Here is a 72089-nt window from a genome sequence, read left to right as displayed (position 1 = left end):
GTTAACTATATAAAAATGTTTTTATTGTGTGGGTGCCATAGTAAAATACAAAGGGTAGATAAAATAACTGACTGTGTCTTTATTTCAGCCTCTGTAATTGAAATTTACAAAAACTCTTCGAAATATTTTATTTATTTCTAATTAGAAGTCTAAAGTTTGACGCTTATTCTTATATAAAATATGTTTAATAGAGGATATTTTTTGAACTATTGATTATGATAAATATAAAAGTCTTCTGTAATTAAGTAAAATTTATGTAATGAAAATAATTTACTTTTAAAGCGTAAGTAATGGTTACTTGACGAGGGATAAATTGTATGCAAAATCAGCAATTTTTTTTCAGCTACCTGAAGTAAAATAAAAAAAAGCCTTATGATCACGGATTCACGGGTTTTTCAATTAAACTTTACGTAATCACCGTTTGTTTAATAGAATGGTCGGCTAACTTTCATGGAATCGTCAAGTTTCCCAATCTAATCAAACTCTATTCTTAGCGCGGTCGTTATGATTTTAATGCTCGATCTTATATCACTAATTAATAATAGGATGAATTAGCATTAAATTAGCATTTTTTGCATTAATTTAAATGAATTTGCAGTATTTTTTGTTATTTTCTCACTTTTAAAAAGTTATTTTGTCAATTAGTTTAAATTATAATTACATTTTGCGTCGCAAAATATAATTCCATGAAAAAAGGAGGTTATTGTATACCTATTTATACACAAAAGTGTACTTATCAACTGACTTAAAAAAAGGTTTTCAATTCGGTTATATTTTTCGTTTGCCCCCTGTGTTATAAAAAAAAAAACAAATAAAATTAATATGGGTTAGATAAATAAAAAAAAAACAGTAAATTTTATCAATTATTTTAAAATAGAAATTGGGCCAGAATTGGTGACAAAATCATGAAGAATAAGGATACAAAATATTTAAGATCAAAATCAAGGTAACTACTGAATATGGTTTCTGAGATCCAGCTTTAATTTTTCCATTAATATATTGAATTGCCCGCACTTTCTACAATTTCGATATAAACAATTATGATTAGGGTTTATTTATGATGATGGTGTATTTTTTATAAAGTCAAATAAATAACTTATCATGCAAATACCTATATACAAAAAACACATGAATTTTAGTATCATTTTAATTTTAGTATCTCTTGGCCTTGGTGTGACACTTTACATTTTGCTCTTTATTAGTTTCATTTCTTTACTTTCAGGGCAGAATATTTTTATTTTATCGAAGTAATGTATGTAATAGTATTAAAAAAAATATAGATTGAACATTTTTAAATACACACAACTAATATAATACACTAAAAGGTGTCTATTCAACTTCATTGTTTTTGTATTCAACTTACTAAACTGAAATGTGAAACCCTTTCATTTCGAAATCCACTTTGATTAGAATGCCTAAATCAATTTCAATGATCAACCCAAGTACTAGTTTGCGTAGAAACACAGATAGAAATATATTAGTGTATGAACAAATATTAGTTTTTAGTTAAATCTGATTTAATAACAGATTTTCACACAATATAAATTGGAATTATATTATACGCAATAATATTTTGTGATTTTCGGGATAAATAAGTACGAAAATATGTACATAAGATTCTTTTGAAGAAAAGTAGCATATGAACATAAATTGTAAGATTGTTATTAATAAGTTTTAGAGTAGTTTTAGATATTTTTTAATTAAATAGTTTCAACGGAAATTATTAAAACAATTTTTGTGGTTTCACACAGTTTTTTCAACTTGATCTGTGAGATTAAAAAACCAAATACTATTACATTATCCAATACTACAAAACAAATATATACAGTATTTAGATTTTATGAATGGTATGTTAATTAACTATATTTACTTATTTATGACACTCTAATAACATTACTTATCATAATGGTTGTCATGTTATAGAATTCCACAACATGTGACATTTATGATAAACCTAAACCATTACTATCAACAGTAATTTATGCATTCAGCATGAATTTTGTATGAAGACAAATCGAGCAGGAATGTGTATATGTGTTTGTCTCTAATTAAGTTTCTCAACTATGTACACAAACAATGTACGCACATATTCGAGTTTGAAACATCCACAACCAAACAATACTATTCCTATGACAAGTTTGTTACAACTTATAAGAGATTCCCAGGAGCTACGTGTAATACACGTAGCTGTTTATTAACTTTTGTTTCTGGTATTCTGTAGTTTAATGTTATAGATGTACATTATTGAGATTTAAGCGGGCCTAAAGGATGATTGTGTACAAACTCGAAAAGGTTGCTATTACAAGAAAAATTATCATTATTCGCTTATATTGTCTTATTAGTGTAACAAATACTGCTCATATAAAATAACTAGTGTTTAAATTTTTAAGATTACACCAGTTAAGCAATCATAAAAATATCTTTAAAATATAATTTATAGAAATTTAAAATAATTTCAATTTCTTTTTGCGCTGCTGTAAGAGTAAAATATGTTTTTTATTTTATTAGCTATATAACGCTAATGTTTTATACTAGATAAGAATTATGTCTTTGATTTCCCTTATTCAGGATTTAGGTATTTTACCTATGAGAGTAAATTTTAACAAAAGCAGATCGTAATCTGCTTTTGTAGTTTAACCTTCGGTGAAGCACTGACTAGTAAGACCAAGAGCCGCTGAATCAGTGAAATTTGATCAAAGTAGGTCGCTAGCATGTTTGCTGTTCTTGTTATCGCTTTCGGGACTATATTTCCGGAAATATGCTAAAGGGTGCAAGCTTCTGAGTAAGATGTCGGTCATTAAGGATTAATATCAAACAGTTCAGATAAATCGATTTTGTCTCCTCTTGAAAATAATTACTCATAAATAAATTATACTGCTTAACTGCATTATTTCATACCATATTTCTTATACACATAAAAAAGGAGATTTTGTTCCACAAAAAGAAATGCTGATTTCTATCGTGGCAAAACCAATTATTTTTATAGAAAGATCAAACTATTCAATTGATATCGATGGATTTTCTTTGAGATCATTTAAATTCAGGTAAAAAAAGAATTTTACAAATTTGTTTATAAACGACGGAGTTCTGAGGTAATAAATATATTAAAAAATATAGACGACTTAAGAGCGTAGTCTTTTTTTGAAGTCGGTTAAATGTATAGTTCTTTAAAAGCCTGGCAATATGTTGGCAAGTCTTTAGTGATAAGGGCAACGGCAACCACTTCTTGTAAAGTGGACTACTAGCTCGTTTGATTTCCTAACTAAAAAAAGAAATGTGTCTGAAAATACCAAGCAGACAAATGTTCCTTAAGGTTAATATGAGTAAAGTAACTTTTACGGGCATAAAACGAGACACAATAGGACTTTAATTGTTATTACGGCTATTGCCGTAAGTGTGTATGAATGTGTTAATTTGCACTAAACTTTTATTATATTTTTCTTATTTTTTTATGGGCCAAGAAAGTAAACGAGCATGTAACTTACCAGATGGTAGATAAGTAATCACTATAGCCTATAGATATCAGCAACACTAGAGCAGTTTTTGATGCGTTGTCGACCTTTTGAGGATAGGTATATATACATATTCATAAGCTTCATTTTTTAAGGTCTCCATGTCGATAATAACGTTCCCCTTTTGCATTATATATGCGTTTCGTCTTCCTTTCATCTGATATTTTTTCCCCATACCCGAACTAATGTAGCATGTAGTTTTTAAGCAACTTCAGAAATGAAGAGCCTTTTTTGTGTATTACGGGATATCTTTGCCAATCTGAATAGACTTCGAGAGCACTTTTCGAATTTGAGAGGGTTTAAGTTTAGGTTGCTACTCTTTTTAAAGTAAAAATATTAATTTATATATTACTGAAGATATACAGCGCTTGAATTAAGAAAAACTAGTATAATAAAACATTTTTCTATAAAAATGTAGGCAACTATTTGCATTATGGTGACGGTTTCTAGAGGTCATAAAAAGTATTCAATAAAATCCACATTTACGTCTTCATTGGCGATACAAAAGTACCAGTAGGTTATCGCTTAGTTGAATAGCATTCAGAAACTTAATAAAAATATCTCGTAACTTATGAAATATAGCAGACCTGTAACAAACGGTTTTATTACTAGCTGTTTATGGCCTGATGTCATGTACACCCGTAGCGTTAGTGACCTCGTAAACTGGACTACTCATCTTTGGGGAATATATGATGAACGTTGCGCCGGCTCCCGCTACCGATTTTTATTTTACAATCGTTAAATAAACGTATTATGATTGTTTCAATCTGTATATGCGTTTCTAGTCAGTCAAAATGACTTTTAACAAAAAATAATATTTTGTTCTATAAAGAAATTACAATTGTGACAAATCTATCTCTATAAAAGTTGAAGAACTTATATTCTTCTATCGTTAGTTTTGTCGTTTTAAAAAATCATCTACTTACGTAAAATAAAAAATATATATAAAAAAATTTATACACGTTTTTATGCTTTAAATTAGACTGGAAAAGATATTTATTCCTAAATCTTTATTTATAAGTCAAATGTTAATTTTATTATCTTGAGCTTAAATGATTAAGGATTTCCATATAAACTTTCATCTTAGAGTTTTAGGGTGGAATATCTAAATATCTTTTCTTATTGCTTGTGTCCGTCATAAAGAAACTTAAGTACTCCATAAATTTTATGCTTTCGTAGTTCAAACTTTACGTTGATGATTCAGTTAACCATTCAATTTTATCTCTTTTTAGATTAAAAATTAGTTTTAAAGTGTTATTAGTATTTGTACTAATAAAATTTTATTTGATTTAATTTTATATTGTGAAACTTGAATAGTAGGTAAGCAATATAGTACATTATTTGCTTATATATATTGCTCTCTCTGTCTGAATGAATGTAACTCTATTGACGAAAAGCGTCCTTTGAGTTACTGTGATAAACCGTCTGTGGTAAATACGTATATGTTTACTAACAAAAGTTTGCGCATAATAGGAAAGTTTAGTGTTTCCCTAACTAATAGCATGTAATATCGCGGATTTGTCTGTATCATGTATTGGATTTTTTGTTTGCAATTTCTTCAGAATTTTAAAACAAAAAATAGAAAAGTATAATTACACTTCAAGCTATGAAATTTTAAATATATAACGTTTATTGTAAGTTAGACCAGTTTTTGATTTATAGATTTCTTAAACGTGTCCAAATAAAATATTCTTTGTTTAACTTATTTGTAAATTATTATATAAATGAATAGTATAAGAAATTGTTAAAGCTGGCTTTTATAAAAGAGTATAGGGAATTTTTTTTTTACTACGCGGAAAAATGAAAGTGAGCTTGCAATTTATTAGACGACATAATTACGGGCTTAAAAAGATATATATAATAATTTTGATTAAATATGAAAATATTTTCATTAGAAATACCTTCGCTGACTTATGCTCGTTTTTTTTTAATAAAAGCAAAAGATGGTGCGATTATTTCTGTTATTTTCTTTATTAGTTTCAGCATTAGTTAGTGATATCCTTCTTTAGGTTTACTATATAAACAGTAACTTATTTATATACAATATTAACTATAATCTTGAAAGGACATTATAACTTATAATTATCTTTTTGTTAGCTTATATCCGGATACTCTTTTGTTAAATTTAGCCCGCTTCCAATGGTTGCCATGAATTACCTAGCCGGTCAAACGTGCCTTAACGTAAAAAGGATTAAACTTTAACCATTACAATAATAAAATGAAAACAAATTCCTATTCTAAACCCAGCGTAGGCTTTAAAACCTATTACCATAAATGTCAGAGTATTGTCGTTTAACATGATCGATTAGCGGAAATTCGGCAAAATTTTGTACGTAGCCAGAAATGATTAAACATTATAATAATATATATTATAATAATAGTAGTAGTAGACAAACCAACTAATAATGAAATACGCCTCAAAAATTTCTGTTTCTAACATTCTTTAAGAATTTTTTTTTAACTAGTTACTAAAACTATGAAGAATGCTTTTATTTAGAAGCGAATGAAAAAAGAATTAAACCACTTCGTTTGAACGAGTTAATAAAAGGTCTGAAGTATGTGGAGTATTTTTTTCTCAAGTTTATTTTTACGACTGAATTCGAAGTTTTTATAAAGACATCCATTAGCTAACTTGATAAGATTCCAAGAAAGAACAAACGAAAACAGTTTATTTAGTTAAAATGTAGTTCTCTCAAATAACAAGGACGTTCATAAAAATGTGCAATAATATAGTTATTAATATTTATGAACCACAAAAATAAAATAAAATTTCTGTTTGCTAATATTCCCTATTGTACCTTGAAGTTAATTTTTTTTATTTTGTTAATTATTTATTGTTATTAATTGAGAACTTGTGCAAGTATATCATATTTTGTACATTTTTAAAGACTAGTTCAAGAATTTTTGAGACATATAAATATGTTATAGAAAATTACAATAGACAAAGGTAACAGTTAAAAAATGATAGCAAAAATAATAAAATTTTAGAGCTTGGTAAAATAATTTATATAGTAACTTATATGAAATAAATGAAATCATCTTATAAAACATTCAGCACCTATTATATAATATTGTTAATATAACATTAAAAGAGTATTAGAGAATTATATACTTTGAAGAAAACAAAAACCATGTACTATATACTCCTTTTGTATTATGCTTATCCAAAATTGTATATCCTTGTAACGCTTGCAACACGGCGAGCATTATACTCGTTGTTGGCGCGAAAGGCAATTCCCCACAAATTGGGACGGTTCATTGTACTGTAGGTAAAACAATGTGGTATAATTAAATTTTCGCTAGGAGTATCCCCTCATAATTTTGCCGTTATATCCAATTTCAAAGGTAAACAATACTGGTCGGGTGCGGCTAGTCAGCTAACACTTGTGTCTTGTATTTTCAATTAGGTAAGATCAAGTGACGTATCTACTTGATCATTCTTTGATTAATGGTTAAACTACTAGTGACTTTATTAACATGACACAGAAAGATATCACAGCGACTTAGTCGTCGAAACCATTCATATTTTTATCACTGAATGTCGCCAATTATAGTTATTAGAATTTTAAGACTCGTAATTTTTTCATAATATATTAACAGTTATATTATTATATATAATTTCATACATTTAAACTCAGAACAAAACAGATGATTAATAATTGTAAACATTCTTTATTTCTCTGTTAACAAGGCAATTGACAAGTATTACGTTAATACAAACTTTGAACAGGACTTCGACCAAACGACTTCTCAACTTCCACGATATTTGAATGATTTGTTTTTACGTGAATCGAATCTTAAACGTACGGTTGCAGTATTAAAAGTAGCTAAGCGAATAATGCAGCGTTGCCAGATATTGTATTTTTTTCTTATTTTGTATAAAGCTATTCCCGAAATTTTTAATAATATAATGCGAATATACTGTACCGTAATATACTGTAACTTGAAGACAGCAATGTTTTATTTTTGTTCGTTCGTGTAGTGGTTAACCACAAAATGCAAAATGTATTCAAGATCGACATAATTTTGTGATTAAGTAAAAGTGAAAGAAATCATGTCAAAAAATAAAAAAATGCATCTGGCTGCCCTGGAATAACACCTTTCCAGTCAGTTTCTTGTTTTTAATAATTTAAAACTGCGCTTTATTATTAGTAGTTAAGATTTAAGTTATACATAGAAGTCATGGCCTTTTGTGTCCTTTTGTATTCAATATTCAGTTAAACGAGGCCATATTTGAGTTCTGTTTTAGTTTGTGAGGGTTTATTTAGTTGGTATTGTTGTTGATCGAAGAATTAATTATAAAATCGGATTTTTTGATATCTTAACTTTGTATATATATTTTACTATTTGTATATATAAGGTTATAAATAAGGATGCCAAGAAACGTTATTTAGATAAATTGTGTAGTTGTAAATTAAACTTACTTTTGAAATATATTGTGCTTTCTTTGAAGCAAAGGAAGTATATAAAATTTATAAGCAGTTTATAAAGTTGGCGTGGTGTTCTTACTAGACAGTAGTAGTTCAACTTGACAACTTCTGTAAGAGAACTGATAAGTAAGAATTTATGAAATAATTATAACATCAAAATTTTTAATAATGTTGATTTATTTTTACGAATTCTACATTTGTAGACTTTTATCCAAAAAAATAAAATCGAACCACATGAATTTAGACTACAATTTTAATAGCATTCAGCTGCACGCGTGGGTATTAAATATTAATTAAGCAATTGTTATGTATTCTTTACTGTTTTATTAAAAATCACATTGTATAATGTCTGTTTTCGATATTTACTTATAAAATATGGTATGAAATGACATAGCAGATAAAAAAATTATGAAGTAATATAGTAATTAGCTATTGTTCGCGGCATCGCACGCGCATATAAAAGGATAAATAAAAAGTGGGAAATGATATTGAGACACTTTTTATTTTGCAATGCACAGTCTGAGGGGTAGATTTTCCAAAAACTTAAAAATACCTGCATGTTCATCAGTTCAATCAAGAAACTCAAATAGTAAATTTTAAGCAGATCAGATTTTTATATACATAATTTTTATACTAATGTTTTTTTCTAAAGAAACTTGGAAATTTCTTATGTATAAATTTTATTTGACAGTAAATAATATTTCATTTAGGAAATAAAACTCTGAAGCAATATAGGTAATACACAAGTAGGGCGTTAAATTATTTTAAGCGACTTCTTCCTTATTTTATAAAATTATTGATTACTTTTTTATATTTTATTATTCAATTGACAATGAATCGTATATTAGAATATGCATTAAAACTGTGTAGTATTGTAATTGTGTAGTAGTTGGTCAAGCGAGTGCAAATCCTATAACAACAAGAACACAGAGATAGGCGTAGTTCACTAAACACACAAAGTAACACAAATCGTCTATTTACTTTGAAAACATGTCTATATATTAGAAACAAGTCGGTTTTGCTTCGCAAACAAAAACAATGATTTCAATAGGATAAATTTAATATTAAATAGTAGCATAGGATATACGATAGTATCTAGTTTCTAACGTAAACCTGGATCGTAATTGTAAAATAACACCCTTTGATGAAGTGTAACTATGTTGAAATACCCGTAGTACATAACAGGTTGTTCCAAAAGTAATAAAATAATAATAAATCCAATAAAAACTGAACATAAAAACTTGAGTTCATGTGGTAGTATCCATAAAGAAGCTAGAGGTATATATAGTATTGGCGCCTTGCTGGTATAGCCAAATTATTGATATGTTACCCAAGGAATGAAATGTGGCTCTTTGATTACCGGAAGAGTTGACTAGGTACTTAGATAATTTATAAAAGATATTTATTTTATGAACATATTATTTTCTTTTACAAATTTCAAGACAGAAATTCAAGAAAGTTCTAATACCATTTCCATCTAAATGTGTATTTATATTTTTCATTGTCTCCAGTTTTTTAGGTGTTAAAAAGTTATATAAAAAGACTTGTCCGGAAATTAAAATAAAGTAAAGTATTTTTAATTGATTGATCTTTAAATAGATGTAAGAATTATATCTATTTCCATTTCGAGAATACAGTGATAAACAACATAACAAAACAAACAACGGAACAATACATAATTTTCCACGCTTAATTAAAAAAGAATATTTCCCAAAGGAAGTAATCGAACCAAATTAGAATTTCGCTACGGAGCCTCATCGAAAATAGCTCGCCGAAGAAATTGAAGATTTTTCCATTAAAAAGAAATCAACAAAGCTTTATAAGTGAAAGTTGTCGAAAAAAGTCAAAGCGAAAGCCAGTCCTTGAGAGTTGGAAGTAGCGCAGCAATTATTGGAAAACTAACTGATATAATTAATGGAACGATTTGAACGCTTCCTAATTGAACGGTAACAATGTTTCCAATCAGTTTGATTAATCATTCAATTTCTGATTTGGTACTAATGATGTAATGTAATTATTATTTTACGTAATATATAAGTACTATCATAATTTCATATTTTTTTATATTATCTAAATACATAACTAGGTTTAAGTTTCAAAGATATAATAAGTATTGTTTATTTATTATGTATATTACATTTTATTTATCTTTAATTTTTTTTTACGACACAGGGGGCAAACGAGCATGCGGCTCACCTGATGGTAATTGACTACCGCCGTCCATGATCACTCACAACACCAACGGCATTGCAGATGTGCTATCGTCCTTTTAAAAAGGAACATGTTCTTTTCTCGAAGGTTACGATGTTATATTGGTTTGGAAATACTGCTGCTGGAAGTTGATTCCAAAGAGTGCTTGTGCGTGGAAGAAAGTGTTTTGAAAAACGCACGGAAAGTGCTTTGAAAAACGCATGAAAGACCGCCACTCGTCCAGATGGTTGGGATGAAACTTTAGTTTATGGCGGGTTGTACGGTGGTGAAAATCAGCAGCAGGTATCAATCAGAATAATTTCTCAGAGTACTAATATTGTAATAAATTATATGTTCAATCATTTAAGATTTTGTATCATAAAAAATAATATTGACTTCAATAGTGGCAAAACCAGTCACTTTGATTTAAAAACTTACTGAACTGATTTTGATAAACTTTCTATGGAACCTTTAGTATGGAACCTGAAAGTAATTCCTTTCAGATAAAAAATCCTTATCAAAATATAATAAATATTTACATACTGTTAACTTGCGGTTTTTGTACGATTTTCTTATACGCAGATATTAGCTAGGTAGGTATTTACTTATTTATTGGACTGAACTAGCAATAATGTAAAAATATTATACATTAACCGTACAAAATTGTATTTTTGTACAAAAGTCGTTTGCTTAGGCACCTCTGTTCCATTCGTATTTATACCGTGAAGCAGTTCTGTTTGCATGGCTGTGTTTTGATTTGAAAGGCGTGATATGGCAGTGGATTTACAGGGTACAGAGGAATAACACTTGAATCCTTAGGAATTGTAACTCATGGGGGGTATCATGGTCTAAATAGTATACTCTGCTATGTCCATGGTATTGCTCATATCTATAAGCGATTACGACTTTCCATCAGGTGGGCCGTCAGCTTGTTTGCCTTTCTAAGTTGCATAAAATATAAATGTAATAAATAATATAGTATTTTTGTTTATAAATAAATATATATTGTAGATCACAAAGAGGCGAACTTATCCTAAATGTAGATGCCTTTCCTACCTAGCGAGTTTTGAAAAGAGGTACACTATATTTTTGTTTGTGGTTTAGAAGTTGCACTTATTTATTTTTTAAAAATAAATGAGTAAAGTGTATTTTGCCACGAAGGCCTATTTTTATGACAAAAATAGTAAGTAATACGTTAATTTTTAGATATTCTAATATCTAATATCAAGAGGTGAAGAGATTCGCTGAAAATCGTAGTGAGTGGCAAGAGCTCCACCGACAAGAGCGCAGCTCTTAAATAGGATAGATAGATAGACAGAATATCTAAAAACAGTACTGAAATGTTTACTCTGTTTACACGGATTCAGTTGACGATTATGAAGGAAGAGAGTTAGTAACAAACAAAATGACACTAGGTTAATGTTTTTTTTTATACCACGAAGGTGGTAAATAAACATACACTCTGTCTGATGGTAAAGGGTTACTGTAACCTATGAACGCCAGCAATACTAGGGGTATCACGTGCGTGTTGTCGACCTCGAAAAAAACTTAATACAGTTTTTTTAAGAACCCCAGACCAGAGTTCATTCCACAGCCTGAGTAATTGCGGAAGAAAACTCCCCTGAAACCAGATTGTATGCAACCATTTATGTTCTAGCATGTGAGGATGAATTTCCCGTCAATGGCGAGCAGTGCGATAATAAATGGGGTTGTGGGCATCAATTCAAACAAGTCCTCAGAACACAATCTGATATACAAGCGGTTGAACGTACAAAAGAAGGCGAAGTCTCGTCTTAGTCCTATAGTCTTGATCTCGCCTGTGAGCTTGGGATCGTCAACAATTCTCATAACTCGTCTTTGAACCAAGTCAAGAGGACCAAGCTGGTATCCAGATGCTCTGGTCTACAGATGAGAGCAGTACTCCATGAGGGGCCGGACTTGCGACTTGTACACTAATAGTCTTTGTCTTTGGGTGAAGTACCGTTTCGCTCTATTAAGGACACCAAGGTTCTTTGGACGCCAACTTTACCCTATATTAGATACTAGATGACCCCGGAACTTTATTGTGATATGTCGACACTGAGGGTTTCAATATACTGATAAAATATGTTTAAATAAATCTATTTATCCATACCATTTTGGTACGGAACCCTAAATATATAAGCTCATGAGCGACGAGTAGGTATGTACGAGGACACATATGTAACTCGGAAGTAGCACACACTAAATTAAAAGTACAAGAGGCGAAATTAAAATCTGTGGTTATATTTGTGAGAGCTTTCAGCGCTGAAAGCTTTAACGGATGAAAATTAGATAGGTAGATTAGGTATTATGTTTGGATATTTTTAAAACAGTATTTTATTAAAGAAAATATAGATAATTCTTGATATAACATTTAATTTTTTTTTATCTTTTTATTATGCAACTTAGAATGTCATACAATCTGATGGCCCATCTTATGAAAAGTGATAACTGTCGCCTATAAACATGCATTCGAGACTCCACAAAATCATATTTAAGTAATAGTATTAGTAAGTATTGATTTTATATGTATGCTTTTTAGAGTATATCAGTAAAAATTGTCTTTTAATAATTATTAATCAATTTCATTCAAATAAAAGAATATAATAAAAAAAAAATACTTTTTTTCCATTAAAAGCTGGGTAGGATTGAATTAAAAAAGACGTAGATTCAATAATTTTAATATGTGAAAAGAGTAATTAATATGTTAGTTTTGACCCGGTCATTCAGTATATCCCGGCTACGACGAAAGACAAGTAAGGGAGCCGAAATTTAAAAATTACAAAACATTCTCCCATCTACGTGTGCTTTGTCTGGGTGGCTTTTCTTTCATCTTCGTATTATGGACGATTTTTAATAAAAATGTATTTGCTCGGGGACTCGACTTGTATGTATTGTATATGTTAGCTAACACGATACAATATGGTAAGTCTAATATTTTTTAAAAATTTTATTTTGGTACAAACAGTCATTAAAAAATATTATTAAATTTTTTTATGCTATATAAAAATGGACAATGAGTACTGAAATATGTACAATAGTAGAAGTTTACGTAGTTAATTGACAAAATTGAACCATACGTGTATAAAGTAAGCATATACAGAATGATGAAAAGAAAAAAAAAAGACGAAAACCTACAATAAAATAATATAGTAAAAACGGATACATACTGAGTTGTAAATAATTGACGTATATGGTTTAGCAACAAAAATATTCTTTAAATATAATAAGTAAATATAATATCAAAGTAAGAACAGGAACATCAACCCATCATGAAAAAAAAAACTTATGTACAGTAATTTAAATTGGTTTATAAGGAAAATTATTTTAGGATAAGTTATATATATTCATATTCCGAGGTTTATTTGCTTTTATTGTATTTATAAAATAATTCATTTAAATCGTAAGTTTATTTATTTTGACAACCGAGATATAATTATTATATATCAGGTAAGTATTTCCAATCCCATTTTAATTTTTAAAAAAGAAAAAAAAAACAATTCTATATTTTTTACTACAGATCAAGTATATATATTACAGTAAATGGTAAAATCACGCAGTTACACTATTTTAGTATTAATGATCGAAATCTAATAAACTGTATCTAATAAATCAGTCATATTATTCTTATTTTCATCGCATTAACATAATATTTTTTTACATAAATTACTTTTCTTACGATAATCCAAAAATAACTTTCTTTATTATTGATATCAGCTTACGACCGATTTAATATGCATTTAACGCATTAACGCATCCTTTGTGCGGTAAATTATATAATTATATACCTATCTATAATTAAATGGCGCTGTTCTACATTAAGTGGGTTTTCTTTTTCTTCACTGAACCTTGCATTATAGAATATACCATTATAACATTATATAAAACTAGAAAAAATTATTACCTAAAAGTATATATTTTGCTATATATTTCGGGTGTTATAAAAATTAATAATTTGAAAATGTACATATGTAATAATATTTGATTATCTTGTGAGAAATATTGTTTAACATGTTAGAATTTTATATATCTATATGTCGCAGGAAAATGTGAATAGTAAGAATTTTATAAAATACCTTGGGAAATCATAAAATCACGAAAGATATTTCAATATTATAGGTGTTTCCTGAAAAAAGAAACTAGTGATATGAAGAATACTTAAAATTTCGTGTTATTTACACATATATTAAATTTACGATTGGGACTTAACATGACGCGATTACATAGTACATATACCTAATTTTTATTGCTAACGTGGGTTGTACGGCGAAACATTAGCAATTTAAAATATGAAAAATACTTTATTTTACCCTTTATATAATTTTAATAAGCTTACTAAGCTTAGTCGAAGCTTAGTAAGAAAACAATTTGTTAGATCATCATTTTTTTAAACTTTCTGTAAATTCCTATTTTTTAATGGAATGGTAACTACACTTACTTTATCGGTATACGCTGGCGGGGCACCAGTGAGAGATGATAGGTGAGGATGAAAGCAGGTCAGTTAGTCCATCGTGAAAAAATCCACGAGAATTAACTTCGATGGTTTCCAGGGGGAACCGCGTGGAGGTCGACCTGATACATTGATGATGATGAGGGTACATTGCTAGCAATGAGGCTGTTAGAGCCCATTAGGTATTAAAAATAAATTTTATTCCGGAAATTCCTATTACCCTCAATTCTGAGACATATATATTTATATCTTCGCACCAAGTTCTTTGTAGAGTAGACATATAAAACGTTTTTGTTTATAAGAATATATATGTACATATATAAAAGTGTTTACTTGTACAAGCGTTCATACTCATCTGGACTTGTTTTCGATTTTAAATCAGAAACGGTCGTGCATAAATCGCGCGATGTCTCCTACATTCGTTTAGAAACTACCCGTAACCGAAACATTCGTTTATCGGCTTCCCTAAATCTCTTTCGGTAAGTTGAACACAACTTGAAATTTATTATTCTCATTGGTTTGCGGTGCGCTCTCCTTGCGGTAGATCTAAGTACGATACACAAAATATGGTCACCTAATGCCTGAGTGGTCAGGTTATAACTATGCGAATGCATATGTATAGTAAAATTATATATAATTAACAACGCAAATTTATTGAAGTTACTGTTTGTCATTTAGAATTGTTTCGACTTTATCCGGAAGTCTTTTTTAAAGCGAGAACGTTGCCTACGGCACGGATTTGGCGTCGCAAATATCTACATATAAACACGATTAACTTATTAATAATTATCATATAAAAAGTGATTATATTTTTACTTTGTACTATCAATTTATCTAAATATAAAATTAATGAATTAGCCATTTATTTATAATCTTCAACAATAATTATACTATAGGTACTTATGATAAAATATATCAACGAGTATAAAGATTAAGATTCAAGAAAAGAGCATATTCCTTTTTAAATATTCCTTTTTTTTTTTAGAACACAGGGGGCAAACGAGCCCCCCGTTTGCCCCCTGCGTTGTAAAAAAAAAATAAAGATTAAATAATAGGCGTATCTAATTATAGAACATTTATTATTCTATACATAGTAAATACATATATAGGTATAGTTTATTTTTAGTAACTAAAACAGATATTAATTTACAGTACGCAAGAGACCGCGTAAATGGACATTGTATTTAAACAGTTTTGTGTCTCGGTGCGCATACTAAAATGTATGGAGATAAAGTAACGAATGCTATGCGTGTCCTCTAATAAATGAATGGTGTCACGTATACATGAACGACATAAAATATCCAATGAAAGTCCCGGTGTTGTGTTTGGTACCGCCTGTAATAGGCGTTACAAAATTTGATTAATTTTGTTCATTCGGATGAAGTTTGTTTTAGTAATGTAAATTTACTTTAAATTTACCATTTAATAGTTACTTTATCCCTATTAATATAAGCTAAAATGTTTGTTTATAAAAATAATTTCACCTATAATAACAATTTTAAATACTTTGTAAATTATTTTAGAAGATTTTCTTGAGGGCTCTTCACGATATATTAACAACATTTCAAACCCTACTATTGAAACAAAACAAATCTCTTAAAATGATTAATTAAGTTTACTCGAATAAAGATTATTTCTATTATATACATATATTATATCTAAGGACGACAACTCATGATATCTGAAATTTGTGAAAACACGCTTGGCTTCAAAATATTTAATAATTCATTTGTATATCTGTTCGTAACCCTCTTTATCTGGACAAAATGAATAAAACAATATTTTTCACAAGTGACACATTTATCTACGCTGATAGATATATGCGTGCTCAGGATATATAGATCGAGAAATAATAATGCATATTTATTTTTTTGTAGATCTATATCATCTTACATATGATATTTTTGTGAACTTATTTTTCTATATCTATAACTGGTTTAAATAAATGACTAGTGATAAATGATAGCAAAAAAGTTACTTAGTACTACAAAGTTTCAATGTGCTCAAATAATGGAGGATGCCCGTTATTTGTCACCCACAGGATAACATTTAGGTAGGCGAGTCGTCGACTTTGAAGAATGATTTGACGGTTCACTTCGTGGAAAATGTTGATATAATAATGATTTGTTTTTGTACCTATACCTTCTTACTTTTGTGAGACTGGCGAGAGAAATGGTAGGATGCTGATAGTTATTCTATTGAAGGCAATAGAATAACCACCAGCTTACTACCACTACCTTAGGCTAACAATAATAGAGTATTTATGATATGTTATAATACACGAAAAATATTATTTTTTACGGACGCCAGGTCATGGCAAAATGTTTGCCTGCTACCGGAAACCCTTGATACTAAATCTTAGATTCATAAAGAAATTATAGTTTCTTGCTTTATACTTTATAAAGTATGTACCATTATTTAAAGTTACAACATTACTCAAAAATTAAAAAATCGATAATGACGACATATATAAAAATATGTTATGAGAACTCCTAAAAACTGTATTGAGGTAAGCTTTTTTCGAATTTCAGTTTCATTATTGAAAGGCCTATTTATTTTTGTTGATAAATTCAATCAAAAATATACATTGATCACCATCTATTTATCAACCTATCTGCACGTTATGTCCACGTTATGAAGTAGACAGAGATACCATAAATCGATATCGACTCAGTTAGTTATTTGTGTACAAAAATTGAGTAAATTTAACCTTCATTACGTGCATTGTATTATATCATCAGCTTCCAATCACACGAATAATTGTTATAAAATGCTAATAATAGGTGTTAACGGTAGTGTAAATCTGCATTATTATTTATTGATCAATCCAACCCGCTTAATATGGAAAACGAGAATCTGCATGAAAGCTTTAATTTAGTAGTAAATACTTATAAAATATTCAGAATATTAACATGAAATTTGAGTGCGTTTTGGTTCTGGCTAATTTGGTTGGTTGCTTGGATGTTGATGTTATTACTTTAGTTAGTACTTTCCTAAATATTTGAATAACATTAATGCAAGTAAACCAATTATATTTTTTGTAAGTTATGAAAAGACAAAAAATCAAACAACAATATCTACGTTAGAACTAAATAAAAAAAAAATCACAAGTTATTTAAAAAAAGAAGATGTCAACCTTTTAAAACGTCTCTCATAGAACAAGTGAGGATAAAATAGTACGTTGATCACTATTCTGTGTAGTTTGTAGACTTTATCACTTACTTACGGGTCATATAATAGTCAATGTGATAACAGTGCATTAGAAAAACCATAGAGCAAGTAACTTCTAGGTACGTAAGATGACTGAAACCTGTAAATATTTTAATGATGAATGTTGATTTTAAAATAAAGATTTTTAATATGCAAGAGCAATTATTTCGGTTGTAGTGCTAAACTACATATATAATATTTGTACGTATGTATATTTATTTACACTTTATTGTAGATGCTAATAATATATACAGACACATTATAGCAGAAAGCAAAGGCAAACTTAACTCTGCAAGAATTTTCTTCTAGCAAACTTGAAATGGAATGAAATATAAATTAATGTTAAGTATAACAATATTATTTTATGCTTATGTTTTAGTGTATGTATTGTAATTTCTTCTACCCTAAATCATCTTTTAGTATAATAATATTTTTTTAATTGCTTTGTAGCGAATACCAGTAACATAAATGTCTCCTTTTGTACCAGTTTCATTCGTTGATAAATTTAAAATAAATATGTAATTCGGTTACCAATAAGCTACTAATTATAATAAAAATCATAAGTTACTGTAATCGTTTACTATCAGACGGGCTGTATGATTGTTTATCATCTTTGTGGCATAAAAAAAAGCCAATAAGAACTTAAATTTCATTTGTTATTCTGGTACCGTGATCTTAATTTGTTTCGTTAGCACTTTCATAAAATCCAATTTCGTAAGGTTAGATTATTGCCTCTGGGTTTAATCTGATTTTTATTTACTTAATATTCACTTCAAATTCCCCTGAGATGATACCAGCCATTCAATTCATATTCATTAATGTACCAATTTAATAGCTATATAAGGAACTAGCTTTCGCCCGCGGCTTCGCCCGCGTGGATCTTGGTTATCGCAATATGCAATTTTTGGAAATAGTAATATTTTAAGTTCGCCATAACTTCAAAACAAAACGTCCAATTTAAATCATTCAAATATCAAATATTATCTAAATAAACTGTACTTAGTGATGAAATAATTTATTTTGATAAGGATTAATAGCATGAGTAAAATAAAAGCGTTTAAAAGTAGTCCAAAAAAATTCAAGATTTTTAAATAAAAAAATGGTTGTTGCGCCTCACTCGACATAGGTATAGTGTGTCGCGGACTTTTTTGTAGATATTTATAAGATCTACAATTAATTAGAACATTTTATGGTTCTATCTTTTATAGTTTAAACAACGTACGCAAAATAAGTAACTTTTCTGGTTGATTTTTTACACCTTGTGACCGAAAAACCCAAATATTTTATAGAACCCTATTCTTTTCCCAAATTAAATTTAGCCTATGTTACTCATAGATAACGTAGCTTTCGAATGGTGAAAGAATTTTTAAAAACGGTCTATTAGTTTTTGAGCCTATTCATTACAACCAAACAAACAAAGTTTTCCTTGTTATAATATTCGTGTAGATAGTGTTGATTAATTAGAAAATATTATGATTTATTAATTAGCTGAAACATTTCTATTTAAACGACTTTCAAAAGGAGAAATAAATTTTTATGATTATTTTTGCAATCGACAAAGCTTACTCTCGTATTCGCTCTATATTTATTTTATTACATAAAGGTTCTTTTTTACACAAAATATAACTGTTTGCATTGACAGAAGATAAGTAATAATATTTAGTTATAAGTTTAGCTGTGAAAAAATTAAAAGAAGTGTTTATATCTATTTCGCATCTATAACTAAATCTTTGAATCCTTAGGTATATGAGTAAAATAGGATCAATAAAACATTCATGTTTAATGAGATGATTAAAAAGATAATTACTCTTTTGGAAAAATCGTTATATTTTCATTGCTCCATAAAGATAAAGAGGTGAGCCCTAAAGGGATTATCTCTGTCCGGATATAAGACTACGTTTCATTAGTTACATTAGCAGAATTTGAGACTCCCCTGGATAATATGATAACAATACATTACGTCGGAACAACCGTGCTTAATGTCTCTGAGGACTTAATTCAGGTCCAGTTACGTAAGAATTTATTATATTTTTTTCGTTTAATACCTTTCACTTTCATTCCATATTTCGGTTTTAAATTGGTTTATGAAATTATTTTTTGTATTGTGAATAGTAAAAGAAAATTATATCATGTTTATCATCATTCATCATTAAAAGCATTGAATTTAAGTGAAAACATACAAGAAAATTTTGCAATGCAAAAAACAGAGGTCTAAACTCAAATTGACTCATTTCTAATTAGTGTCTTTTCTTCAATTACCATAATTATTGATATATGCAAAAGTCAATTTAAACTTTATAGTTATTTATTATTAATGTATGTTGAAAATTAGTAGTTATTAATAGCAGAGTACAATATTTAATCAAATAGAGCAAAAGGCTTCTTTTCGCGCAAATATCAAAATCATAACATCAATACTTCCTAAAGTCCACAGTCCTAAGGTGATATTGGAATTAAACATTACGCAAATTTTCTTGTAGCAAGCAGGCTAAGGCGGCAGAACACAGAAATTGAATTAACCAAATCCCTTTGACGAAGTTGGTGTTTGCCAGCGACTCGGTTAAACTGTGAAATTATTAGCGACCACAAAACTTTGGCGCTCTTTGCGGCTGCTATGGCGATCCAGTTTATTTTAGAAGATTAACATAATTAACTAGGCATAATATTGCAAAAACAATATCGGTGATCGAAAAGCTATAAATTAAATTTGCGAAATGGATAGAGAAATTCAAAACATTGATAACAATTTTATTTTGTTTTTATATTTAAATTATACGTTATGGATATAAGTTTTTATTTTATATAGTAATTATACCTTCAAAACTAAGAAGCTACTTAGAAGAGCTGTGTACATATACTATTAGAGTGAAATGGAGGTGTAAAACTGTTAGATGCAGTAGTAACGTTTCTGTGTCTCTATATATATTGACCCCATTACTAAAATATATAGGTAGCAAAAGAGTGGCGAAAAGTGTATATTTAGAAAAAAATGAAATATACAGTAATATTATTTTACAGATTTTAATACATTTATTTTACTGCGAAAGTGGAAAAGAAGGATATTTAAGTTTACCATGTACGAGTATATCAAGTTACATAAAATTTATTACATCAAGTTTATCATGAGAAGATCAGGAACTGACCATAGTGTATGGTTAGTACTATTACAGCACAAGAATTAATTAATTAGACGTTGGTACGCTGTTACCTAATTTGTAATCACAGAATATATATTTGTTCTATTTGGTCATATTTAGTAATCCCGGTCGTTTTTTTTTTTTTTTTTTTTTACAACACAGAGGGCAAACGAGCATGCGGCTCACCTGATGGTAAGTGACTACCGCCGCCCATGGTCACCCACAACACCTACGGCATTGCAAGTGTGCTGCCGGCCTTTTAAAAAGGAATATGCTCTTTTCTTGAAGGTTATGTTGTCGTATCGGTTCGGAAATACTGCTGCTGGAAGTTGATTCCAAAGAGTGGTCGTAACGTCAATGTTAAATCGGTCGGTGTATGCGTATAATTTTACAAATCTGTTTATAATTGACAGACTTATAAGGTATTTAACATAAAAAATACAACCGAATTAAAACGTCCTTCTTTACTGAAGTCGGTTGAAAATCATACATGACGATGTTGACACCACATGTTGGATTTGAAAGATAGGATAGTTTTAGTTTCATAAGAAAGAAAGGACTCCGTAGTTGGCGGTATGCGCTTAAATATCTTTTGCCGGTCAGCTAGTCCACTCATACTTGTACTTATGCTGTATCCCGCTGCTTCGCCCGTGTGAATCAGTGCATAAAGTATTCTACATGCTAAGTTAGTGTTGCGGCCTCTTTGACAGGTTTTATCGCTGGCCGCTAAGACATTCTACAATTAAAACTGACAGCTTGGGACAAAACAAAAGGACTTTGACAAAAGACTGATAAGAAGACGGACGTAATTTTGATGACAAATTTGCCTTTTAATTTTAATACATTTTGACGACAAATTCGGACCCTTTGACCTAAAAAGCGGTCCATCGACCTTTCAAGTGGTCCTTCGAACAAACTACAACCAACCTATGGTGCAGACACGAAGACAAGCGAAGATGACGACAATTCCGACGACGCTGCTTGCTACTGCTGACCAGGGTGAACACGACCGACAGTCCGCCCACGGTAGCCGCCAGCCCTCACCCACGCCATCCGCCCGTTCGCACTCTAGTACGTCCACATCGACTGTAGTAAGAAGACAACGACTCCTACAACTACAATTGCAAGCCGCGGAAGAGCGCGCGTTGATACAAACCAGACTCATCGAAGAAAAACTTGCATTATCAGCACAAGCACTTGAAGATGAAGAGAACCTCCTCATGCTCAATAGGACACAGTCACGCGAGTCCCTACGTCTGCCTACAACCTCAGGTATGGTATATCAAAATAATATTAGTATGCCTCACGCTATCTCGACGGCTATCAATACTGATACACAGACACAGCCTGAAATGATGCCTGTACCACCACACATTCCTACACGCAGACTAGAGAATGACAACACGAACATGTCTAAACTCCTAGCCAGGCAAATAAGCGCAAAGGAGCTGCCCTTGTATAGCGGTGAGCCTGATGAGTGGCCGTTGTTCTATAGGCAGTATATATCGACAACACGGCTGTGTGGTTATAGCGACGATGAAAACATCGAACGACTAGCGCGCTGCCTGAAGGGCCGTGCGCGTGACGCTGTATCTGCGCTGTTGGTGAGTGCTACAAACCTAAAACTAATAATAGACACATTGAAGTTACGATTTGGTAGACCTGAATTAATCATAGAAGTCATGTTGAATAAAATAAGGCTCATGCGTGAAGTCCGTCATGACGACGTCAATCATTTAATAGAATATGCGACTGCAATTCAAAATGTTGTAGCTACGATGAAAATGACAGAAGAGGTTGGACATCTGACTAATCCCACTTTAATTCGAGAAATAATAAGTAAACTGCCGTCACTATTGAAATATCAATGGAGTATGTATATATCGAATAAACATGTAAATATTGTAATTTTATGTCATGTATCTGAGTGGCTCATGACCGTAGCTAACGCCGCCACTTATATTGCTCCGCTGCCTATAAGGACTGTAAATAATACTGTTGCGAAGCTGCCGACCAAGCCTGACCATAGACCATGGAGACCGGTGATAGCTACAGTTTCATCATCATCACCTACATGTGTGCTCTGCAACGGTAATCATCGACTAAGTGATTGTGATGATTTCAAACGGATGACGATAGACGACCGCTGGAAGTTGGTAACTGACAAAAAGTTATGTTTCTCTTGTCTATCTGTACGACACCAACTAAAAGCCTGTAAGAGAAAAATTAAATGCTCTGTTCCTGAATGTGTCCGTGCTCATCACACCTTGCTTCATGCTGCCCTACGCGACGAGACTGATGATAGAGTAATATCCGTCAATCATGCCGAAACGACAGTGAACAACGACAGTCGAAGCTCGCATGTATTACTGAAGGTCGTGCCAGTCGTTGTATCAGGTACAAAAGGTGACGTCACTACCTTCGCTCTCCTTGATGAAGGCGCATCTGTGAGCCTGGTTGATGCTACTCTGCTCGAGAAGGCTGGCATTACTGGTCCGACGACAAATCTACACATGCGTGGTGTGTCCGGAATGTCAACCACAGAGACGGACTCAAAAATAGTGTCAGTTAATATTCGCGGTTTGAATGAAAAAAATGTGTATAGTGTAAATAGTGTTCGTTCTATAAATAATTTGAATATTGTAGTAGATAGTATTTCATATAAAAATATTGTAAATAAATTTCCTTATGTGACTGACTATGTGACAGACTATGACATACGACCTAGAAAGATTGAGTTACTAATTGGTCAAGATAATATTGAGTTAATTATTACTAGACAAATAATACAAGGACATAAGAACGGACCTATAATATCTAAGACGGACTTGGGTTATGTTGTACATGGGAACATAGGACTTCGTAGTATAGCGAATGACAGAACTATATTACATCTATGCTCTTGTGACGAATTACACGACCTCGTTAAGAGATCTTTTTCCACAGAGTCTTTCGGCGTGAAGCAGACAGGTGACTTTCCTCGTTCTCGAGAGGATCAGCTGGCGCTGAAGATTATGGAACAGACCACGAAACTCTTGCCTCAAGGACGATGGGAGACCGGCCTACTCTGGAGTTCTGATGACGTTCAGCTCCCGAATAGCTACCCACAGGCGAAGAGTAGACTTATAGGTATCCAGAGAAAATTTCGTAGGTATCCTGAGCTTGCTGTCAAGTATGAGGAGAAGATCCAGGAGAATGTTGATAAAGGATACATCTCAAAATTAACTCCTGAAGAGGCCTCGATCCAGACCAATAAGACATGGTATCTTCCTCACTTTGCCGTTTTTAATCCTAATAAGCCTAATAAGTTGCGAATTGTACTTGACTGTGCAGCTAAGTCTGACGGTAAGTCACTCAATGACTTCTTATTGAGTGGACCTGATTTTTTAACATCTTTGCCTGCTGTATTATTAGGGTTCCGTCTAGGCAAATATTGTGTAATTGGTGACATCCAAGAGATGTTTCATAGAGTACTTATTAGGGAAGATGACCGACATGCCCAAAGACTTCTCTGGAATAATGACGTTTATGTCATGAATGTCATGACTTTTGGAGCTGTCTGTTCACCATCATCAGCTCAATATGTAAAAAATTTGAATGCTCGTAGATATGAGGCGACTCACCCAGAAGCTGTCAAAGCTATTATAGACCACCATTACGTCGACGACTACATCCACTCTTTTGACAATGAGGATGACTTGGTACGCGTAGTGGATGATGTAATACGTATACATGCTGCAGGTGGCTTCAATATAAGGAATTTTGTCTCTAATTCTCATACACTATTGGAACACTTACCTTCAGACAAGCTATCCCCGTGTATCCTGAAGATCCTCTCTGACTCCAAGGATGATCAGGTAGAACGTGTGCTTGGAGTGCGCTGGAACCAGGATTCCGATGAGTTTATCTTTCTATTGAAGCTTCCTAAGGTGAGCGAGGACATTAAGTCAGGGGTGAAGAAACCAACCAAGCGTGACATATTAAGATTGACGATGTCCATTTTTGATCCTTTGGGTTTCCTCTTATATGTGACAGTGAAGGGGCGAATTCTCCTGCAAAATGTCTGGAAATCCAAAATCAGCTGGGACGATGAAATCGAATCGACTAGTTTCAAGGAATGGCAGTTATGGTTGTTGGAATTACAAAAGGTCAGCGACTTTAGACTTCCTCGTTGGCTTTTTACTGACATGTGTGACAAACAAGCTGACTTAGAACTTCACATTTTTTGCGATGCAAGCAGTAAGGCTTATGCGAGCGTTGCATATCTACGCGTCAAGATGTCAGATGGTAGTTGGCATGTAGCTTTCGTCTTGGCACGTGCTCACGTCGCACCACTCAAAGTAATGAGCATACCTCGCCTCGAGTTACAGGCTGCCTTGCTGGGTGCTAGACTAGCTCACACTTTGAAGCAACACTTTGATGCAAGCATAACACTTTGGTCTGACTCTATGACTGTTCTGAGCTGGCTTCGTTCTGACAGCGGTCGTTTTAAGCCTTTCGTCGCCCATCGTGTCAGCGAGATCTCCGAGTTAACCGACGTTAATCACTGGAGGTGGGTACCGTCAGGCCTAAATGCAGCAGACGATGCAACTAGAGAGACAGTTACCGAGGATAATACGAGATGGTTATATGGACCACAGTTTCTCCGGGGATCCAAGGAATTCTGGCCGTCAGAAGAGACTGAATTCATTGTTGATCCTGACGACGTTGAGGTGAAAACCATCTTAGTTTTAACTGAAATGCCCGTTAATCTGCCTGACGTCAGCCGATTCTCAAAGTTTTGGAGGCTAATAAGAAGTACCGCGTGGTTCTACCGCGCTGTATGTAACTGGATTCACAAAGATAACAGAAAACGAGGTGAATTGACAGCGGACGAAGTTAAAGAAGCAGAGAAGGCGCTTATTAAGGATAGTCAAAGAAGAATATTTTCTGACGATATTAAAAATATTAAAAAATGTGGACAAGTGGACAAAGAGAGTTTTCTATGCCAATTAACGCCATTTCTGGATGGAGACGCCATTCTCCGCGTTGATGGGAGGATTCGCGAAGCGAATGTTGGCAATGACACTCGACACCTAATCATTTTGCATCCAAAAGACAAATTTACGCGTCTCATCATGCACCAGTACCATCAAGATGCAGCCCATAGTGGACGGGAACTGGTATTTAATAATCTTCGACAACGTTTTTGGATAATCGGTGGAAGGAACGCTGTCAAGTCTATTTGGAACGACTGTCAGTTATGTAGAATAAGGAGAGCAAGACCTGACCCACCTCTGATGGGGTCATTACCCGATATAAGGCTGACTCCTGGTGGACGCGCTTTCCAGTATACGGGTCTGGACTATTTCGGCCCAATGCTGGTCAAGGTAGGCCGTCATCGAGAGAAGAGATATGGAGCTCTTTTCACCTGTCTTACGGTTCGAGCTATCCATATTGAGGTGACACATGATTTATCAACAAGCAGTGCTATCATGGCCATCCGACGTTTCATTGCTCGTCGTGGTTGCCCAAGACAAATATGGAGTGACAATGCCACCACTTTTAAAGGAGCCGACCGTGAGCTGAAATTGTCCGTGGCGGCCTTGGACAAAGACGAACTAACTAGGATGGGAAGTACCAGGGGAATTGACTGGCACTTTATCGCCCCTAACGCTCCTCATATGGGAGGTTGTTGGGAGCGAATGGTGCGCTCTGTTAAGACTGCTCTCCGTGTCACTCTAAAAGAAACAGCGCCGAGTGATCAAGTTCTGTCAACACTCCTAGCGGAGACAGAACATTTTGTAAATAGTAGACCACTAACGTATGTACCTATTGACAAGGACGACGACTTACCTTTAACTCCGAATGACTTTTTGATGACGAAGACAAATGACATGGACCATCCTTTGGGTATCTTTGACGACGATGACTTACTGCGACGATCCTGGCGTCACTCCCAGCGACTGGCCGACCTTACCTGGAAACGTTGGATAAAAGAGTACTTACCAACTTTGACAAGACAAGACAAATGGTTTCGACAAGAAACACGACCGTTAATGACTGATGACGTTGTAATTATAACTGACGATCAATTCCCACGAAACCAGTGGCCCAAAGGACGAGTGACGGCAGTGTATCCTGGGAAGGACGGCAGGGTTCGAGTAGCTGACGTGCTGACTTCGACCGGACTCTATAAGCGACCAGTGACAAAGCTGGCCAGATTGGACGTCCGCGCCTAGGCCTTGCCTGGAGTATTGGCTTCCAATACTGGAGGTGGGGATGTTGCGGCCTCTTTGACAGGTTTTATCGCTGGCCGCTAAGACATTCTACAATTAAAACTGACAGCTTGGGACAAAACAAAAGGACTTTGACAAAAGACCGATAAGAAGACGGACGTAATTTTGATGACAAATTTGCCTTTTAATTTTAATACATTTTGACGACAAATTCGGACCCTTTGACCTAAAAAGCGGTCCATCGACCTTTCAGTTAGGATATAACTTAACCGTGTACCAAAATTCATTCAAATGTGCTCAATAGTTTCTGCGTGAAAGTGTAACATCCATCCATCCATCTGTCTATCCATCAATTCATCCATCTATCGCTACAAACTTACGTATTTATTATGTTTATTTATGTATACTTTGTTTGTGAGAAAAAGTCTTGTTTGTTTTATTTTATTCTGATTTAATACGTAATTGTAAAATATTTTTACAACTTATTTTCTATTCATCTGCTACATACTCTTAACAGATTATTTATAGTACATTGATTTACATTTTTATACTATTAACATCATTATTTATTATATTTCAGCATACGAAATTCAATAATTCGACCCTTAGGGGATAATATGTATATGGTATTTTATAAAATATATTTTGCTTTTTGATATTATTGCTGTTAAATATAACGCAAATTATTTTAAATATAATATTTAATAAAGAGATTGTCTATTATATAATTATAATTTCAGCCTCGTTGCTGAAATATCTTTTAGAACAGGCGTATAGAATAGAAAAATGATATGATTAGAATATTTTGTTTTTAATATTTTAATGTGTAAATATTTTTTAATAAAATTCTGTTAATGAAGTTATATGCACGACGCACCTTTTTGATTTCTTTTTTATATATTAAAAGTATTTTTGTAACATGAAGTAATTGTCATATCTATATTTATAATTATATTACCTGCTTGAAGTAACCGTGTTTCCATACCATACAGCCCTTTGTCCACATTCTGCACATGATTAGCGTAACTCATGTTCATACGAGTACAAAGTAGCAAGTTAAAAAAAATTATATAATTTTCTTACTATACAATTTAGAATGGGTAAACGACCCGTCCGATGGAAAATTATAACACAATATACTATGACGCCATGACCACTCTCATGCATTGTCACTGTTATGCCTCTATATCCTGTAATTATTCTGCCATATCCCATATATTAGTGATTTGTGGTTGCTGTAATTAGCTGTAACATCCCCATTAATATAACAAAGAAAGAATATAAGGAAGAACTCATTCCATAAACTATACGTGCATGGCACATACGACCGTATCACACGCACAGCCATCGTGGATGTTAATTATACTAAATAGTCATTAATTGTGCTAATACTACTTCTTAATATTTATAGACAGACATTTGGATCTTAAGATACAGGGTTCAAAACCCGGCCTTTTATAAATTAAAGCGTATTTAACCTGGCCTCAAGTAGCTTGCATAAATGTTTTATCTAAACTGCTTATGACAAAGGAAAACGGCACCGGCGTTAGATGTAAAACGCAACGGTTTAATCTACCTACATTATTTTGCGCCATCAGATGTGACATAATACTCTCGTGTTGTCATAGTCGTGTTGTATAGGTATATTAATTTAATCGTGATTATAGTTGTTAATTTTTTTGTAAAAATTATGAACAGAATGGATTGGGTGTCATTAGGAAATGTATAATATTTCACTCATTTTGAGACATCTCTAATATTTAAAAGTGTAATTCATTTGCAGACCTTTAAGAATCTGGCGTGAAGATTGGTAGGTGAATTCTAAATGATACTTAGATATTATTTTTAAACGTTAACTTTTCATGACGTCCATATAATACATGTACAACGGGAATTTTAGAAAGTTACTGTTTTTGTCGTTTCCAATAATTGTTTCGACGTCATCCGGAAATTTTTTTCAGGGTGAAATGACAGTACTTTGAAATGAGTTGTAATTTACGTTATTAGTGTCATTTTATTATTTGTTATTATTTATAACGGTACTTTTATGAACTATGTTTGTCGTTAATCTACGCTGTGACGTAAGGACGATGCCTTACGTATACACTAATAACGTAAATTACAACTCATTTCAAAGTACTGTCATTTTCACCTTCACTTTTGTCATAAGAAGAATAGCTATTGAGGTTGTCTCTTCAGTTACGTAAAACCCTGATGAGTTCCATCCGAACACAATGAAATTATATTATTACCGACAATCCATGTGATATTTTGTCCGCATATCGAACTTTCTAGTAGATAAGTTTCGGACAAGCCAAGATTATCGGTGGAATAAATCAGTCCGTAAGGTGCCCTACAAGATTTATTGTGTGTGGAGTGAGGAACTTCTTATCTTATGTTTGGGGTGAAACAATTCCCTCTTGCGGTAAATTATTCCAGCGAATCAACATACGAGTGATGATATGAAGATTTATTAGAGACCGAGAATTACAATTTATTTTTCTTTAAGTTGTATTTGCATCGTATGCATAATTTTAACAAAACACTCGTATGTATATATTTTATTAGGATTGGAATTTAATATACGTATTTGATGGTGGGGTATTATTTTATTCCAACTTATAATGTTAGAGAAAATAGTTTTGTAATTGTTTTCGATAATTTTAACTTGTACTACTCTATAGTTTTTATTCAGCCTTAAAAAAGAGAGGTTTGAAATTCGATTATATAATTTGCTTATATAACACGTTATATTTGCGAATTTTGCAGCGATTTTAAAGATTAATTTATCACTTCATAGATACCCTCATATTGTAATCATATTTATTTTATCTTGATTGAAGTCTGATACTTTTGTGAAAAAATCTTCATTTATATTTATATCATATCTGATGGGTTTCATATTATGAAATTCTCAAAGGTCTATAGGTAATTTTCTCTATGAGCAAATACAAGAAGGGTGCACATGAGCCTTTTACAGCCTTCTAATATGCACTTATAAACGTGAAAGATGTTTTTATGTTTGTTACACTATTACGCTTAAACGGCTAAACGGATTTAAATGAAGTTTGGCCACGGGTTAGTTATATTGTAAATTAATATATAGCACACTTTATATATTGGTACAAGTGGGCCAAGCTAGAGTATAAATTAGTTGATTATAAACTAAAAGAAAGATTTTTGAACAATATTTTTTTTTGAAAGAAATTATATATAAGACTGGCTTTTACCTGCCTATTTATCCCGTTCAGTCATTTCATTCTCGTCTTGTTTTGTCGCTGTGAACAATCTTTAATTATATTGAGGAATTATTTCATTTAAACATACATAATTATAATACATATAAAACATACATAAAAATACACGATGACCTTTTGGTTCTTGTTCTAATTGTATAATACGTCGTAACATATTTAAAGGTACTAGAGGTTTGGGATAATGCTCTTGTAGCGTCTTGTTAATTGTGTTGTTTAACGCCTGTTTTGTTTCAGGGCATACGAGTACTTAGGCCGAGTAGACTTTTGAATTCTTAACGTCTCTATCCGATGATAGATAATACAAAACAGCTTTTATGATATTAATGATTCCAACTAGAAAATGTCAATAGAATATTTATTCCCTTCCTTTCGAGACTTATACATTTCCAAGAGATTATTATTGAGATTATTTGATTAATTAGAAAATAATTACAGATCTATAATATATAAAAATAAATAATATATTAAAATAATTATCTACTATATCAAAGTAGATTATTTTTATGAAAATATTAATGTTATATTAAAATATAACATTTTCCTTCATCGTGAATATGCGCATTGTTAATGTTATAACAGAGCGATTGTTGCTCTTTTTAATTTAGATATGATGTAAATAAGGTAGTGTTAAAAGATGGGAATGTGTCTGTTTTAGAAGTAACAAAGGATATGTTCAATAACTTAGTATGTCACTGTTTACTCTAATATTATGTACTACTTTTCTATATAAGCTACGTTAAACCTTTTAATAAAAAGAAAATTAATAAGCTTTTGTCAATAAATAAAAAAAAAATATTGTCTCTTTCAATTTAAGCATATTTTTTATACCATAATATTATGCATCAAAAGATAATTTATGAATTCACTACGAAAAAAAGCTCATGGATTAATAACAACAATTCAGTAAAAAATAATCCATTTCGACCAAATATTCAATCGTTAATATATTTTTATATAGAAGTAACTTTAACTTTTTATATAGAAGTAAAATCAGATATATTTAATCATTCAAATGTTAATAAGTTTTTATATAGCAATGACTAATTTAATGAAAACCACCTAGTTTATTAACATAGGATCAGTTCTGTACAATAAACTAACAGATTCTCCAATAATCCGGGAAAATGCGACTTTGAATTAAGTTTTAGAGAAATATAGTAAATTACGAATTTTTGTGGAGCGGAAAGTTTCTTTTAGCAGTCCACCTACTCATTCTTGTGAAAAACCTGCACAATGGGGGTCTTGGGTTCTAGTTTCGGGTAAATTATGAGGGTGTCATCGCTGTACCCGTTTCGCTCAATTTTAGTTTGAGAATATAATAAAACATATGTTTTTGTGAGGAAAATTTTGTCTAGACGTCGGATATTTAGAATTTGTGTTCTAAAAGGAAACGTTTATAAAGATGTAACTAAATTAGTTTTATTCTGCGTATTTATCTATTTATTTGTGTAAATATCAGGTAGGTACATCGTGCATTTTGCAAGATAAAAATGTATTTTACAAATTAATAAAATAAAGTAAGTAAATAACCTAGCTTGCACTTGATTTCTTAGAAGTCGTTACGAAATTTAAATTCACAAAAGGAATTTGTGGTTTGAAAACAAAATTCCAAAAGCCCGTATCCACAAATATTGCCAGAAAATTTATACGACACTAAACTTTAGGTAAATGGTTTTTCATTAAACTTTGCGATACTAAAATTGTTACTATATTTAGATAAGCTTATAGCTAGATATTAAAAACTTAAGCTAAACTTGTCTAATAAATGTATCACTGAAGTATAAATTGGAAGATGATGAAAGCATTTTGCTGTTCATAATTTATAAGTCTGGGAGACTGTTTTATGAATATTAAAATATGATATAAATGGGAAACGAGATTTGAACAGATTTTTGTGTAATTTATCCAATTATATAAAGTATTAATTTTAACAATATAATTATAAATGAATTTTTTTAAGACTTATAAATGAGTAGAAATTAAGTACCTACTTGGAAGAACACGAAACGTTTTGCGAACTTAATCTATGTTAAATTAATAATAAAGTAAAACCTATATATAAAGTTTTAATTACAATATACATTAGTAGACGTGTAAAGTTACATTATTATTATAGACAAAAACAAGTTTTCGCTTTAAGAAGCACGCACGTCTAAGTTTATTTTTTGTTAACTTTATAATTAAGTTATATATATATATATATATATATATATATATATATATATATATATATATATATATATATATATATATATATATATATATATAACATTCTATACTTAATTTTATTTTAACCTTATAATTATTTAGATTTAACTACGAGTATTTTGAAATATAATCGGTTTTTATATAAGTTACAGGAAATATGAAAAAATTTTTTGATCATATGAATACGTGTATCAATAAACAATTTATTCTAATGTAAAAATACACCTATGTAAGTTTGTTGGTGTATTTATTTTTGATCTTAAAATTGTAGTAATAGACTTCTATTGCTCAAAAATATTACATTTATAAAACAAAATTTTGATGTTGCCGTTTTGGCAACGATATGTCAATTGACTTGTAGTGTTTCGCTTGTGACTAAGTTAATAGCTTACATCTTTGTACTATTTTCTTGATTAATATATAGGTTTATTTTTATATAAATTGAATTATAGTGTACAATATTACATTACTGGAACATAAAACCCATTGCCATTAGAATACAATTTTCCTCCTAATTTTATGTACGTACAGAAATAAACTAGGAGCATATGAAAATTCATGATTAGACTAAAAGCTTTCTGCATCGCTTTCTGAGCTAAATCAGTGTGACAGTAGAAATGTCGAGTACTAACGGCTTGTTTTGAAACACACAACGAAAGTTACATAAGCTTTTAAAATTCAGTCGAATAAAACAGCTAGATAGTACAAATAATATAAGGAATACTTTTTTATTATTCACTGTTTAAATTAAATGGCACCCCATTGTAATCACTTCGATTTAGTCATATGTATATATTTCAATTTTTTAACCTTTTTCTATAAATAGTTGATGTTTATAAAAAAAAAAAACTGATCAGGTGCGATTTAAATTTACACACCTGGAGTTCCCAATATGTATATGAGATAAAATGATCTTTATTGTATTTTACGTACGATTCATAACTTGTGGCACAATTGTTGTTTAAATATTGATCCGTATAACTTTATTTTTGAAGGAATTTTAATATTTTTTTAAATAATTCATTAAAAAAAGTTAGAAACAAAGTTTTATTTTTCCTGACTAGAATCCCTTTTCCAACAGCAATGCCCTTCTTTTTCTTTTCTGCATAAATTCTTCATTTCCATAATGTATAGAAAAAAATAAAACTTCCTTATTTACTTGCAATGTCTCCCTCCTTTTCCTTTATCCCTTCCTCCATACTGCAGGTGGTTGATACCATTAACAAATGCATTCCCCAGGAAGATTACGTCAGGCAGGTTGGCGGTCGTAAAATAAAAAGCCAAAACCTTGTGTAATATGAATAGTCATATTATATTATCATCATCATCATCATCATCATCATATCAGCCCTTAACTGTTCACTGTTGAACATAAGCCTTCCTCAGAAAGGGAGTTTTGTCAGTAGCTGTCACGCTTGGCAGGCGGGTTGGCACCCGCAGTTAGGCTTTTAGTGATGTTTTAAGAGGGACGCTGTTACCCGTCCCTCGCCATCCCTTAGTCGCCTCTTACGACACCCACAGGAAAGGAAGGGGTGGCCCATTCTATACCGGCACCGAAAAGGTGATCATCATATTACGCTGGGCTTAAATTATTGGGGCAGGGTCAGTAAGCTAATGATGATAACGATTCACATATATCTTTATAAACTGTAATTTTTTCAGACCAAAATATAGAAATTTGAGTACTCCTTTTTAACTCTTTAGCAATATGTGTTGTCTAAAAAAATATGTAAAAATAATCTAAATTACAAAATAGTTGCTGAGATATAACGCTATGACAAACGGACAGACGGACGGATGGACAAACGGATTATATGCCTACCAGAGGGACACTTTGCATAAAATTCGTTTATTTGGGTCTTTGTTTCTTTTCCATTCGTGTTTCAACCGTGAAGCAGTTATGTTTGTATGGCTGTGTTTAGGTTTGAAGTGTGAGATAGTGATATATATATAGGGAATAGAGGCGTAACATTTTAGTTATCAGGAATGGCAACGCATGGGGGGGGAGGCATACTACGGTCGAAAAAGTATACTTTATTCTTGTTCATGGTACTGCTCATGTCTATAGGTTATCACTTTCCATAAGGTGGGCTGTCAGCTTGTTTGGCAGTCTAAATTGTATAAAAAAAAAATAAAAACCTGCGAGTACGAGTATATTTATTCGTGCACCTGTAAAACTTCCTTTATTCCTTTCCCGGGTTAAAATAAAACAAAAATATGAATAGTATTTCTGTATGATAATTGTAAAGTAATTAATATAGGAAATATTGAAGCAAAATATTTTCATCTTTAGAAGTGAGAATATTAGCATTACATCTATAGATTTTTTAAATTTGACTGCATTATTAGGACATTGATCAGGATAAAAAAGGTTAAAAGTAAAAACTGATAAATAAATTGATCGATAAAAATAATCTATGTCCTTCATCATTTTAAACAGCACGTTAAAAAGCCAAGAAGTAATAAACAAACTCTCTTTCATATTTATATTATAATCTTACTGGTATCATAGAATCAAGGAATTAAATGCTTATAGGTGCAGTACAAACTTTACCAAGTGCGAACCATCTGCTGGCAGAGACAGTAAACCGTTCATAACATTCACATAATTATGTTATTGTTGTCAGTGTTTTGTACAACAGTAAACTTATGATTACAAAAGAATATATATTTATTAATTAATTAGTATAGCTGTTAGCAACCGTCCGATGCAAACTCCTTACATTTTATTAGATACTTTTCTTATACAGATTTACTTTTAAAATGTTTTAATCTCTAATTACGATTTCGTTTCTTTTGACAACGTCTGTTTTTTCTTGCTTGGTCGCTGCACAATACATTTTCTCTGTTAAAATTCGTGTCTTGGGCATTTATTACTTCGTCACAGTTCACTGCTCTCTAATAATAGCCATTCCTTTTCCGTGGGTGTAGTAAGAGGCGACTAAAGGAACTTAATGGTAGAGCGATGGGCAGCAGTGTCCCTCTTAAAACATACTAAAAACCTAACTGCAGTTGCCAACTCGCCTGCCAAGTGTAGCAACTATTGGCAAAACTCCTCTTCTGGGAAGGCTTATGTTCAGCAACGGACAGTTAACGGCTGATATAAGATATTAAATAAGTAAAAAATAAAAAATTAAATACGTAAAAGATATAAAAGAATAGCAATATCTATCATATACATTTAACTGCGATAGACATTACATTTTAGTGAATAGATCTTTTAAATAATTTTAAATTTCTTTTTTTATTTTCATTTATTATGGCAAACAGTCATTACATTAATAAATAGGTACTTCGAAATAAGAAATTGTACAATAGACTAAATAGTGCTGATACATATTTATGTAAACTTGTACAGATATATATTATGTACAGATATATATTATATGTTTGGATATATACATATTTTAAATTATAAACAATACCATTGAGAGTAAAAATAACTTATCTGTGAATATACATATCACTTACTAATTATAGTCACTTTTATATTCATATAAACAACATAGTTTATATATCAACAAATATATAATTCGATTCAAACTCATTGGTATTCTTTATCGTCAATTAGACAGATGTTACAAAGTGAGGTTGTTACAAGCAATCAACAATGTCTATGAATTAACAATGTTCACAGGGTTTGAAACGGGGTGGTTTTAAAATAATTAAGAGAATTTTGTAAATGTTATCTACATTATAATTAACGATGTTAACGATTAATAAATTGTCTTTTCAAAAACGTTGGTTAATTAAAATTTTTATTTGCACTAGTTGTTTCTCGTATTTTTGGCTCAACACCTTTAAAAACATCTTTAAAACTTTCACATTTAGAATACTAGTTGGATTTTTAAAGATTTAATACAAAACATAATACGGTAATGTTACATATGTTTACAGATTCTTATGATTATTTTAGAACATGTTTCTTTATAAACCTGGTAGGACTGGGGCAGTTAGAGGCGATTTTTAGATAGCTGGGCCTAAATGTGGCACTGATTCGCTTGTTTGTTCGTTAAACTATAGATAGTGCAGCAAAATGTCAGCAAATCTAGACACACAACTGCGTCATATTCAAATCAAAGTTGTATTTCTCTTCCGTGAGGTGAGGAAAGACCAAGCGCGAACCCATCGTCTTACATTATAGACTAACATACTCATAAAATTTTGAATTAAGTTACAGAGGATTTCTATTTTATGATAAACATTTCAGCAATTTCAGTATAAAATATAAATATTTATGACTTTTATGTTTAATTTGATTAAATTTAAATCGATTTTGAAACATTTTTTTATCCATATTAATGAATGAAAACTTATTATTGTTCCAATCAAGGAATAATAAAGTTACATAACAACAAGAAGCAAGGTTATGGTAATAACAAATGTTTATATGTATATATAGCAGAAAGATGGATTTTATTACTTATCTACTATTCATTTTTGATAATGTAAAATAAAAATTGGGATTAAGAAAAACTTACAATGTATACAGAAACTGAGTAAAATGATTGATTGACTATTTTCTTTTTTTTTCGCAATCATCTGTCAATAAACTAGGCTATCAATAATTATTATTCAGTAAAGCAGGTCAATCTGAAATAATTATTCACAAATGAAATTTATCAAAACTTCTAGCCCAAAGGGTATAATTTTTTATTAAGATTTCCTAAACTTTTTTCATTAAATCCCACAAAGTATTTGGAAAGTTCCTTTCGTTTTTAAGGCTGAGAAAAAAATCTTTGGCATTTTTCACGTTGTTAATGTCGACCGAAATTTCCAGAAAAGTAATTGCATACCATTTGCGTAGGTGTATTAATCTGAGTCACTTTTTGTCTTCTTAAAAATAAAGAGACGAGATAAAAAAATTAAGAGATTACGATACATTGACTCATATCCAAGAAAATGTTTGAAACACAATAGATCAATAGGATCATTATATCTTGGTTCAGTGTTTTTTATATATATATATATATATATATATATATATATATATATATATATATATATATATATATATATAAAATAGGAATAATAGTAAAGGTAGAATAAGTAGTTTATTAACCTAGTATTCATCTCAATAGAGTGTTAGTGGGAGAATATTCTGATGATGTTAAATGTCTTTAACAAATTTTAATAGTCTGAGATACCGTGATAGTTTTATCTCCTGCTAAGTTGAATTCGGAAGTACCCAGTAAAATATGAGAAAAGAAATAAGAGTATGAGAATTACTATTCGTTCATTAGGTAAGATAGTGTTACAGCACCATTTATCTAACTTTTTTTTATACAACTTAGAATGGCAAACAAGCTGACGGCCCACCTGATGGAAAGTGGTAAAATGGTGAAGGCGGTGGCTACTTAAAACATCAATGATTTAATTTAGGCATTTACTCAGAACTTGTATCTTTATTCCAGGTCTCATGTGTCTAACTTAAAACTGCATTAGCTACAAATGCACGTATAATATTGAAAGTAGTAGTAAACTTCTTACTAGTTTAGATTAGACCAGTAAAGTGATACATCTACTGTATCTTCTCAATTAAATATTAAACACAAAATGTAGCAAGTAAAGTCTATTTTCAGTGGAAAATATTTAAAGTAATCTATACTACTTATTCATAAGTAAATAATACTTTTAAGAAATTATCGTTGGTAAGCAAGCATTCCAAGTCGATTCGCACATTCACTTCGAATTGTCAGTTGAATACAGTCATTCGTGTTGTTGCGTGTACCCATCCCATTAAGATAAGCCAACCAAAACGAGATGCGTGGCTCAGGATTAATGACGGGAAACAAAATGGTGTACAATGGTATTGTATTCCAGGGTACAAAAACGGATGGCGATGCGCGCAAAAAGTCTGCAAAGTGTAGACGCATTAAATATGCGGCTTCGCGGAATGTGTTCTAATCTGTAAGAGGAGGGAAATTTATTAGGCTGTTATAGTAGCATTAACATGATAATAAACATACAAGATTAAACTTTCAGATTTGAAATTTAAATTATGTATTTTAATGATAAGACTAGGTATGTACACTTAATTTTTCTGGATTTTAGATTAATATTAAATAGAAGATTGCAATTTTAATTATTTTATACCAATTTAAAAATGCTACATAAATGCATTATTATAATAGTATTATTGTTATGTTAAGACATATTTACATAGGTACCTACCCTATTCTTTATTAGAAGTCACTATGGTAATTTCAACCTTCAATTTCAGCCATACTTTCAGCCACCCGAGCTGACTTCTGAAAAGGCTTTAACACCACAGACCACATACATACGCTATGGTAGATTATAGAGAAGACCGAAGAGTATAATCTGCCACTGTCTGGTGTTTGTGGACTATGAGAAAGCCTTTGAGTCGGTCGAGATATGGGCGGTACTACAGTCCCTCCAGTGGGGCCAGATTGACTATAAATATATTGAAGTATTGAAGTGTATGTACAGTAAGGCTACGATGTCTATCCGAGTACAGAACCAATTCGAAACATATCTTAGTGCAGAAAGGTGAAAGACAGGGTGACGTCATATCCCCGAAACTCTTCACAGCTGCATTGGAAGATGTTTTCAAACTCTTGGATTGGAAAAGATATGGTATAAACATCAAAGACGAATACATCACTCACCTTCGATTTGCCGATTACATAATATTTATGGCGGAATCCCTGGAGGATCTAAATACTATACTCAATGACCTCAATGGTGTTTTTCAACAGGTAGGTCTTAAGATGAACATGGACAAGACTAAAATCATGTCTAACGTTCATGTCACACCTATATCGGTTACGATTGAGAGCAATACGCTCGAAGTTGTTGATGAGTATGTATACCTGGGACAAGTTATCCGAATGGGTAAGTCCAACTTTGACCGAGAGGTCAACCGACGAATCTAACTTGGCTGGGCAGCGTTCGGAAAACTACGCCACATCTTTCCATCCAAAATACCTCAGAATTTGAAGACGAAGGCCTTTAACCAGTGCGTGTTGCTAGTGATGATTTACGGAACCGAAACGTGGTCCAATACGATTGCCCGTACGCAAAAGCTACAAATTACTCTGCGGGCTATAAAGAGGGCTATGTTTAAAGTCTCTTTGTGTGATAGAATCCGAAACGAGGATATCCGCAAAAAACCAAAATAACTGACATAACCTGAAGGATAAGCAAGCTGAAGTGGCAATGGGCAGGTCACATAGCTCGAAGAACCAACAACCGATGGGAAAGAATGGTTCTTGAGTGGCGACTACGTACGGATAAACGCAATGTAGAACGACTTCCTACTAGATGGAGTAACGTCCTCAAATGCGTTGTAGGGAGTCAGTGGATGCAGATGGCTCAGGACCGTTTTTTATGGCAGTCTATGGGGAAGGCTTACGTCCAGCAGTGAACGGATAATGGTTAAAATGATGATGATGATGATGGTAAGTTTAATAAATAAGATGCCATAATACTTTTTTCGTCTATTCGATTAAAAATTTTAAAAGCTAAACTAAAAAAAAAACTAGTAAAAGTCTCAGTTGAGTAATCTGTATCGGATTTGAAAACGTGTTGTTAAAGCGACAAAATACTGTGACAATTAGAAAAATAACTCCATTGTGAACCCAATCAATGAACTCAAAAAGAATACATACTATATCTGGTTATTTCTTTATTTCGATAGTATGTGTGAGATCTGTGCAGATTGGTTTCGACGCATGCCACGGATACCGATTGCAGGCATTGTTGTCGCCACACTTAGCTGCACCGCAGCGTTTTAGGATTATTGCCCCCATTATGGGACATATTACATTAATATATTTAGAGGATTATGTCATATAATTCACGTACTTACATGTAATTATCATAAATATATGAGGATATTAGTTTATTATTACCACACTGAGTATGTAGCTTGGTATAGGAATTTCGAGTTTACTTCTCAAACAGTTTTATGTGGTGCAGTATTTCTTTAGTCGCCTCTTACAACATCCTAAGGTTAAAAGCAATGCTGATAGTTTGTACGTTTGTATATCATATATCGTAATATATAGAGGATTGTAAACTTATTAATTTTCTAAGCTAGCGACGTTATTATCAGCAAAACGATTGGACTGGTTTCCATTTAAAATTTATGGTTCTAAAATGTGTGATACATACTCCACAAATAAACAAACAAATGTTAAATGAATACTTGACAACTATGACCTTCTTTTATCTTTATTTTCATTAAACCAGTTGGGTAACACTACCTTATATAAATAGTATTTGGTAGTTAAGAAATAAAATGTCGGTAACCTTAATAAGACTAAAATTTTAAGTGCTATTTTACTTTATGAATAATTTGTGTAAAATACTCTAATAAATAATTAGACATGACCTTTGTTTAAATATTATTTGATATGACTGCATATCATTATTTGAGTTTATATGAATTTATATAGCATTAATTTATTAGCAGGGTTAGAACAAAAGGTAAGCTAATCATTAGTTCATTTTACAATATTAATAGTACAACAAGAAATATACCTACGAATACTAATAAACTGTCCGCAGTGCCAACGATATACCCGGTAAGCAAAATAAATTTGTTGTACAGAGAAACTGTAGCATTTTCTTTCCAATTAAAATGCAAATTCGTCGAATAATTCAGAAAGGGAACTTTTTATGCCCTCATTAACAGAGGCCCTCTTTATGAGGATACCTCGGTGCAAATGCTGAATGTGCGTAATTGGCTTATATTATGGCATGCTGAATTAATAATTTAGGGTGTACGTTTAATAGATGGATAATCCAAATTAGGGAGATAATATGTGAGTTATTATCCAACAATAAAATTATATATTAACGATAAAAATTAAATAATGCGAATGTCATCACTCTATATCAGGTGGGACGTTAAAATGTCATTGCCATTACTATTCTATCATATAATAAAAAAAATATTTTAATAATTTCATCAAAATTCAAATTGATTTGAATTATTAATTTTTAAAGTGAAAATTTACAAATTATCGGTTTAAAAATGAAAAAATTACCTTGATTATATTCATTTTGATTATTTGTGCTTGTAATTTTAGCATGTCGCGTCATAAGTATTATTGAATGGAACATGCATATATGGAACATATATGGAAAATGGGGATATACAAAATGTTGCCATAATAAATGAAAGCGAAATAATAGCTGTATAATCACTGTTATCTTGAGCCTTTTTACTAAGTGTAGGAAGCGATAACAGATACTTTTAAATACAATTCAGACTATCAACGGATGTTGTATTGAACGATCATATTCATTAAATTTTGTTATAAAGACTGATAAAGATAATTGTTTTATTTAACTATTAGTATTGTTCTATTTAACTTAAACTCGTATTATAAAAAAAAATTAAGACCTTTCTCATAGTACAAGTTCTACTTAGTTTAGGTCCAAATGACTCTGTAATATAGCCAATATTATTAATTATTATGGATTTTAAAATGTGTATGTAAATATGTATGTATGTTAAGTAAATATAATATTTATATTCGTTAATTAACATCACTTGTATAATTTTGTTGTACATTTTAGTGTAGGTATTCATGTAATTGAGCAAAATAACATTACTGTGTGGTTCCACTTCAGTTCGCACCCGAACACGAACTATAAGGAAGTTGCAAAAGTTGGAACGATCGCGTCTCGGTAAACTTTCACCAAGCAAAAACATAAAATCAAAACCTGGGACAAGTTTTATCATACTTTATCATAATTTATCTATTAGCTTACATGCACAGACATTTACTTATTTTTTTACATTATTTTTTTCGGTGAAGATTAATCTAAGCAGTTATTGTAATTATTTTTAAACATGATTAGACATTTGGCAATTTATAACATTATTGTGAATTTATAGAAATATTATTAAAAATATGAAAACTATATTCTAATAATTATTAAGCGATTGAAACATTTTCGAAATGGCCATAACTTGAATCCATACCTTGTGCGATATTATACCCTTTCTTTTACTGTCGGAAGTGTCGTAAGAAGCGACTAAGGGAACTTAATGGTTGAAGAATGAGCAGTAGAGTCTCTTTTAAAACATTATCAAAGCTGTGGTTGTCAACCAGTCTGCCAAGTGTAGCAAGAACTGGAAAAACCTCGCAATAGTGGAAGACCTATGTTCGGTAGTGGATAGTTAACGGTTGATATGATGACAGGCAGTGTTGTGTGCAGAAAACTTCAATATGGGGGCAAAGTTTTGTGTTGCATATAACAATGAATGAGTAGGAAGAAAAACTTCGCCTCGGAATCGGAGACATGAGAGTAGTCAGTCAACTCGTGATCACAGCTGGTGTTACTTGGTTAAAACGTCGTGTAATCTAGGTAAATTGTCATAGTTTACCTAAAATATCGTGTTAATTCTCGTCTCTTATAAACCATAAATCATTCTACACGAGAGTCTGAAAGTTAATATTGCACGAACAATATTTTATTAGAACTTGTCCTGTTCACTACTGAGCGGTTAGGTTTTATAATAAATAGATTTCGGATACGAGTCGGCGGATACTGTACGTAGTTTACCACAGCCTGACTTTCAGCCTTGATTGAACAATGTGTAAGTTTAGTTTTTGCTTTGGAAATATGCGAAGAAAAATATTTCGAACATATTACATAAATACTAATATTATAAATAGGTCACATTTTCCATTATCGTAAGTGTTGTAAGAGGCCATAAAGGAAACTTAATGGTTGAGGGATGGACAGCAGCGCTCCTCTTAAAATATCACTAAAGCCTAACTGCAATTACCAATCTGCCTGCTAAGCGTGGCAACTAATGGCAAGGCCTATGTTAAGGGTTGATATAATAATTACAAATGCCAATATCCGTTTATTTATTTGCTACTATTCCAATCAATCGTTGTGAAACTTTGTTATACACGTAATCTTAAAAAAATATATATATATATACACACTATTATTTATTAGGGACCATTTTTCAAGCAATAGGGATGTAGATTTACAGAAATGTGGCAACAAGATGTATTCATACCTGCTTTACATGTAAGTTTTTTACTTAAATTACAGTTAGTTTTATTTATATATATATAAATATAAATATTTAGAATTACAGAAAACTTTTTCTATTAACATTCAGAAACCACGTAGGTTAATCTTAATGCTAAATACATTGAGACTATTCAATTTGTATTAACATCATGCAAGAAGTATGTTTCTAATTTACATTTGATATTATTAATAGTAATATTATCTCGTACATCGGAAGGTACTTCATTAACAAATCGAGGAACTAAATAATCAGTTGTACGCTCACCATAACCAGATTTACGCGAGTGCTATCGGTACAAGATTATTTTCGTGCGACCGCTTCCGTATACAGCATGATTAATTTCATTCCAATATTTTTGTTAAAAAAGTTTTTTTAAATAAAATATATTTAAATTGTAGGTGTACAGGTAAAATATGGCAAAGTTAAATATATATATTCAACATTGCCATACTTAAGATTTTAATCGTGAATGCTCAATTAAACGATATTTTGTAGAAATCCTACAATGCCCTAAAATTACATATTTAGTAGATATTCTACATTGTGAATATTACTTATTTACATATCAGATATTATCAAAATACGCAGTTTTAGTCATCAAAAAATTAAAGTCAATGGGAGCAAATTCTATTGTCAGTACAAAGAATTATAAAAATCGGCTCAGAATAGACAACGTAATTGTAGAAAGTATTTGCAAAAAATGGAAATTCTGACGGTTTGAAAAACTCCTTTTGGAAGTCGCAAATTGATTTAGAATAACCTTATTTTACTCCGGTTAAATATCTATTCGAATTGCCTACATGAAATTTATGTCAAAAAAGTTTTGATAATAAGATTTTCGAAGGTAGGTTTAGTATGACAGAAGTTTGCTTTCAATAAATTAGCTTCTGTGACATTACAGAAAATAGTTTAGTACTGACATGTTCAGTTTTAATATAAAGTAAACTTGTAAGTGTAAGTAAAAAGTATTAAACTTGTATTAAATACCTAGATAATGCAATAATAAGAATAAATAAATATAATGTAGATAATGAATATTTATTTATTTATTTTATTTATTTATTTATTTATTTATTTAACAAAGTATGTTTGTATTAGCACAGAATTTATCATTGCCTCCTACACTAGGCTGAGCCTATCCTGTAGGAAGCAGTACTCGTGTTATCATATACATGCATATAGATATTAAACATAGGCTTTTTAGCAGTACTCACAATTGTGTAACTAATCTGTATAATACAATTATTTTATTTATTTATTTTTTCTTTCTCTCACCACCAATACACATGTATAAATAAGTGTTATGAATGAGTGTGTGTGCATGCGTGTGTGTGTGTGTGTGTGTGTGTGTGTGTGTGTGTGTGTGTGTGTGTGTGTGTGTGTGTGTGTGTGTGTGTGTGTGTGTGTGTGTGTGTGTTTGTATGTATGTGACCAGTATTTTCATTTATATGATTAACAAGAGCATGTTTTCAGTATCGTCATAATTCATAGATTTCAGATGTTCGCTTACTTTTGATTTTGTTTCTTTTAGTGTACAGTTCTTTAGATTGTAAATTTTGCAAAATTTATTATATATGAATGGGATCATGCAAGAAGAGAAGCTTAATGGACTTAATACCATATGGCTTTATGTACCAGTTGACCATAGATAGGAATAACAGAAAATATAAATGACGACGCAACGTGATGAGAATGAATTTTGTTTAAATTTAATGTAATAAAGAGAAAGAAACAGAAAGATTTTGTACGAAGTTTTTTTTTTATACAATTTAGAATGGCAAACAAGCTGATGGAACCACCTGATGGAAAGTGGTAACCGTCGCCTATAGACATGAGCAGTACCATGGACATAACAGAGTATACTGTTTCGCTCATGATACCTTCCATGCGTTGCCATTCCTGTGGACTCAGGTGTCAGGTACCTCTGTACCCAGTAAATTTACGCCATATCCCACCCTTCAAACTGAAACACAGCCGTGCAACTGCTTCACGGTTGAAACACGAATGGGACAGAGGTACCCAAGCAATCGACTTAATCGACAAGCAATTAACTTGGTTTCATTCGTACTTTTGCTACCAAATATTTGGTTGCTTATATGGTAGTATTTTAGGTTTGAGGGATGATATATAGCGGTGAAATTTCGGATATAACATCATAGTATTTGAGAGACCATGAATTCTGTCATTAATACTATTTCCCAACGGATGGCGACTTGTTTGCCATACCAAGTTGGATAAACAATATTAGTGCTTCAACTTGATGAATTTTAATAAAAGTATATAACACCATCAGATCAATAAACGAGGTATTAGTTAACATAGTATTCTTACTCGGGATCTTAGTTACTTTGGGGAATAAAGTATGAATGTGTCACGAAATCTCACGTCCATTTTGGTCACTCTACGTCATGCACTTTATTTGAAGTATCTAAGTGGCGTAGATACCTCAAATAAATATAAGAGTGGAATAGATGAAAAGTGAAATAACAATTGGAGTGACGAACAGAAAATTTCGTTTATATTTAAAGATATCGACAATTTATAAAATAAATTTTAAAATATACAAAAAAATTAAGATAAGAGATTGATTCAATTAAAATAAGATTGTTCAATAAAATAAGCTTTATTTTGATCAATGTAGATCAAAACAAAAGTTATATTAGGCTAGTACAGGAACAAACATAGTCGATTGTAATAAAAAATATTAAAACTGTAAGAATATATCGCTTGTATATACGCAGAAATGTACAATATAATATATTTTTTTACTTAGAATGCAAATAAGTTGACGACCCACCTGATAGAAAGCGGTAACCGTCACCTATAGATATGAGCAGTACCATGGATATAACAGAGTATACTATTTTGCACATATATATAGCCATGTGGAAAATAAAAAATAGACAAATATAGGTATATATGTTTATTTTACTTCCTCCGACGAAGACTACTGAATGAAGTTGAACCAATTATCGGGAACGACAAACACCGTAAGTTCATAAAATTCTCATTATACATATATATATACATCTTAATCTTGTCTTATGTATGTATTCTGGAGACTTTTACTGACTGACTTGGTAAGAGTCCGTACGCCTCCTCCGGGGCATATGGGTCTGCATGATGCATTTCTCCATGATAAAAAAAAGGTTTTTCTCGGTTCCTACATTTATCCATATTCGCATTGTATATCAATTTTGACAACTTTTCATGTGATATGATTTGATTAAATTGAAGTATAGTATATTTTATAATTTACGCAATGTATGTTATAATTATTCATTTGCTTGATTTTAATTAATAAATAATATCTAAACAAAATATATATTTCAATTATATTGATGTTAAAACAGTAATTCATTATTTAAACCTAATTTGGGTTGTAGTCAAGTTTCGAAATTATGCTCAATGGTAAGACATTCTGTGCTGAATCAATTTAAACTTTCAATACCCAACCTACCGCATGAATTATATAGTCCGTCTCATGAATATGCAAGTCCTTGTCAAAGTCACTTATGTTTTATCTTCTGTTACCTTTGCTTACACTTCCAATGCTCTTTAATATTTATTTGTAACAACAAAGTAGAGAGAACATTTTTACTGTGCACATTAAGAACAATTTAGAAGAGGTTTCAGCCCTTAATACCTATATAGTTGTATAAAAATCAATGATTTTTAATTAAAAAAGTATTACTAGTTCAGAAATTTATTTGCGAGATCTCAGTTGAATTCTAATAAAGAAATGAAGCAAATACTCAATTTTTAGACATCGTCGCGGAATATTTGGAGTGTTTCTTATGATTTGACTTTCTTTACCTTTCCCATTGTACGTTATTTTCGTTAGAGTCAAGTGGATGATTCTTTTATTATCCAAAATACACTTGATTCAAATGGCCCTTTCCAAGGCTCTTGACACAAAGGAACGACGAGGGCATTCGAAACGCAAATAAAACGTGCCAGCTCTTTGCGTATTATTGTGATTTACATAATGTTTTTTACATGGAAGCATCTCAATGAAAAGCCTATTGAGATTACAATATGAACAATTTATTATTAAATTTATGAATTCCAGCCAATCATTTGATGCCAAATTTGGAAATATTTTTATGTCGCCCAGAATAACAAATGACATTGTGCTAACGTGGTTAGTTCCTGAATTCATCACTATGGGCTAACTGACCTGCTTTCATCTTCACTTATCATTACTGACTGGTGTCTTATCAGGGTCACAGATAATATAATATTTTACTAGTACCAGGGTATACCAAAAGCACAGGCGGGGTTACTATTCCATTTTGACCTATCGAAAAAATAATTGTATCATATTGTTTTTTAAACTGATCAGGCCCATCATTAGTATTGCATAGCGTAGCTGATTGTACCTTTATTTCAATCAGTTTTTAGCGTTTAGCGCCTGTGAGATTAAGTCGGGTTTTTTGGTTAAGTATAAGGCTTTCAACTAACGCGTTCAATTAACTAATTGCTCATTCATTGTTCCCACGTATTTGCTATTACTGCAGACGGAATCCTAAGCCTGGTCGCCGCGTCCAAAACTCTGTTTCGTTAAACATTCATCAATGTCAACCAGCTAAACAGATAACTAACAAAGTGATATATGGAGTGAATTTACCGTGAAACGAGTGTGGATGGAAACAGAAAAATAAAAATGGATTTAAAATAGAAATTAACGTGTTGTTGGCGTTGTTAAAAGGTATCATATGTTTGTTTTGCTTGGACTGTGTTTACTGTTAACATTAACGGTCAAATTTATGTATCAGTTAATGTAAAATATTTTCGTTTGTACAATTATAGGTAATAACTTTTTTTAGTTATTTTTTTCAAACGTTGAACTACCTTTGTAATTAGTTGCTATTTTTAATCATGTACGATATAAAAAATCTCTCCCATTATAATATGTTTACATATAGGTTTTGATTAGAAAAAGTAATTTTTTGCTTTCTAAACAAACGGCAGCTTCAGTCATCATAAAATTTAAAAACAGGACTAAATAAAACTATTAAAACAAAAAGAATTGTGAAAATTTATTAATTACTGGCCACATGATCGCGTAACATATTTATTTACAAAAAATATACGAGGATTTGAAAATCACTTTCCAATGGTCAATGGAAGTTGCTTAAATGTGGTTATTTATTCAGGTGTTGTATATATATAGTATAGTTAAAAAAATCTTCTAAAATTGTTTCAATGATATAACGATATTTGAAATTCTAACGTGTTCACGGAAGTTTGTATTTTAGGAATGCTGAGTATTACGTTGTTTCTATTCATATTTGATTAAATTATTCAAAATAGATACAAAAATTATAGCAATTATTTAGGGTCAACAAGTTTATGATCGCACCGATCAAATTAATGATTATTTGATTTGATCTCGAGTCAATTCTGTCCAAACTTTATATCGAGCACCCTGTTTCTTGGAAATGGTTTAATAATAAAACCTTTGTTACACGAATATCTACCAAGACATCTTTAGTATTGGATTGATTTTGGTTCCGTACAAAAACGAGCTAAAGATGCTTTCATGACTTCCTATGTTTATCTGTTTGTTTATTTATCGATTATAGAACCATACTTTAGTAACTACTTATGCTAGCGATTCAAAATTCGAAATAATTTTGAATATTAGTTGATCAAACTTATGACACATGAAAAAACTTATTTAAAGTACTTGTATTTTAGTTTTCATTGTAAAAAGTCTAGACATAGACGAAGAAATAAAAAAAAGTTAGGCACTGTTGTTTAAGAAGAGGCTATACATAAATTTAATACTTTTTGAAAAAAAAAATTGTTTAAATAAAGAATAAATAAAAAATTTCAGTGCTACGCATTACTTTCGAATGTAGTACAATTAGAGGAGGTCTCGTTGAAATTTCTTATAATAGAACTTATTAGGCCTTCCTTTGCTTTGAATATACATTCTGTAAAGGCTGCCATTGTTGAGAAAGTTTCTTTACATTTGGCGACGGGTTCCGAAAGTTTAATTTTGTTAATCCTTCAAATCTACTAATTTCTAATTCGTGGCCTACTGTCTTCCTGATAGTAATTAAATTTTAAAGGATTTCACTGATTGTTACAATTAATTATAGAGAAAAAGTTTTGTTGAAATTAAATAATCCATTTAAGACCAAAACTATTATTAAAACGATGAAAACGTAGTCAGAGATATAAAACAGGTAATTCGTGATAGAAAAATAATACAACTTGGATGATGAGTAACAAATAGTAACAAAAGAGCTTTACTATCGGATGAGGCGTGTTTATGTGTTAAGAAGTTAGTAATATCTTTCCATGTTCTAATTCGCTACTAGATGGCGCCATGTCACACAACTTTGATCATAACTGTTTCGAACAATAAAATAAGTGATTGTAATTATAATTTGTTATTGCTAAGATTGATATTGGATTGTGTGGGTAGACATACACTTGTTATATCCGAAATTTATGTACTCTTAATTGTTATTTTTTTTAAGTTATATATAAATATAAAATTCTTTATGTATTAGATTATATCTAATCTGCATTTGGTTGACTCCTGATAGACTCTCTAAGTTTTCATCACTTACTTTCCAATGGATACCACAGCTGAACAACTTAAAAAAAGCATGGATGAATTATCATCTGTATTCAACAGCCGCATGGAAGAATTTGAGAAAGGCATACAGCAGCAGGTCTCTATTTCGTCAGGTACCACAGTGAAGGGTCTATCTGCCGCCTATACCACATTCAAAACATTTATATGGAAGTATCTTGGATTACTCAAATCATAGGTGAAGTTGCTTCAACTTGGGCAAGACCGTCTAGATACCCATTTTTACAGAAAGACCTTCCTTTTTCTTGTTGTAAAAGAGATTCCTGGTGTGGACATCTTTAAGAAGCTGTTGGAGGTGTTAACCGACAAAATTGGAGTTGAAAGGTATGGGTCCTGATGTTATTGAATCTTGCCACAGACTGGGCTCTAAGGAATCTGCCCGCCCTATTATTGTGCGGTTTGTATCAATGCAGTTTCGATCCATGTTATGGAGGGCTAAAACTATTCCAAACTATTCCAAAACATCTATTTCTGAGTTCTTTACAAAAGCACGGCAAGGTGTATTTGTTGCGGCTCGTAATCACTTCGGCGTGAGGAAGTGCTGGTCTGCGGATGGCATTATAGTTATTATTCTGCCTAATAAAGATCGCAAGAAGATAATTTCAATGGCTGAATTGAAACTGCTAATCGTTGAGTACCCAAAGAGTGCGTTAAAATGTGGACAGGTGTTGCAGTATTTTTTATTTTAATACTTTGTTATTTTGTCGGTTTATCACAATATTAAGTGTACCCATTTAACTATTCTCTTATTTTTAAGGGTACCTTAAAATATCTTCCTCGATTTCTAAAATTATATTAATTTACCCAACTTGATATATAATTGTAATCAATGTTTAATTGTCACTAGAGTATTGATAAACAAATTAATCTGAACTCTCATGTCACTGTCAAAGTCCCTTATAATAATTATGGCACTTTACGTTTCGTTTCTATATACCACTAGTTTGTAATACTATTACTCAGCTGTAGCTGTTTATATTATATTGTTATAACTGTTATTTTGTTCGTTATTGTTGTTATTATATTGTAATTTATTTTAATTTCTGTTTTGCACTACTACTTACTACTACCCACTTACTACTTTCAATGCCACTGTGTTAGGTTGACTGTAAGAAATCTTTTTAGAGATAAGTTCGCCTTTGCTAACATTGTTATTAACTTATTGTTGTTACTGTATGTTTTAGTGCAATAAAGAATATATATAATATTTGTAAATACCCACGAGGTGGACACATTTGCTGTGTTTTGCTATTAAAATATGAAACAAATGGCAACTAAATAATTATACACACGAACGAGATAAAAGATGAACATCGCATTAAACTGTTCACAAATGGCTAAAGTTGTGAGCTTTCTGATTTAAATTTTATATGGGAGGCCACTATAGATTAGGTTTTATAATACATTCACAAACCAATGATCTATTTTCTGTTGCACTAGTGTGGTAGCTCAAATAGATGTGAAATTATGTTATATATAACGGTAACCAATAAGGAAGGAATGGAGGAATGTTGTTGCTTATATAGTCGATTGTATGCATCTCAAATGGTGTTGTTATCGTTGCAAATTTTATTAATACTTAATTTATATGATCACTGCTTGAATAGTTTACTTGGCATCACATACTGTAATAATTTGAAATTTTTAATCGTAGCATTAAAATATATAACAATATAAGTTTAAAAATTGAGAAAATATCGTGTAGTTAAAATACGCACAGAACATCCAAGTGAATTGAGTATCTCCTCCTTTTTGAAGTTTTAAAAATATTATTTACGAGTTCTGAGAAATTTATTTTGTAAACAAAATCTTTTAAGAGAGCGTAAGCAAAATATGAAAATAATAATTGAGTGGCCGTCAAAGTTTATAACAACCCAACAGCTAAATTGGACCCTAAAAGTGTACTAAGAAAAATTTTTACTCAGTGACAAGAGGAAGCAAGGGCGATAGTAATAATAACATGGTGTTTATTAGTAGCTGAAGGGGCTTCTACCCCGACCCTTGTCATGTGGGCCGACTGCATTGACAATAAGGTTAGATATAGGTATTATGAATCGACTTAATAGTTCAATGAAATATTAAAGTGATTTTTTCTAGGCATATTTCATTGCGTTTGACTTATGGAAAGTGCAAAATTTTTTAGAAATATTTCATTAATAATATTATAATTTAGAGACAGTATTCGACTATCCTGAAATGGTAACCATTACCAATTTTGGTATTGATTGAATGAACGTATATATTAGTTAATGCGAAAAGAAATATATAAAAAATCTGAAGCGTTTGTCTTTGTATCTGTATATACTCTTAGTAGTCTCTTAGTTGATAACCCGATATCAACATATGTTTATTTTTCACTGATATTAAAAAAGGAGTGGATTTTTAATTCACTTATTTTTTATTGTTTTGCCCTTGCTCATGCTCTTTAAATATTTGATTTTTAATGATTTTTCAATTTGTTACATTCCCTATGAGTATTATGAATGAAATTCTTTATCCTAACATCAACGTGTAAAAATAAGCATACGTTTATTTTTATTGTTTAGCTTTTATGCCCTTTTGTACCTTATTGATTTTTCAATTTCATACATTCCCTGTGAGTATTATGAAGGGAATTATTTGTAGGGAGAGTAATGTTGTGTCGGAAATTATTCACGCTCCGAACGCCGATCACGCGCGCCATCTGGTACTGCTCCAAAATAGGAAGCATTTAATAAAACAGCCCTCATTGTTCCTTTGATTTCGTTTAGAATTGAAAAGGTTCTTTAAAATCGAAGATTTTGTATCAGTAATGCTGAAGTGTGACCCTTGGTACTGTAGTGTATAATTAGTAACTGTCAACCATGGGATTGAATGAATTTGGTTATGCGTTACTAATATGGTATAAAAAAAACTAGTTGTTCGTTTGCGTGAAACCGTGTACTCTGTTCCAATGTTTAAAATTTCTTTAGTACATACACTTCTATTGTCTAGCAGTTTTAGGTATTCATTAATTCGATACTGTTTTTCTTTTTACATTTAGCTAACTAACTTTTTACCCGTTACTTCGTATATGTGGTTATCAGAATTAGATAAATAAATCTAACTAGTTTAGGAATCCAATTCAATTTTGTGCAGTAATTTTTACGTTAATATTAATACCAGAGCAAACATACAGACAAAATTTTTAAAATATTTTGTTTTGGCTTCTATAATTGATTTAAGACCGTTTTTATTTTTATTTTATAATTTAAATCTTATTGTTATTATTTATTTTATTAATTTCAAAATTATAATGTAAATATTGACTTGCCATTGTGTGACGAAAACTGTTACATTGGTTAATAAAGAAATATGAATATGATGTCTTAATTCAATTATATAAATTTTTAAATAAGGAATATTTCCATAGTAAATATAAATCATTTGTTAAAACTTAATATAAAAAGTAGGTTATAATTTCATCCTAAAAATATGTAATATAATATTTTTATTATTACAATTTTTAAAATCGTTAGATGAAGAAGATTTCCATCATTTGATTGATTTAAGCAGGAATAAGTAACTTAGATATTCAAATTTATCGACATCGCAAAGTCAATATAACCTTAAATGAATTCCGGACAAAAAAGTTAATTTGAATAATTTCGAGACTCCGGATGGTAAGTTGGTCGAGCAATACTCCTTGGAGTAAAGCACTCGAGCTGCGTTATTGTAACGGTTTTTCCTGAACCGTAATAAAACGTTTCACATGTCGGCCACAGTCCCGTTGACCGCGTGCGGTCGGCGTGAAGCTAAATTGATGGGTCACTCCATCGCCAATGTAATGGTCCTTCAAAACGAACGACCCCTGGCCAGTAAGTGAAATTCACGTTTGATTAACTTTTACTCAAGGCCGGTGTTTTAACGAAAGTGCTGGTTCCAACTATGGCGTTAATAACGAAGAAATGTTTATTGCCACTTTCGTTAACCTGCTTGATAACTTCGTTGAGAAGTTAATGAAAGGCGTCGATCGGTACAGCGCTCACAAACTGCGTAGAGGATCGTAGAGTATTTCAAAATTTACAAACACTGATTGCTCTTTCCTGTAAAGGAAAATTTGAAGTGTTCTGCTAAGTTTTAGAAGCACAGATTTTCAAAAGTTTGAGAATGCAAACTCAGTATTGATTTTTAATCAATTATATAAGACTACGTACTAACTACTTCAAATCTGAAATTGAAATGCTTGCAATCTATAAAATAAATTCAAGTATTTAATTTTTCTATTGTGTTCTATATTAAAATATTCATATTTCGTCGAGCATGATAAAATATGAATATAAATCAACATCAGCATAAGTTGCTTATTAAGACAAATATTTAAAATTATTTAATTACGTTCTATTAACGATGATTGTTATCACTCGAGACTTTTGGAATTTCTTTTAAAATATTAAATGTTAATATTGACTAGATTTGACCATAATGCTTCTTTTTTATGATATTTAGAATGACAACTGCTGAACTATTTTCAGCACTACTATCGGTAGGCCACAGCGCTATTCTAATTTAAGTAAACAATAAAAGCCATGCAAGTGGAGAACATCGATAAAAGCTAGAATTTTATAAACTGCGATTGGAATCAATATCGAAATTTATTTCGAGCAAACTAAATCTTGGCTGGATAAATAAAACAACTACGATTTATTTCGCAGGAGCCCTTGGATTTATTTTTCTTCATTCATTTAGGTGCTTATTAAATTTTACCGAGCTTACAATTTTGTATAATTTCATGATATTGTTATAATTAATATAATATAACTTTTTTTATTCATGTTCAGATTCAGAATAATGTAATAACTGTAATTAATAGCAGAGTGTCTCCGTTGACACAGAGAAACTTATCATAGTAATCTAAAAATTAAATATTTAATTTTTTATTGTGATATGTAATTTTTTCGTATAAAAATTGGGTATAGCATTATATTATAATGAAACAGCAGACAAAATACCTCTAACAACTTATTCTTACTTATTTATATGTCTACTGAAATCTGCACATTTATTTTAAGTTCGTAAATAAGTTTAAATTAAATAAAAAATAAAATAAACAGAGTCATTGCAATAATTTGCAATGAATCTGTTTATGTCAATAATCATGTTTAAAATTATCCATTTGAAATAAAATTTTGATTGGAAAGTTCAACTATACAACATTATTTAAATATAAGCATTGTTTGTTGTTTGTCAATCGATTCTAAATAGTGTTGATGATTACGATTACTTTTTTTATAGAAAGGATATTAGTTTTGAAGTCACTTTTTCTGTAATAAAAAAGTTAAATAAAACAAAATAATGTTTGTAATATATATAGTTTTAATAAAGAAAGAAACTGAAAATGTTGACTAAAATATGTTAGATCTAAAAGATAAAACGTTTGCAAGTAAGAGAAATGGAAAGACTAAAATACGTATAAGTAAATTTCATTCCAAGCGGCCATTAGTTACAATGTCCGTTTATTACAGTTTTTCGACATGAGGATAAATCATTATGATAGTTAGAGTTCGATGGGAATCATACATCAACAATCGTTCCAAGCATTTCTCACAAAATGGAACCCTTTGAGTATGACATATGGGCGCGGCATAGACTTGAACATTTCATAGGCAGTAGCTGAGTATGTGGGCTTACTGTAACTAATGATCTTTATGAGATCGTGTCAAGTTCATATTGTTGGGATCCTGCGTAACAAATTTCTGTTTTACTCTTATTATGCTATGAATGACGAGAGTACTAAAAAAAGAAAAAATGTATCCAGAGAGGTCGTTGGGTTACTCGTGATATACGCTCCTACTTGTGGAATGTTGTATGATATACTTAATATGGATATTTTTCCCCTAATATATTTTTATGTTATGAATTCTTATGTTAAAACAGAAAATGCTTTAATTATATTTAAGTCATTCAGTGTTTATTTTTGAATATAAGGCCTAAGGCTAAGGCTGCCATAAGAAACGAGTTTGAGACATTCCATAATTTATTTAATAAACTTTAACTATATCATAATTTTGAACAAGATTCCGTGAAGGTAATGTAGAGCGTAGTCCGTGAAAGAGAGAAGTGTTAATTTAAAATTTATTGCAGGAAGTCAGTGGACGAAGTTGAATTAGTACTGTTCTTTTATAGCAAGCAAAATGTGGTAGATCTATGATCAACAGTGGATAAGAAACGATTGAAACGATGATAAAAGTATACGATGCTTTGTAAAAGTACTTTTATCAGGAATAATAAAATTCAGAATTACTCGCATATTTAAAATTTTGTACAGCATTACAAATTTATTATATTATTACTCGTATTTTTAAGACAAAAACAACCTCAATAAAGTGAGAAAGAAGAAATACGATGTTCTCATTTTATTAAAATTAATTTTAATCATGTTGGCTTTGTATGGGGTGAGCAGCCATTTGATACGGACATTCAAAACCTTATATAAGGATTCAAATACTTGTGTCAGAAGAAACGGAGTCTATACGGACTGGTTTGGCATTAAACGTGGTGTTAGACAGGGCTGTGTAGCGTCTCTTTAGCCGTTCAATTTACGAGTATGTATAGACAGTTTGAGCGATTTGAAAGAACCTGATTGATTAGAATGAATGAGCCACTATTTAAAACTCTTTTATACGCCGACGACAAAGTACTGCTTGCATCATCAGAGTATGAGTTACAACAAATGGAGACTGTAATGAATGAATCGTATGCAAGGAAAGGTATGAAAATAAATGCGAAGAAGACGAAGGTTTTGATGAAGTTACAAGACTGCATAAACTATGATCATTTATATTCAAACTTTCTTAAACCGTTTTATAGTTAAATTGTTAATAATTGAGAATAATATGAATATAATATATTATTATAAAGCGATCTTATACTCGAACCAATCTATATAGTTGATCAAATATATCACACCTAATACAAATGTCAAAAAACACACTTTACTTACACACTAAATGGGATGAAATAGTATTTATGTCTATATTAATGGCATCACTATCCCAAATGCGGCGTATTGGAAGAGCAACATAAACCCAATATTGCCGGATGAACCGTACGACATCGAGAATTCGCCGCCTTGTAATTAAATTTGTTCGACAGATACCATTATTACTAGTATAAACGCGCTTGATGCTGGTTGTAAACATAGAATTTTATTACACAAAAGACAAAGAAGATTGTATAATAAGTACATTACAACGGTCCAATGACCGCATCCCTTCTTTAATATAAGGCAATAACAATAGCATAGATTTATAAAAGCTATTACTTAGAAATGTTGCGGTTTACGAACTGTGAATTCTTGCTCTCAATTTTTTTCGACGTGACTCTTTTACTTTGCGGCTCTTTGGTATTGATTGACATATTTTTTTGACGTTTATACGACGTATAGAGGAGATTGCGGTTTCAATTACACGACCATTTTGTTTTCCATCACACCCAAGCATTGACTTTCCTTCTATCTTGTTACAGATTTCATGGCAATTTGCGACGATTTAGATGATTCTGCAATAACGTTTTGTCAAGCCGAAACAGGTTTATTTTTTGGCGCGATAAAATGTGATTGCAGAATCGTGCGAACGATTGTACTCGTATTGTAAGAGTGCATTTATGCCAAAATAATGAAGAGAGCATGCAAAATAGGACAGAGTTAAAATTGTCTTAGAACCTAAACCGTAACGTGTTGGTTTAGGATTAAATACAAGTGTCTTTAACATATATATATTACAAACTCAAAATTTTACTCAGTGTCATATCCTTCATAATGTTATTGATGGTATTGACAGTTGTTAGACAATTATCTATTATTAATATAAATTATCTGTAATGTAATGATTTTCTATTTAAGTATGTTATATGTTTAGAAAATAATTAAAAAAGAATGTTGCGAATACAGTGGCAGCAGACATAAAACATTTCAATACATTGCCAAATAATTTAAAAGAAATAGCGCGTTTAAAATAATAGGAATTAATAAGTTAGTGTGTTATTTGCTTGGATGTGTGTGCAAACGTATCTTCGATAGTCTTTTAATTTCATTTTCAGCTCTCTTATAATGTATCTATTTTTTTTTTATATCTTATGATAATATTGTTGTTAATACGTAGCTTCAGGCGATCAAAAAAGAACGCATTATTTGTGATTGTACCATGAATATTGTTTTTTAAGAATATTTTGTAAAGAAAATGTAAAGATAAAACGTTAAATCATTTTGATTGGAATGTCGAGAACAAGTAAAGAATGTCGCCCATCTTAAATATTGCAAATAATCTGCTTTGTATAAGTTGAGCAAAGGAATTATTATAAATCGGAAATATTTTTTCATCACAGACATTTTCGATACAATACTTTGGTACCTACGACAAGTGTTTGCCGTAAAATTCTAACCATTTAATATAACACTGGAAATGGAATGGCATATGTAATGTTACAAGCATTACACACATAAATGCTCACGATTAGTACCCGTCTTTATATTAAGTGACTTCATAGAAATTGTTGTTCAGACTTGATGATTTATGAGCCAGATGCGAGCGAGTGTAGGATAATGTATTCATATGCAAAATAGTAATAGTATCTGTCACTTCATTGTGACTATGGATGTTAGACTATATAAGTAAAATTGTAAAACGGATTTATGAATTAGAACTAGGTACTGTTTGTAGTATATATTATTTAGAAGTACATATTATTTAGAAGTTAAAAATAAATTTGTTCGTTCGATCGATTTACAACATTTTAAAATTATATATGTTAAAGATTATTACGAACTTTTTACATATATATTACGATTAATTTTTACTCATGTGACTCATGATAGTTTAAATTAGAATAACATTTTGTTTGAGTACAAAGTAAACTAACTCACCACAAAATACGACCTCGCATTGCTCTATAATGATGTTAACATATAGCAAAGTAATAATTAAATATATTTATAAGGGAAAATTTAGTGATATATGTACAATACTATCTAGTATCCTTATTTATTATCCACAATACATGCAGTTCTTTGAGATTTGACACTGTGATATATATGCTAGTACCATACATAATAAATGTGTATAAAATGGTGAAACTTGGCATATTATACTCGCACCCAACTTGGTCACTAAATAAATACAGTATACTATGTACGATCTTGAAAGTAATTTACGTTATCTTAGAACAGAAAATTCTGAACTTCTTAGATGTATAAGAAGTTAATAAGAAGATCGTACTAACAACTTGTTAAGCTTTACGAACAAACTAATACTTTAAAGATATACTCTTGAATAACATTAGTTATTGTTTTTTATTAGTAGTAGTAGTAATAGGCAGAGAGAGAGAGAGAGAGAGAGAGAGAGAGAGATAGAGAGAGAATCATTTGGATGTTTAAATTGCACTTACCATGGTATCAAACCACGAGCTAGTTGAGTAAGATTATAAATTTATTTACCATAGAACAATTTGTGTTTAGACCAGAACAATAAGCGAATAAAAATAAGAATAAATATGCTTACAATTATAATCTATAATCCTTGGGCTATCAGATGCATTTTGTAGCTGAGCTCGTATTACACCGAGCATCTTAGAATTTAACGTCTGTGTATGTGTGTGTGTGGGGGGGGGGGGTGTTAGTAATGGGGTCTAATAGCCCTATTATTAGTAATATTCCCTATCAGATCAACCTCCTCTCGGTTTCCTCTGGAATTTGTCACGATCGGGATGGGTTAACTGATTTGTTTTCATCTCATCATCTCTCACTGGTGCTCCGACAGCGTATACCGTTAGCGTTGGCGAGGATACTATTCCATTCTCTCATTAAAAAAATTCAAAATGTCCCCTACATTGGAGATTATCGCTGTCACTAGGATTAGTTTAGTTTGTTATTGGTGTTTTCTTTAGAGAGTGAGTGTTTGGTGTCGACCAGATTGAAATAGATGACTTTTATTTTGCGGTTTATAAGTCGACTCTATTGATAACATGTCTTTAATGAAAAAGTGGAAAATACTTAAAATTTTATTATTTTTATAGATCGATTGGGATAAAAAGTAGATATGTGTATAATACATACGTAGGTGTATAATAATTATATGACGATAGGTTTAAAGCATATATATTGCGTATATAACAACTTTCACATTTGTATGAATAAATGGATGAGTATACTTTATTTACATTATACAATAAAGGAAATAAGCAAGACAGTTTACAAACACAACGATACAATTGTATCAGTAAGGCGGTTTTATTGCTGAGAGCAATCTTTTCAAGACAACCTTAGGGTAATGGACTAATTGTTGTACAAGTAGGTATGATAGTACTGTATAATGAAAAAAGTATCTTTATCAAATAAAAAAAAAGTAAAAAAAAAATATTAACTATACTACAATACATAATCCTACGCATATATGTTAAATATGTATCTAATACTAGGACATATATAAATAATGATAGGCACAAAGAAAACTAAACATAAAATAAATAAATATAAATAAATACATAAATAAAGAATGCCAATTTATGAAATGAAGAAATAATCAGATAGAGAAAAGATAATCTTTCACTTGTCGTTGGAAAACATCAATGGATTTGTAATATTAGTAAGAATTACAATAATATTATCAGCTCATTAAAATGACGCCGTAATCTTTTGGGACTTCATTCTATCACATTAGGTATACGCTTTACTGAATAATGCTAGCTACAGTAGATCTCCACAAATATCTTGGGTTCAAATGGTCAATGAACATTAGATTTACTATCGGTACGCTTGAGTGATTTCTGATGTCGTTACGCACAGGGACCTATTTCCTATCGGAAGTCACATATATATAATATGTGGTAAATATAGCTTCACATATATTGTGCTAATGAATTATTATTTAGAATTTCTTATTAAATGATTACTATACGCAAGAAAATTAAAGTAAGTTAAGTGAGATTTTACGTTGTAATGTATTGTAATTAATCATAGGCAAGTAGGTTTTGTAAAAATAGTGATTTGTAATAAGACAAAATTAATATTGGATCAACATTCGAGAAAACCATATCATTTACAAAAAAAAAAATCGGTTCAGAATTGACAAAGATGACGAGCAATATTATAAAAATAATTACAAGTCAATTGAAAACTTCCTGCTTTTGGGATTCGTTTAATAGGGGTATTAGTTATTATTGTGCGAAATCTCCCCAATATCTAATATCCATTTTAAATTACTTCCAAAAGTAGAAGGTTTTTATTTCACCAGTTTTTTTTTTATGGGCGATAATGGTATGGTAACCCCGCCTGCGCTAACGGGATATGCTGGCGGAGCACCAGTGAATGGTGATCGATGAGAATGAAAACAGGCCAGTTAGCCCATCATGATGAATTCATTAGGAATTAACCATGATAATTTTCAGAACCGCGAGAAGGTCGACCTGGTTCAATTGTTAGCAATGGGATCCTCAGTCTCCTTTACTAACAATCCTTTTTCCCCCATTTCACCGGTATTATTGTTATTTGTAAAATTATGTACATAAAATATAACCCTTATTTATTTATTATACCTAATTTAATAAAATGTAAAATGAAGATTAGAAATTAAAATACATTAGGATCGAATAGAATTTGATATGTACTCTACATATAAAATTATTCGGGTTGTTCCGAATAAATCTTATGCATTACTCTTTGCTGTGGCGTTCCATTCTATCGCTGATGCAGACGGTAAGATTAAAAAAATATATTGCCGGCATAGTGTGGCCAAACCTTTGAAATTCGAACGTTCTCTTTTTGGTTGCTTATACATATGGACCATGTCGTTTCTGTATTCACTCAGGATGGTGTCGTCACATGTCGTTCTAATAATAAAAAAGGTAAACATCAAATGTATAATATTATATTATACTATCTAATATTAATTACACAAAATATACCTACACGTTGACTGTTAATATTCGATATAGCAACAAATTATCGTTATAATAGCTTTCGAAATACCAAAGGAGGAAAATAGTAAATCCTCCTGCGGCCAACATATAATTTGTTTTTATGACACTTCATATATTCTATATTATTTCTCAGAGTAAAGGCAAGTTATTTAGGATTTTTTGGCCAGCTTTTATAGTTTATATTTATATTAGTTGTTTATGAGTGTATAATATATTATATATTGTTAGAATATAACCCATCCGATTACTACATTCATTCAATTCTATTCAACTGTTTAAGTGTGATTGAATAACGAATATACGAACATCTAACATTTATAATCTTAGTAGAAATATTTGTGTGATTTGTACGTATATTGTCGAAATATATTAGTCGATCGGGATAAAAAAAATATCCTTATCCACTAACCATAAGAATAAATAATTTGAGTTTTTTATATATTTGAGAACGTATACTTATCTCTTTATTCTTTATTTCACAATAAAATTTGTACGAATGGCGAGCTTAATATCGTATGACATTCACTACTAGCTAACCATAAAAACAGAAAGCAGTAGTGGCGAACATACATTACACAAAAACAATACAAGATATGGTATCTATTGAGCTGGTTTTGTTAACTCAACAAATAATTAAAGTCTTTTAAAAATATCCTTACTGCATGCTCTACGTAGATCTGTAGGGATTTTATTCCAAAGACTGATAGCGGTGACAGTAAAAGAATTGGACATAAATCCGGAATGATGTGACGGGGTTACGAGAAGGAGATTGTGAGATGACCAAAGATTGCGAGTATGGGAGTTTTTGAAGAACTGAAATTTATCTTTCAAATAAGTAGGAGCTGATGATAAGAAGGATCGTTGATGATAGAGAACAGTCTGCAAAGATTACGGAAGTGTTTACGGTTACAAATGGTCAACCATTTGAGTTGTGAGCAGAAATTGGAAATGTGGTCATATTTACTCAGCCCGAAGATAAAACGAATGCTGTTGCAAGTGATCAAGCTTATTCAACTATTCTTGCGAGAGGTTGTTTTTTTAATGGATGATTAATAGAATGGTAACCTTGCTTGCGCTATCGGTATACGCTGGCGGGGCACCAGTGAGGGGTGATAGGTGAATAATGAAAAAAGGCAGGCCCATCGTGATGAATACACATGGAACTCAGCACGATGGTTTCCAGGGGGAACCGCGTGGAGGTCAACCTGACAGGGTATATTGCTAGCAATGGGACTGGTAGCCCGCATTACTAACGCTCCCTTCGCCCCTCTTGCGAGAGGTTAGTAAGACACACGTTGGCATAGTCGAAAATTAGTTACTGTCTTTTGTTAACATTAATTTATATATAATAATTTAGTCAATCAATCAATTTTTTTTGTATTATTATTTAATATTATCAAACTTTTACTAATTGATTATTCTTTTGTTTATATTTTTATTAAGGTCTATTGACTATCAATAGACTCTATAGCACGTTCCACTCAATAATATATGTAGTTTGCTGGAAGAGAACTCTTATCTTTATTAAGTTCTTACTCTTATCTTAATTAAGCTCGCTTATCTTTATTTAATATAGATTATAAGGATATATTTTATGTGTACAATAAAGTATAAATAAATAAACAAAAAATGGGGGTTAAGTATATATATTTTAAAATAAAATTTAAGTTAACTATTTGAAATATAATATTTCAAATAGTTAACTTAAATTTTATATATTGTAATAATTTCGTTTTACAATTGATAAATGAAATGAATTTACAATTAGATGTGTATATTATAGATTAAGAATACCTCTACGGTAAATATAAACATTGGATAGGCCTTCGATCGAATAACCTCTAAGAATATTTGAACATTTTTCAGTCAGTTGTCAGTATAGTTAATCTTTGTTATGTACATGGAACTGAAACAAATACATTTAACCAGGCTGTTGACTATACAAAAAAATTTTATTATTAATTTACTCTTATTATTTAATTTATTATTAATTATTAGTACTCTATCAGATTAATTCACATAGTGGTAGTAATATATCACATCAGTGATAGTTTATTAAAAATAAATCTTCATCATAATCATCATCATCATATCAGCCTTTAATTATCCACTGCTGAACATTTATTAAGCCTTCCCCTTGGGGGTTTTTGCCACCAGTAGTTGCCACGCTTGATAGGCAGATTGGCAACCGCCTCTTACGATACCCACGGGAAAGGAAGGGGTGGCCTATTCTATGCTGGGACCACATAGCGATATTATAATAATTCTTAAATAAATAATAAAATAAAAAAAGCCTTTTATTTCCCATTATAAAGAAAAGAAAAAAAATATTACATGCAATTTCATTCAATAATAATTATTTTCTTAATAAATAAACTTATAAAAAATTATTCATTGATTACTAAATTATTCATTCTTTTTTTTATATTATTATTTTTTAAATTTTACTAAAATTCTATATTATTATTATTATTATATCTTTTCCTTTACTTGGGTATCCATTTAAGGATATAGGTCTCTTCCAACCTTTTCCACATGTTTCTGTCCTTTGCGAGTCTCGTCCAAGTAGGGCCTGCCACATCAACAATGTCATCACTCCATCGCGTCTTAGGTCTTCCACGTGGTCTTGTTTTATTTCGTGGATACCAATTCATATCACTTATTAAATATGTATTTAAAATTAAGAACTCTTAAATTTTATTGTTCGTTACAGTAAAGACTAATTTTAGAGGCAGTGATACAATAAGTTCTAAAATTTAATCTTGTAGCCACAGAGTACCTCGCTAAACAATTTTCCATTTAGGTTTTAAATCTCTCAAGTTTAAAATGAACATTTTGCAACAAAGGGTGCGGTAACCAAACAATGCGGACAGTTGCAAACGAATGCACTTCACAATACGATGTTGTTCTTGAATATATGCTAGGTACGAGTATTAACAATTTAGTTATTATTTACAGTATTTTGACGTGTCTTCATTAGTGTCATAAATTGGGTATTTTTTATTGGTGAAAATGGAATAGTAACCCCACCTGCGCTATCGGTATATACTGATGCGGCACTAGTGAGGGATGATAGGTGAGGATTAAAACAGGTCGGTTAGCCCATCATGACGAATTTAACAATAATTAACCATGACAGTTTCCAGGGGGAACTACGTGGAGGTCGACCTGATAGGGTATATTGCTAATAACAGGGTTGTTAAACCCCGTTACTGACAATGCCTTTCTCTCCAGAGGTGGGTATTGTAATATACAGTGTAGTATCATGTAGGCAAAATTGTGAGCATTTTTTTTTATGTAACTTAGAATGGCAAACAAGCTGACGGCTCACCTGATGGAAAGTGGTAACAGTAATGTGGACATAACAGAGTACACTGTTTCGCCCATGATATCCCTACTTAGATGTACCGGACCAAGATGTTATGCCTTAGGAATGACAACGCACAACATAGCTTTTAAGATATAGCACTGTGATAGAAGGGGGAAAAGGATAGTTAGTAATGGAGACTGAGAATCCCATTGCTAGCAATATACCCAACCAGGTCGACTGCCTCGCGGTTCCCCCTGGAAACTATCATGATTAATTCCTGATGAATTCATCATGATGGGCTAACTGGCCTGTTTTCATTCTTATCTATCACCCTTACTAGTGCTCCGCCAGCGTATCGCGTTAGGGCAGGCAGGGTTACCGTACCATTTTCACCCATAAAAAAATACATAGAAAAAGAGACACATTCGGACAAAATGTCCACCGTTTGCTCAGGTTTTATGGGCTAAATATATCGTTCTATTATAATACCCAGTATATAGGTAGTACTTAAAATAAGACTATAGATTAATAGTGTGTATTAATGAATTAAGAGTATTAAATACATAATAATTTATAATACACTTATTGAACGCGATATAAAGGTAGTTGATATACCTTTACCATATAATTTATTAACAATCTAACTAGTCTCTGGCAATATATTGAATTAATGAACAGCGCGAAAGATAATTCAATCAATGTAGGAGTATTAATTCTATATATGTTCGACTTTATGAGGAACACCGGTTTCTCTATGTAGTTCCGTCTGCCTGTAAATAAATAAGCAACATATGTTACGTAACAATGGATAACATCATGTGTTACTTATTTGTATAAATATTATAGCAATGTGTAACCGTACATTAACAAACTTTTTACAGTTTGGGTTAAGATGGCGTTGAGTAAAAAAATACTGTTATATTAATACTACAGTATCTACTAGTTCCACTGATATTCATTTCTTATCTTGTAGGCGATTTATAAAAAGTTCCAAATTATTTTTCTTGTCGCCAATCGCAAACTGATTTTGATTATTATTTTTCCAGTTCACAAGTTTTTTATTCTTCTCGTATTAATTTTTGTGACAACTGAGCTTTTGTTTTTTTTTGTCAAGCAAAAATATTTGTTGCGGAGCAAACAGTTGTTTGTAGGACACGATTTCATCTTCTAAAAGTTTAGAAACATACAATTTTACAAAGAGCTTTCTTACACTTATAAATAAGTACTAAAAAAGGATTGTTTAAAGTGCTTACGATAACGAGACGGGCACGTGTGAAGTCGGATGAAATAGCTATTCTAAAGTAAAATGAAACTAAAGTAATTAAAATAATATGAAATTGTTTATATTGTTAGGTAAAATTTTGCAACCTTCCGTTTAAAACTGCAATTATGTACTAACGCAACTAATTATTTCTAATAAGTACCTATTAGTAGTTTGAAACGGGACATAAAGAGTCAGTGCACAGACGGTGCTTTAATTTGAAGTACGCCATTTATTTTCTCTGGAAAATATATAAAAGAAATAATTTTGAAACAATGTAGAGTTTTTATTTTATTGATTCAGGAAATTTTGTTATAAGTACTCGTATACTTGAAATTCGTCTTTAATTAATTCAAAAGAATAAGTTTTTTCAGTATTTTATATTGGCAATAAGTTGTTGGATTTTATTACTGTTAATCCTCTCCCTTCTTTTTAAAGCTACTAACAATACTGGTGACGTAATCAGTCCATTTATCATCCACAAAATAACGAGTTTATATAGTTGGTTCTTACGACATATTGGAAATAGAGTAGTGACGTATGATATTCTTAGTCCGTTACTACATACAGATTAAATAGTTCAGATTACTTCAAACATAATTAGTTCCTGAAGTATTCGCACTCACATTAAATTACTAAAGCCGTGCGAACCAAGCGTTATTACCTCTTCATAGATTAAACTACTATAAGGATTACTAGAGAAGAAATATATTAATAAACTAGCTGTTTTCTGTGGCGCTGTCTGTGTGAATTGGTATATAAAATATCGTATGAGTTAAATATGATAGGGGGGGGGGGGCTATAATACTTTTTCATATATATCATCCATGTACAGACAGGGACCAGTTACAATTTTATTATGTGTATTGATTGATTATTAGGTACGTAATTTCGAGTTTTTAGGAGATCAAATTGGAATTTTTATCAAGACTAATCTTTATTATTTCTGTACTTTTATTCAATGAAGCATGTCTAATATCTGAAACACGCTAACTTCAACCACTAGATTGAGTATTTCGTAATTGGATGGCGGTCTTGGTAAATAGAACGAGGTAAAGTATGGATTTCTGTAGACATAATTCTCAGATTACAAAGAAAAGTATTTTGTATAAATCTACTAGCTATATTATATTTTGCGCGTTGTAGTAGATACAGATGCCAGGAGACTTTGTTGTGTTTCTTGTGAGACAGTTAGAAACTTTTAGAAATTTGACAGATTCAATGTAGGTTAAAAGCAAGGTAGAACACTAAAATACTTTTATTCATATTATTATTTCGTTTTTTTGTTTCAACTTGTGGAATAAAGGACGTTACTGTACAGTTTTAAATGTCTATTGGTTGTTTTAATTTATTAATTTATAGTAAATTTATATAGAGAAGTTGATTTTAAACAGTAAAACTTTTAGATTTTAAGTGTTTATAATAAATGTCCTGTTTTATCACTAATCACATTAAAACGTGTACAATTTCTATCATTTTCACAATGATATACTGCGTAGAATATATGCTTCAATATTTCGCTTGCGATCTTATTTGTTTCAACTTTAATCGTACGGGAGTATGAGAACTTTTTACAGAGATCTTCACTTCAATAGATAGATAATCTATTTGTTTATCTTAAAGCAAGTTAGTTACGGGGCAGGTAGAGATAACCGACTATCAAAGTCCTTAACGTTAAGCTGGACATTCATAATTCTTTTCAAGCATGCATGCTAGTTCCGTATTATTCATAACTTAGTCTATTTTTGGTCCGGAATTTTATCTGAATTTACTTTCATTCCACGCAAGAATGCTTGATTAAGTAAATATTGTGCATATAAATATCTTAATATTGATTTTTAGCGTTAGTGGATATATCAGAAATATCAGAATGTAAGTAATGTCTGTTAATGTAAGTCATTAAATTATTAATAGGTTGGTTAGCACTTGGGAGTCCTGAATTAGATCGCACGGGTGGGTCAGGTAAAAGTTTAAATCGTATCAATTGAAGTTGTTTTTAGTTAAACTGTTTTACTGATTTTCTACTAGTTACTACCTGCGAATTCGTTCGAATGAACGGCATAAAATATAGCTTTTTCTATTTCAAATATTACATATATTGTTATGTAAAATCTCATGACATTTGGTTGAGGGGTTAAGGCGTTAAAAAGTAATAAATAAATAGACTTCTTTTGATATTTATATTTAGTATTTACTTCTTTGAAGATATAAATTACTAATTTATATCACTTCGTAAATATTTCTAAAGAGATGATTTTAATTTCACCTTTATTTTATATATTTTACATAATTATACTTTATTTTACATATTCATCTGTATTTTATATGTATGTATGATCCCATATTGACTTTTTGATGATCAAAATAGTCTTTTTTGTGAAACAAATTTAACTCATGTTGAACATACTCCAGTATTGTAAAGTCAAATTATTATCTAAAAAGGTTCTCATATTTGAACATCAAATACAATTCAATATAAATAGCTAGAGGAATGGATGAGAGAGACACCGACTGATAATTCAGAGTTTCAGAATAAATATTTGTATTGGAATTGAGGAGCAAACGCGATCGTTCGGCACCGACAAGTAAGTACTACCTCTTCATTCTCATTTTAATACACGTATTTACGCTTCACATTTCATCCTCGCATAAATATCTATTGTTTGTAAGATAGGAAGTCAATCAATCAAATATAAAGAGAATGAAAATGTTATTAATATTAACAGTCTACAAATTCACGTCATGGAAATGGCTTATATGGAGTAATTTAAAAAATAATAATAAATAATTAGCATTGTATACGTTATACAGTGCCACCTAGTCCTAAACTAAACGGAGTTTGTACTGTGGGTATTAAATAACTAAGCATAGAAATACCTTGATCAAAACAAAGAGACAAGAATACAAATTTTGAAATTGTAATAGGGTGAATTTTATTTTTCGACAGAAACTCGATGCGGATAGTAGAGATATGTGGCTTAGAATTCCGTCGAGCTGTCGGAATGTAAAATTTTTCAACTTATTACTTTGGATTCACAAATGGGGTTATGAATTTTAAAATTTGATTCCGAAGGCTTTCTCTGTCTTATTATACTGTTGAGTACAACTATATATGGTTTCTTTTACTCCTAATTCATTCAATGTAGTAGATATGGCTGGTTTTCTTATTAGCTTAACAGTTAGATTATGATAACTGTTATTTTTGTTTAGAGCACTGAATTCAGACTCCGATTTGGTTCATAGATTTATTTCTCAGATCGTCTTCTTATGCACTAATCAAAAGGTTAGAAATAGTCTTATTTATAATTACTAGAGTGAAAACTTATATAAAAGTCATTTGCATGGGTTTGTAACCTCTGTCCGACCTGTGTTTCTGCCGTGAAACGGTTGCACTTCAATGGTTATATTTCGATTCGAGGGGTGGGAGATTGTAGTTATATTATTACAGGGGAAGGAAGCAAAATAACATAGTTATCAAGAACAGCAATGTTGAGAGGGACTTTTTTTTTATACAACTTAGAATGGCAAACAAGCTGACGGTCCACCTGATGTAAAGTGGTAACGGTTGCCTATAGACATGAGCAGTACCATGGACATAACACTCTTTCACCCATGATACATTTTAAACATGGAGACACCTGCCCTCTGATACGAACGCCGTGCAACCAGACAGTGTGACTTTGACGCGGGAAAAGAAACATCGACCTGCACGGCAGTTTTTGAAAATATCAATAATCTTCGGTTTATTTGGGGTGAGTTAAGGTATTATTTATTATTTTTATTGTTTATCTACGTATACACTTAAATCGAGGAAAAATTAGGTGAAGAAAGTAAATAGTCCACGGAAATTCCTTTATATAACATACAACCTACCAGACATTCTGATGCTTATAATATCGTTTCAGGCAGTTAGTTATAAAAATAACAGTCTGACGTTATTCTATTCAAATCATAAACAACTTTATTCACGCCATAAAAATATTTATCGTATGCAAAAGCAATATTGTGATTTTTCTTCGATATTTTGCATTCGCATGCCATTAATAGCTCTATAGTACAGTGAATAAAGCTGTTTATTGAAGTACCTAATAAATACATATAATACTATTTTGCGTCATAAATAGAATAAACATAAAATAATATCTGATGGACATAAGGAATAACACACAAACTGTTTATATTACACACTCTACAATGTTTTGAATATAATCTTTCTATTTGCTAGTTATTATTTAGATAATATACGAAATCTATATTATTATTATTTCGAAGTTCGTATCATTATATTTAATTATAATAGTATAATTCAGTTTGAGCCAATTAAGAATCTTCTTCCCTATATCCTTCTCTCTCTTGCACACAGCACACTAATTAGAAGATAATTTTCTACAAAAATGTTCCACAAAAAAACTGATTACAATTTATTTTAATTTAAAAAAAAAAATCAAAAATTTTAACAAAACCTACAGAACCGATTTTGTTAAAATTTTTGACCGATCAGTAAGTATATTCTTCTAGATAAAAAGAAATTATAAGGTAATGAACATAAAAAATGCAACCGAATTAACCACCTCCTTTTTTTAAATTGGTTGAAAAATGATAAATGGATATCACCCCGTAAGTACACTTGACTATTTTATTACCAAAATCGCCTCAACCCATCGGAATATGCAGGTTCGAATACTTAAATCTCGTCCGATGACCATAATGAAAAATTATTTTATATGTATATATACAAATTGGAAAAGATCCAGTAAGATTTTTGTTCCACAAAAATAAACTTCAATTGTAACAAAACGAACTATTTTGATTTAGATTGATTTATAAGCTACTGAACCGCCTTGATTAAATTTCTATGGGACTAATTTACAAGTATCTATATATATGTTATCAATGAAAACTCATTATCATCACCTCAGCCACTACCTGTCCGTTATCCAATAGACAGCCACAAGGAATGGTCCTAAGCCACCTGCATCCACCGACTCCCCATTTGAGGTCGTCTCTCCATCCAGTGGGGTCGTCCTACACTGCATTTGCCCGTACGGGGTCGCCACTCAAAAACCTTTCTTCGTCATCGATTGTTACTTCTTCGAGCTTTGCCACTTCAGATTGCTTGTGCTTCGGGTTATGTCGGTTACTTTGGTTCTTCTGCGGATATCCTCGTTTTTTATTCTATCACGCAAAGGAACTCGGAGCATAGCCCTCTCCAAAGCTCGCTGAGTAATTTGAAGCTCTTGCATACGGGCGATCGTGATGAACCATGTTTCGATTCCATAAGTCTTCACTGGCAACATGCACTGGTAAAA

The 72089-nt window shown here is 31.2% G+C and overlaps 2 protein-coding genes across 2 annotated transcripts; both read left to right on the top strand.

Annotated features, from left to right (window-relative positions):
• Positions 1 to 21906: 21906 nt before the first annotated feature.
• LOC128200984 (uncharacterized) lies at positions 21907 to 25666 on the top strand. The gene is made up of 2 exons (XM_052896386.1): positions 21907 to 25502; positions 25591 to 25666. Exons 1-2 carry the CDS (start codon positions 21907 to 21909, stop codon positions 25664 to 25666), a joined length of 3672 nt encoding a protein of 1223 aa, XP_052752346.1.
• On the top strand, positions 25637 to 27378 carry LOC128200987 (uncharacterized). Its single transcript, XM_052896391.1, has one exon. It carries the CDS (start codon positions 25690 to 25692, stop codon positions 27169 to 27171), a length of 1482 nt encoding a protein of 493 aa, XP_052752351.1. The 5' UTR covers positions 25637 to 25689; the 3' UTR covers positions 27172 to 27378.
• The last annotated feature ends 44711 nt before the right edge of the window (positions 27379 to 72089 follow it).

Source organism: Galleria mellonella, unplaced genomic scaffold, assembly GCF_026898425.1.
Source record: "Galleria mellonella isolate WM207_F2 unplaced genomic scaffold, CSIRO_AGI_GalMel_v1 utg32, whole genome shotgun sequence".
NCBI classification, from domain to species: domain Eukaryota; kingdom Metazoa; phylum Arthropoda; class Insecta; order Lepidoptera; family Pyralidae; genus Galleria; species Galleria mellonella.
The sequence above is the reverse complement of the archived record's forward strand: the minus strand, read 5'-3'. Positions and strand labels throughout refer to the sequence as shown.

Bases quoted from the DNA above. Each gene is read 5' to 3' on its own strand.
- LOC128200984 (XM_052896386.1), top strand. From the start codon at position 21,907: ATGACGACAATTCCGACGACGCTGCTTGCTACTGCTGACCAGGGTGAA. The intron at 25,503-25,590 runs GTGGGTACCGTC...TATGGACCACAG, and splicing joins ACCGACGTTAATCACTGGAG to TTTCTCCGGGGATCCAAGGA.
- LOC128200987 (XM_052896391.1), top strand. From the start codon at position 25,690: ATGCCCGTTAATCTGCCTGACGTCAGCCGATTCTCAAAGTTTTGGAGG.